We start from the raw sequence: 72,089 nt of genomic DNA, 5'->3' as shown, positions 1-72,089 counted from the left end.
GTATTCAGTATTCTTTAAATAGCCTTTCTTGAAAAACTTTAAAAAAAAAATAGCTGAAGAGTACCGTCATAAGTGCCATAATGAGTTGTCCATGTATGCTTCGATCCATTCTCGCAGATATGTGATATATTACAAATAAAGTCCAGCTGCGTTTCAGTTTCCAAATAATAGGAAAAAATATGGACAAGAATTTCCTTTAGGATATTATAAATAGTGGCCATTATTAATCCTGTTTCATGCCGACTTAAGTTATGTAAATCTAATATAGATTCACAATACCAGAGGCTTAAATTATCTTCAAAAAGAAGCAATGAATAATACAAACAACAATGTCTTCACTTCTCATCGCAGTTTTCATAAACTTTATTCAAGGCTATAGCAGAGTTCACACGAGGATAACTATTGCACACAATGGAAGGTCACACTTACTTCAAAATAATTAGGGGACTCCAACATGACAATGCTAAATGATTGTCCCATCAGAGCAAATATTTGTCACTATCCCATTGCTGTAACGTGATCTTCTTGAAAGAGGCGTGTCCTTCCATTGCGCCCAATAGTTGGCTTCGTGTGAATCTTATTTATGTGTGAGAGAGCAGCTGGCTAACTCGCTGGAAGTAATTTGACACTGAGAAGATATCCTCTAAAAAAATAAGGGTAAGAAAAAGACAACTAGGGAGGTCTACTTAAAAAGGTAAAAAGAGGAAGGCTGAAATAACAATTTAACCGAAGGTCGATCATTAATATTTATTTCCTGGAATGGTTATGTTCTTAATGGTGCTTACTGAAGTTAAACATTATACAATTAAATCCATTTATCCTTTATTTTCTCCCACATTTTCTGCCAGTAACGTTTCCCTTTTGTTTTGCCTTTGACTCGTTCAATGAAATCCCATACGTGCTCAATTGTAAACAGATGTGTTGATCTCGCAGACCAAGGTAACATGTCGACAGTCTGTAGAGCACATTGCGTTACAACAGCGGTATGAGGGCGAGCGTTATCCTGCTGGAAAACTCCCCCTTGAATACTGTTCATGAATGGTAGCACAGCAGGTTGAATTACTAGACTGACTTACAAATTTGCAGTCAGTGTGTTAGGGATGACCACGAGAGTGCTGCTGCTGTCATAGGAAATTGCTCTCCAGACCATGACTCTAAGTGTAAGTGCAGTGTGTCTAGGCCACAGACAGTTTGTCTGCAGGTGTTCCCCTGGCCTGCTTCTGACCATTACTTAGCCATCACTGTCAACAAGGCAAAACCAGCTTTTATTTAAAAAACAACAGATCTCCACTTCGTCCTCCAATGAGCTCTATCTCGACACCACTAGCGTCTGAAACGTTAATAGCTTGGAGTTAGTGGAAGGAACGTTACAGGGAGCCTGGCTTGGAGCTATCCTTGAAGAAACCGATTTCTAACAGTTCGTTGTATCACTATGGTACCAACTGCAGCTCAAATTTCTGCTACAAACGCAGTACGATGCGCCACAGCCATACACCGAATGTGGTAGTCTTCCCTCTTTGTAATGTCCCGTGACAGCCAGGAACCCGGTATTTTTGAGGTAGTACAATCCACTGCTCCAACAATCATGATTCCCCGCAATAGTTGTCCTTGTTTGAACTGCGATGTGAAGTAAAGACATTGATGTAAACTAAACCTTTAGACTAAAGTGATAATATGTATTGTGAAGATGATTATTGAGAATTGTCCATAATTGAATTTTCTCGATCTGGAATCATGTCAATCTATGGTCGGAGGCCATAAACGTAAACATCGTGGGAAAGTAGAAATAACAGAACGTTTAAACCACCTTGATGCTGTAGAAGATATGGAAGTGCTTTGATATAGTTCTTACATACTTATTTATTAGTTGTTTATTTAGATTTCATTCTTGAAGTTTCTGATTATAGTTCATTAAAAATGAAATGGATAAACCTTTCGGATTCTGTTCATTTTGTGATTAAAGATTGCATTTCTATTTCGTAGATATAGTGCTAAAAGTTTAAAAAAATAAACAGTTCTTAAAAAGAATAAATAGTTTTTTTTTTCAGTTTTAAAAGGCCACTTTTGAACTTAAAAATTATATGTATCAGTAATAAATTTAAAAGAAAAATGAACTGCTGTGTTTGTTTTAAAATGCCAACTTTGATAGAAATATCGTATGCGTCAATATAATATCAGTAAAAGAGTATATATTGCACATTCATATTGATACAATTAATTTTTTTTTCCTTGCCCAATTTTAAGTGTACATCGGCAATTGATTTATAAATCTGAAATTGAACTATGGATATTACGAAGTTTTTAATTAAATATTTCAAAAAGTGAAATTCAATTTTCGGTTTCTTTATTTCGTATCAACATAATTTAAATGTACAATTTTCGTCTTCGACTCAAATGTGCTTTTGTTAATTCGAAATAAGCGTTAAAAAACATTAAATTATCATGTGAAACGATATTAATGATTTACATTTTAGTTTATTAACTTGTTATGAATTGTCTATGCAAGTCATTTTTTTATTTCCTGTAATCGTAAATTAATATCATTTCAAAAACTTTTATAATTCAGCTAGGTATTTGTTAATTAATAAAAAAAATTGCCAATTTGACTCATTTTTAAAGGATCTGTTAGCTGGTTAGCTATCAACTATAAGTTTTATTTTGAAATTGCATATTTGCTCAGTTCAAAGAACTGTTTATTAAAATTACTTATTAATTCATTAATTAAAATTATTATAACTTAATTTTAAGTTTTATAATTTATTTGATAGCATTTAAAAACTAATGAATTTAGGAAAATTTATTCTTTATTATGTTTTTTTTATTTATACTGTTGGATATTAAAAATAAATTTCATTGCCAGTTTTTCTGCATTCATTTTTATATCCTCTTTCTTCTCATTTGAATTTATGAGTACGTTGAATTTTTATTGCCCCTAATGTGCTTAATCACATTATAGTTGATGACGCATATGTTTTTGGATATTTTATATGAAAAAAATTGTTATCGTAGTGATTTCGGGCTATTTAGATTACACTGTAGCGGTTACATTAACTCTATTACTTTCTCTTTTGATACAACAGATGGCGTTACTTTACTAACATCGTGGTATATTTCCTATGAACATCCTGGAGGTCATTATTAGAGGATATTCTAATGAGAGCTGTGTTTTTTCGTGTTAGTGTTTGTTTTGTCTTGTGATGCAGGCATTCAATATTGTAGGAAACTGCACTTTGTTATATATCTAAATCTAATGCCCGTTTTCCGTATTCTAATATAATTCCTGTATTTTTACATCTAATATGTTCATTGTTTTCCAGACCGTGGTGGACTGGGATTAGGAATTTTCAGGTTCGAGACACGATTCCACCGAAGAACCATCGTGTAAGCGAGTTTGATGCGCGCTACATCCTTCGGGGCCAAATGTCCTCATGTTGGTTGTGGTGTGTAAGTTTGGAGATGGAGTGCCATTTCAGGTGTTGTCCTCGTCATCTCACCGCGGTTCAAAATTACGAGGTCCGTCTTAAAATAGACCTAGTGTTGCTTTAAAACGGGAGGTTATTATAACTAAAACTAACAATGATTAGGTTATTATAACTAACTAGACATAACTGCATTCTGATTACTTGCAACATGAATAATCAGAAGATAAAAATGCTCTTCATTACTGACATTTTTTCATTAATGCGTCATTTTTTAGGAATGCTTAAAATCACGTATGTAATTACCAGTAAAGAATTTTCTTTACCTGCTCGGAATTGCATTACTTCTGTGAAATATCTCAATTGTTTAATTTCTCAAGTTTCTCTTCTTTTATTAAATCGGTGTTGCAATTATTGTCGGTCAGTCAAAGGGACCAAATTTAATTGAATAACAGATTATTTTCACTTTATAAAGACTGAATAATGTACTATTAAACAATATTTGTTTTTGGTCATTTATTTGAATTGAATATATTTGTATTTGTTAAATAAATGTTTCATTTAACTCTGTGAAAAAATCCTCTAAATTGAAAAAATATATTTTTACACATTTTATTGATACAAGAGTGAAACTTTGAATATAAATAGTTGAATGCTCAAGAAGGAATTTTACTAATTGACAATTTTACATTATTGAAATTTTTTTAAATGATTCATTTCGTAAGTTTTTCTCTTATACGAAGTTGAGAACGTATTTTTATTCTAGATCTTCTTTAGAAAATCCTATCATGGAGACTACATAAGCGGAGGCATACACAATCGACAGAATTCTTCCTTCACAACTTGGTTTCTGAACGAATTCTCTAGCTACAATCTGAATATTATTGTGATTTATTTAAATTAATGATTTGCTTTTTGCTTGTTTTTAGATAGTTATTAGAAGTGTTGTTTTGTCCATGCTTCGGCTATGTGTTGCGTTTTTTTTTTGTGAATAAAGCCACATTATCAATTACCGAATTTCTTAGACTTTTTACCATACATTTACTAAATTTTCATTAAAAATATTCTTTATTACCTAGTAATTCTTAAATAGACAAATGTGAATTTCTCCACTCATTTGCAGATAAGCAAATATAGAATTGCAAAAATTGATGAATTTTATTTTAATATTTGCTTTTCTGAAATAAAACTAATCTATACCACGGCGACATTTTTACATTTTACAGGGTTGAATTGAATTAATTAGTATAATTGGTGATTAAATGTTCTAATTTTAACAGGTCCTTCATGTACAATACTTACCATATTCATTACAAATTCGTCGATGAACAATTACCACTCATACACTCCGTCCTGCGTACCGCCTAAGCATCCAACTTAAAAAATTCTTGTCAGAGCTTAGTTAGACTCGAATTCCAATTGGAAATTGCAGTAGTGGTATTATTGCATGATAGGCATCTTCTGTTGAGTTTTTCTAGACGAAAGCGATTCAAAGCCAAGACGACATTTTCATTCTTTATCTGTATGATTACGGTTTAGTGTAATCCATGATTAAATGTCCCATTTTAACTTGAACCAGGCATACCATTTTCCTTACAAACCCCTGGTTAAATCCCTACCACTCGCCTACTCCGTACTTTATACCACTCAAGCATCTATCTTGGGAATTCTTGTCGGAGTTTAGACATCCAAATTTTAAGCTACACTAGTAGTATTATTACATGATAGACACCTTCTCTTGAGTTTTTTTAGACGAAAGCGATACTAAACCAAGACAACATTATCATAGGATTCTTGTTGAAGTTTATCTTATTTGAGTTCACCTTAGGAATTCTTTTTGAAGTTTACCTTATGTGCGTTCACCTTAGGAATTCTTGGAGTTTAGACTCGCATCCGGATTGGAAGCTTCACTAATTTTATAAATGACGAGGCTCTTCAGTTAACCTTTTACAGATGAAAGCGGTTTTAAATTAAGGTTACATTTCATACTTTATGAACATGATTAAGGCAACTTAGTGTAACTCAAATATCCCTTCTAAAATGACCATTGAAGAGCACTCCATACCAGATTCTCTATAAAGTCTTGCCAAGTGTCCCTCACACTTTTTATGCACTCCAAGACCCTTCCACCCTTTTACATTGACTAAGTACACATTCCATACGGTATGATAGGGACAGACTTCTTATGAACAGCCTTCCAACAAGCTGCATTCTCTCGAGCCAATGATTCGTTTCTGGCCTACCATACCAATGCGTGGGCTCGATGTTAAATTAACTCGGCTTCGCATTGGCCATACCCTCTTTAGCCATAAACACCTTTTATTTGGTGAACTATGTCCAAAATGCACGACCTGGCATATAGTTTTAAGTGTACGTCATGTTTTAATTGATTGTATTGTTTTTAATCAACGGCTGCGGTTTTTTTTAATTCAGTTTCCAAAGACATCCGTTAGCTAGTGGTTGGCAGATCTCACCCTAATCTTTACACTTTTACAAACCTTTGGTTTGTTGAATTTTATTTAGGTTCATATACAGTTTAAAAAAATCATATGCCGGATATTAATACAATTTTATTTTAAATTTTTAAAGTGGTCGTTTCAATATATGTGGATTAATTTTATAATCATACTTTTACATAATTTATATAGCCTTTTAATATCACTGAATTTAGTTTTTACCATTTGCGTGGCGCAGCAGGGCTAGATTTGGCTTTTGTGCCAGAAAACTTAACCAACCAACTTATGAGCAGTCGACCACCCCTCCATCAGGGAACGAAGCAGCATCGGCAGGATTTGTTGTGGCCCACTGCTGTCTTAAGCATAATCCGTCCATAACGTCAGCTGATTCACAGAATTGTCATCTTCGAGGCGGTTGATCTCCAGCCACAAAGTGGTTCAATCTCTGAACTTCTTCCTCATATTCTCGCACTCGTATCAACCTTTTAAACAAGGATCAGGCCCCCGCTTAAAGAAAATCGCCTCAAAATTCTCACTATTCATCCAAATTCTCGTTCCAACAACTAAAAAAAATCCAAACACTTAGAAAATTTCAAATGGCTCGTAAATTATATGGGATTTCAGTGTTTTAAAATTATATGGGACCATCAGTACTGTACTTAAGTCATCATTTTCAACTTTCGGTTCTTTCGTAATTCCCAGATTAGTATGCATCCCATTAAGTAATAATAAAGAGTTCCAATTCCTCCACAGATGCATTTATTTTCCAGTATTCTTCCAAATGTTTCGAAATATGCAGGAAATCTACCATGCTCTGATATAATTTGGACTATCAGTGGATGCTATCTTTTATTTTTGGGTTAATAATAAAGTTGTGAGTTACGCTTCTTTTTTGGACACATCTGTCAAACTTCTCTGAATACCTATATCAAGATATCATTTTATTTGGGGTTATATCAACACTTGATATCTATGCCGTCAACTTTGCAAATTGATCAAATTTTTCATTACCATATATTGGTCTTAATCCACTTCAACTGTACCCGCTTGTTATTTTTGATAGGAACAGACTATTGGAAATTAAACAGGTGTTTCGGTTTCATTTCATGTTTCACCACGGCATATCAATAGAATCGCCAATGTGAAGATCTAACAGAATCTGCCTGCCATCGAGTGGAAGATTGGTTGTTTGGTTTTGCATTGTCCAGTGGCCCAAGAAGCATGCTTAGCTGTTATGCGCCAAGCAAAAAGGTAAGTTTGAAAAAAAAAATACCTATTAAAATGAAATAGCAAATGAACAAACAAAAAAAAATCATAAATTAGGATGTTGCAACAAGGAAAGGATAAAATTTTGAAACTCCTAGTATCTTAAAGCAAAACAATGATGTTAAAACTGAAGCAAACTACGTTGACCACGAAAAAAAAAAGTTAAAAAGTGCTAATGAAAGTATAGGAGCATACAGCTTTCAAAAGTTAAAATTGGGTGGTAATTAGTAAAGTGAAAGGCGATAAATGAAGGGAAAAAAGAAATATGGTGGTAATTAAAAAAGGCCTTTGAGTAAAACGCGATATATAAAAATAAACAATGCAGGTGGGACACATTTATGCCTTCATTTTAAAAACAAATGCCTACCAATGTAGTTAGTCTTATACCGAGACGCATCAATTTTATTTGGTTTTATGGTGCAAAAGCCATTTTGGCCAGTTGCACCAAACAAGAATTGAAGAAATTAAATCCATTTATTGCAAAGAGACAAGTTTTAAAAATATCAATAATATGCAATATTTTTCAATAGTTTTACAACGTAAAAATATGCGAGTCGGTTTGATATCAACTTCATGGGAGGACTAGGCCCCAAACCAATGGCAATTTTACCAAAATGTATTTTATTGTGGATTTGCATATCCATGATTTTTACCAGATAAAGTAGGTTAGATATCCAATCCGTTCCAAGTCGTATCTAATCATTCCATCTGGATTCGACTCTTAAAGATTTGTGAATATGATTGGGAGGGGGGGGGGGGGGAGAGGAGATTTGGAGAGTGCGTAGAATGGGAACTTAGTCGTACACACATGAAAGGGGTTGGAGTAAAGTTGCTATGGAACGTTTCCAAATAATCGGTCTAAGAACAAATTTGAATGTTTTCATTGGCGTCTGATAAAGTACCAGCTTAGAAGAAACACGAAGGCTTCTTTTAGACAAGACCTCACAATTCTGAATAAATGTCAGATGACGAAAATAATCTATTCTTAACTGGAGGGGGAAGTTGAAGAAGGTAATTTCGATTATTCAAAAAATAAAATCCATGGCATGGATTATGAAATTACCACTAGAACGATAAAATCATTAATTTTTTGTTTTTTGTTTTTATACCATTAAGATCTTTATTATCATGCGAGAACATGTTTTTGGTTTGCGGGATTTGAAGCCACAAATTGCACGGGCAGAAAATTGCTGATTTATCTTTTTTGGCCCATCCATTTTTGCTTTATGGTTATTAGAGTGATAAAGAAGCTTGTCACATTTGGAGATTTACCGGCAACAAAAAATTACAACTTGGCGCGAATAATCGCAATATACCCAATTCTTCTGATTGACCAATAAAGAAGAGGGTAGTAAGAAATTATCGACCGAAGAATAAAGAAAGCAGGAATCAACACGGAACAGCAAGAGGAAGTATAGAAAGTTTTTAGATATAAATTTTTTAATCTTCGATTTTTAGCCGTCAGCAAAGAATTAAAAATTTTCGAACTCGAATGATTTTGCGATGAAAAACCATCGTTTTTTAAATATCGGCGAATTCGTAATCCGAGTCGCGTGATTGTTTCAAACTAGTTTTTCACGAAAAAAATTCTGGCTCCGAGAAAATTTTTTATAACTCAACTGATTGAGATGGTCAAAAACCATCGCTTTTATAAATGTTGGCGATTGCGAAATATAAGTCATGTGAGAACATGTTTTTTTGTAGGATTGATGCCACGCGACTTAAAAAATAATGAATATATGACAACTTTAAATTTGCGATGGAAGATTAAAATTTTTTATCATTTTAGTTCTTGCTAAGACGCTTTAAGTAATAAATTTTATGCTGAGATCATTTGATGCAAGCCGAATTCTAACCCTTTTCCCTTTTAAATTACCTCAATGGACTTGTGGCAATGGGACCTTGTGGTTCGCAGTCCAGTAACATGACCATGATACAAAAACAATTGCTCGTGCAGCTTAGTTAACTGGCTTATAAGCTATTCACTACAGATTTAAGGAAAACAATTACTGGCAATATCAGGTCTGCAAATATTAGTGCTTTCATGTACCGAGTCTCGGAAGAGAGATTGGTTATAAGAAAGAAGCTACTGTTAGTCGACCCAGGGCATGTGTATATTTGGAATTAAGGAATTTCACTCCAATTTTCCTTGTCAAGGTAAGGCTCTTTGAAATAATCCGCAGTATAAAAAAATCCAATAAAGCGCTGTCACTGTCACTGAAATAAAACTGAAACATCGTTCAGACGAGGCCACAATTGCACCAATAGAAGGTCACGCCTACCTCATGAACATCAATGGGATAGGAGCAAATGGTTGTCGCATCGGAAGAACGATTTGCCATTGTCCCATTGCGGTCACGTGGTCTTTCTGATGTAGGCGTGACTTTCCATTCCGCCAATAGTTGGCCTCGTATGAATCCTACTTATGTGACAGAGAGCAGCTGCCTTCCCTTCAATAGTTGCCCTTGTGTGAACCTTGCTTTAGACATTAAGTACCAACAGAATTTAATAAAAAACAAATCAATATTTTATTCGTTCTATAAAAAGGATTAAGTTAATTTAAAATCTTATTTAACAAAATCGTAAAAATTCGTAGTCATCTAGATTCCGATCGAAACACCTCAGATGAATGTTTCGTTCAGTGTTCGTCACTTGAATGATCACACATGAACCGGAGGCGGTAGTGGTGGATCACCAGCTTTGCAACATGATATTTTTCTGAAGCCGTCACGAAGCACAGGGATAGGATTCTTGATCCAAAATATTAAAAGTAACAAAATCTACACAAAAACAAGAGACAGTATATCAGTTTTCGAAAGCAATTTTTAAACATTTTCATGCATAATACAATATCGGGGAAAAAAAAAAAAAAAAAAAGGCATTTCTTCATTTTTTTTATGGCTCCCAAGATAACCTCCCCCCCCCCAAAAAAAAAGGAACATCGGCAATGGAAATAACCGACGTAGTCAGCTGAACCTAAATTGTCATAAAAAGTGTTGCAGTGAAGGTTACTGCGATATAGATGCTTCATTACATTAATTACCAGCCACCTTTGGTGACCAGATGGTCCGCCAGGATTAAAAGTTGCTATAATTTCAATTAAATATTTTTTGTAGTTTGCTGTAATAGACTTCATCATATATATTGATTTAAAAGCCTATTTCATCGAAATAGAGATGGAAAATAGGAGAAATATTTAAGCATCTATCAAGAAACACCGTAGATTCCAATTATCAGTAGTTTCAGGAGGTAATAAATCGAAGATGATCAGCAAAATTGAAACATTTGTATCTAAAGCGCACACAATGAATGTGTGCGCTTTACATGCCAAATTATTTGACCTAAAGTTAAACTTGAAAGAGCTTATAAGTTTGACACACACAATATACATATCGGATAATTAAAAAGTGCATTCGAAGCGATTTTTGAAATGTTAATAAAAAATTTAGCTTGAGTTCTATCAAAATTCCATAAAAAACTTTTTTTGCATCTTAAAATTCGAAAAATTCTTTTTAATTATACTTTTTGTTGATTTGATTTCTCCAACATTTTTAATAAAATATTTCCAATGGATTAAAATCGTTTTCATTATTACTAGGAACTTTTAATCCTAATCCCCCACCCACCCGATTCATGATAATCAAAATATAATAGATGATTTTTACCGTATTAAAAACACGTTTCAATATAAAGCATGCTTTTAATAAGGTTTAAAATGTTATACTTTCGTTTAAGGTTTAACTTTAAAATATAGTACCGCTGTAAACATTTTTTCTAGAGTGTGCCATTTTAAACACTGCTGCCGTTTCCAGTGATATAATTAAAGGTATAAAGATATACAGAAATTTAGAGAAAATCATAGCGCATTGAATAATTTAATTACATTAGCGTCTCGTTTTAAATCAACACCCAAGGCTAGACCACGTAAATTTGAACCGCAGTTAGACGACAAGGATGACACTCGAGCTGCCCCCTCCTCTCCAAACTTCCACACCACACCACACCAGAAGGAGGACGCCTGACCCCGACGGATTTAACGTACACCAGACCCTATTGCACAACGTTTTTTCGGTGGAACCGTGTCTAGAAACTCGAACCTCCAGTTCCGAAGAGGAGATCTTACCACTGTGGACCAAGTGCTTAGAAAAGAACAGCGTAATGCTTCCAAAATATTACAAGTTATATAACTATCAAAAGTAAAAATTGAAAGTGGTTTACCAAGGAAGAAATTAAGACGAAGTTCCAGAAAACCTTTCTTTGAAATTTTTAGCAATCTTTAATTTTGGCAAAGCAATTGTTCACCAAATGTGGTTTTTAGTCAAGATACATGGGTGTTTGTTGGCTCAATAGGCAGCAATCGTTAGACTTCAAGCTATAAATTTTAGCACATAAAAAACCGTCTTCCAAAGTATTTTTTTAAATTAAAAATTTAGCAAAATTGACATTTTCCCACAATAACTTTTGAACATACTGCGCGCATGATTTTAAAATTTTAAATTCAGAGTCGTTTTAATGATACTACTTTAATTGCTCTGGCAGTTGCTAAAGTAATTAATAAAAATTCAATTTTTTAAAAACTATTCAAGTTATTTTTAAGCAAAAAGCATTTTCATTGTTCCATCTAGTTTATTAATCTTGAGCTTTTCTTCCATTATTGAAAACAAAGGCAACAAAGTTTCTCTTTAATATTTATGTAGTTTATGTAAAAGATAAGGAGGTGAAGTTACAGTATCGGGAAAGTTAGAAGATACATTAACAGAACAATTAAATTGTTTTAAAAATTCCTCTGAAATGTCATGGAACTTTATTTTCAGGAAGGTTCATGTACAGTATGATTAACAAGTAAAAGGCTTGTTAATAAAAAAACTCGTCTTTGGCATCTATAACAATTTGATATTTAAAACGTTTTCTTGGAGAAATCTAATGCATGCAAGATTTAATTGAGAGCAAGGATAATGAATGTTCCTAGATAATTGGTCGCCAAAAGCGTCTAAGGGTTTATAAAAGCATCAAAATTAACTTCTATTTCTAGCGATACATACTGCAGAACAAGTGTAAGGATAAGGCATGGAACTGGATAAGGCATGTTACTTTTTACTTACACGCCTGCTTTTAAAATAGAAGAATAGTCAAGATAAATAATGGAATTCTTTAAAGGAAAAGTTGAAAATATACTTACAACGAATAATATTAACAGAATCAATCCTATTTTCGGTTCCGGAAATATGGATATTAATATCAGAGTGAGAAACAGGATTGTTATATAATAAGGCATGTACTTTCTTTTGCAGCATTGAGCATCACGATTATACCCCTGGAAGAGATAAATATTTCTTAACATGAGAAATACATTTCCAAGCGTAAGAAATCAATCGTAATGCAGGGTCAGATCAGATTTTAAATATTTCTAATGAACGATAAAAGAGACACATACGATATTACCTGGATACATAAAAGCACAAAATCTTTATATTTTCGAATGCTCTCCCTAAAAACGCCTTTGGAGTTGCAGTCAGGTAGAAATGGCGACGTTCCAGGGAAAACTGTTGCATATATTAATGACAAATTGCATTGCAGCGTGCGTTTATCTATAAATTCAATAAAGAACCATCGTGTCAAAACCATCGTCGAGCCAGAACCATCGTGTCAAAACCATCGTCGAGTCAGAACCATCGTGCTCAGGAAATCGTAGTAAATGGTTACATATATAAAGAACGCTCTCCCAATCAAATGCAAGTAGTCAGGTATTCGAATACTTTGGACAGCATTTACAAACAAAGCAACCGAAGAGTATCCGGATCCACAAACAAGAGTAGAGATATTGGAATTTCAAAATCAACGGTACGACAATTTTTCAACTTTATTGTACATTGGCTTTAAACACGCAATTCTCACTAGGTTGCAGTCGATTTCGGTAAATATACGAAATATTTTCTACATTATAAAAATAACATACTTGTTTGTAATTTTTTTGAAAGAGTACAGATTTGAAGTAGAAAAGTGTCAAGATACTGGAGAACAGAAGATCAGTTTCATGCCAATTTTGATACATGCTGCTTTTTCAGATCAGCGTCTCGACGCTTTTCCATGGCAGGAACCTTTATTGATGGCACTTAACATGCTATGCATGTTTTACTTGATTCCCTGGCGACATACACCGAGGACGGATGGATGATTCCGTCCTGTCCTTTGTTTCCCAAATTGAAAACATCTATACCTAAAACGTTTTAGGGCAGCAAAGAGTTTATTCCTCTTGGTGCATTTTCCATTGTCAGTCTTAAGGCTAGATAATTTCGAAATCTGACATTTTTGACAAGCACATTATTTTTTATTCGTATTCAAGAGAGTAAAACTAGGATATTTAGAATTTGGAGATTCGTCAAAATCGAAACTAAGGGAATTTTTTTGGAAGATCACGATAGTTGTGGTACATTTCAAGTGTGAGAAATTAAACAGGCATCTTCAAATAATTCATATACATTAAGGGACCATCGAATTACGCAATACTATACGAACCTAAAAACGGCAGTATCAAATTCCTATCAATTATCCTAATGCATCTAAATAAACCGAGTAACAAATTCCTATCAATTATCCTAATGCATCTAAATAAACCGAGTAACAAATTCCTATCAATTATCCTAATGCATCTAAATAAACCGAGTAACAAATTCCTATCAATTATCCTAATGCATCTAAATAAACCGAGTAACAAATTCCTATCAATTATCCTAATGCATCTAAATAAACCGAGTAACAAATTCCTATCAATTATCCTAATGCATCTAAATAAACCGAGTAACAAATTCCTATCAATTATCCTAATGCATCTAAATAAGCAAGGAGAAAATTTATACATATTTACTAAAGCATAATAACGCATCTCTTAGGTTATCTTTCTGTCAGTATAAAATGTCATAGATTATAGTAGACTATATACGCAGGAATTAAAATCAATATTAAAAAAAAAGTCAATTGAATTTCCAGAATATTTCAATTTTTGCTCAAAAATATTATCGATAAGAGTTAAGTTTCACGTTACGCTAAAAACGAAATAGAATTAATTCGTGTTGGGAATCAGAAGTAATTTCATTAATGAACGATATACTGATTCAGTATAAGAAACGGAAGGCATGATAAAAATGCTTCACATAAGATCGATACAATATGGTTAAGTACTTAAAATCCTTTTAATCAAACTCATTAGATTTTTTTTTTGTAATTTTATATCACAAAGTTAGTAAAAAAATCATTCAATCAATCTCTTTCTATTAAAGAAGTAATATATATCCGGGCACTATGTCTACTCACATTTTCTTGGTGTCTTTCATCCCTCCAATTTATTCTATTTAAAGACGACGGAGGAACTGTTAAATTAGAAGCCATGGCACAGTCAGCTTTTCGTGCAGAATTTTTGAGGAATACCAGGAACACTTTAAGAATGCAATAACATCAGAATTGGATATTACATTTATAGGAAATTAAATTTATTTATAGAAAGTCGGTAATGTGTTGCCATACAACGGGCACAACTTTAAAAAATTAAAATTTAACATCTGATTAAATGAAGTTACCTGATGACAAAATGTGGAACTTCATTCTTCAGTATATCCAATAACATTGGGAGCTATGTAATTACCTTTAGGCGTAGGCTGAAATTATCCTGTTTATGTAGCATAGCAGTGATTACTTTTGTCTAAGATCTTAAATTATGGCTCTGGATAGTTTTCCTCATGATGATGTAAGGTGAAATAACAGCATAGCAGTGATTGATATTTTCTACGATCCTGAAATATGGTCCTGATTAGTCCTCATCATGCAACATAGAACAATAGAATAGTAGTAATTATCATTGTCTAAGATCTTAAATTATGGCCCTAATAATTCTCGCCATGCTGATGTAAGTTGAAATAATAGCATAGCAGTGATTGATATTTTCTAAGATCCTGAAATATGGTCCTGATTAGTCCTCGGCATACTAATGTTGGTTGGAACAATAGCATAGCTGTGATTATCGTTGTCTAAGGTCTTAAATTGTGGCCCTAATAATTCTCGCCATGCTGATGTAAGCGGAAATAACAGCATAGCAGTGATTGATATTTTCTAGGATCCTGAAATATGGTCCTGATTAGTCCTCGGCATGCTAATGTTGGTTGGAACAATAGCATAGCTGTGATTATCGTTGCCTAAGGTCTTAAATTGTGGCCCTAATAATTCTCGCCATGCTGATGTAAGTTGAAATAATAGCATAGCAGTGATTGATATTTTCTAAGATTCTGAAATATGGTCCTGATTAGTCCTCGGCATGCTAATGTTGGTTGGAACAATAGCATAGCTGTGATTATCGTTGTCTAAGGTCTTAAATTGTGGCCCTAATAATTCTCGCCATGCTGATGTAAGTTGAAATAATAGCATAGCAGTGATTGATATTTTCTAAGATCCTGAAATATGGTCCTGATTAGTCCTCGGCATGCTAATGTTGGTTGGAACAATAGCATAGCAGTAATTATGGTTGTCTAAGACCTTAAATTATGACCCTAATAATTGTCGCCATGCTGATGTAAGTTGAAATAATAGCATAGCAGTGATTGATATTTTCTAAGATCCTGAAATATGGTCCTGATTAGTCTTCGTCATACTGATGTTGGTTGGAACAATAGCATAGCTGTGATTATCGTTGTCTAAGTTCTTAAATTGTGGCCCTAATAATTCTCACCATGCTGATGTAAGTTGAAATAATAGTATAGCAGTGATTGATATTTTCTAAGATCCTGAAATATGGTCCTGATTAGTCTTCGTCATACTGATGTTGGTTGGAACAATAGCATAGCTGTGATTATCGTTGTCTAAGTTCTTAAATTGTGGCCCTAATAATTCTCGCCATGCTGATGTAAGTTGAAATAATAGCATAGCAGTGATTGATATTTTCTAAGATCCTGAAATATGGTCCTGATTAGTCCTCGGCATGCTAATGTTGGTTGGAACAATAGCATAGCAGTAATTATCGTTGTCTAAGACCTTAAATTATGACCCTAATAATTGTCGCCATGCTGATGTAAGTTGAAATAATAGCATAGCAGTGATTGATATTTTCTAAGATCCTGAAATATGGTCCTGATTAGTCTTCATCATACTGATGTTGGTTGGAACAATAGCATAGCTGTGATTATCGTTGTCTAAGTTCTTAAATTGTGGCCCTAATAATTGTCGCTATGCTGATGTAAGTTGAAATAATAGCATAGCAGTGATTGATATTTTCTAAGATCCTGAAATATGGTCCTGATTAGCCCTCGGCATGCTAATGTTGGTTGGAACAATAGCATAGCTGTAATTATCTTTGTCTAATGTCTTAAATTGTGGCCCTAATAATTCTAGCCATGCTGATGTAAGTTGAAATAATAGCATAGCAGTGATTGATATTTTCTAAGATCCTGAAATATGGTCCTGATTAGCCCTCGGCATGCTAATGTTGGTTGGAACAATAGCATAGCTGTAATTATCTTTGTCTAATGTCTTAAATTGTGGCCCTAATAATTCTCGCCATGCTGATGTAAGTTGAAATAATAGCATAGCAGTGATTGATATTTTCTAAGATCCTGAAATATGGTCCTGATTAGTCTTCGTCATACTGATGTTGGTTGGAACAATAGCATAGCTGTGATTATCGTTGTCTAAGTTCTTAAATTGTGGCCCTAATAATTATCGCCATGCTGATGTAAGTTGAAATAATAGCATAGCAGTGATTGATATTTTCTAAGATCCTGAAATATGGTCCTGATTAGTCCTCGGCATGCTAATGTTGGTTGGAACAATAGCATAGCAGTAATTATCGTTGTCTAAGACCTTAAATTATGACCCTAATAATTGTCGCCATGCTGATGTAAGTTGAAATAATAGCATAGCAGTGATTGATATTTTCTAAGATCCTGAAATATGGTCCTGATTAGTCTTCGTCATACTGATGTTGGTTGGAACAATAGCATAGCTGTGATTATCGTTGTCTAAGTTCTTAAATTATGGCCCTAATAATTGTCGCCATGCTGATGTAAGTTGAAATAATAGCATAGCAGTGATTGATATTTTCTAAGATCCTGAAATATGGTCCTGATTAGTCTTCGTCATACTGATGTTGGTTGGAACAATAGCATAGCTGTGATTATCGTTGTCTAAGTTCTTAAATTGTGGCCCTAATAATTCTCGCCATGCTGATGTAAGTTGAAATAATAGCATAGCAGTGATTGATATTTTCTAAGATCCTGAAATATGGTCCTGATTAGCCCTCGGCATGCTAATGTTGGTTGGAACAATAGCATAGCTGTAATTATCTTTGTCTAATGTCTTAAATTGTGGCCCTAATAATTCTAGCCATGCTGATGTAAGTTGAAATAACAACATAGCAGTGATTGATATTTTCTAAGATTCTGAAATATGGTCCTAATTAGTTCTCGTTATGCTGATGTTGGTTGGAACAATAGCATAGCAGTGATTATTGTTGTATCCTAAATTATGATCCAATTTTTCTTCTATATGCTGATGTGAGTTAATAACAGAGCAGAGATTATTGTTTTATCCTATATTATGGTCTTAATTATTCTCGTCATGCTGATGTAAATTGAAATAATTTCGAAAGCATGGTGCAAGCGCAGAAATCATCTTTTTATGACGCCATGGCTGATAATTATTGTCTCAAATAGTTTTTGTACAGTTTAAAATCAGATGATGAATCAAACATAAAAATTTGAATCAATTCTCAAATTAAATATGATCGCGATAATATGACCATAATATCTTGGTATTGAGATTCACAACTCTAAATATCTTAGGTTATAAAAGTGCCGATAAGATGTTATACTGCTCATGGAGTTAGAATTCGAAAATGAGCGTTATGTAATGTTAAAAGTCTGCAAATGTTTTGGCACAGTCTTATAATTTTTTTATGACAATGATTCAAAACTATGACCTCATAGCTTTCTTTCTCTTTATTTAGAATTTTTATGCTAGAATCATGATCTGTGGCCAAATTTTATTCTTTTCATGTCACCATGGATTTTAACCAATATAAGCAATATGAAACAAGTGTGAAGTTAATAAATGATCCTAATACAGAAACATCTACACATTTTATTATGGAAGCATCATTACCTTGAAGATCAGAGCCATTTATGTTGTAATCAGGCAATCAAACAGATATTTGTGTTCGAGTAATTTTTTTTAACACTATGATTACTAAAATCAGTATTTTGACGGGTTTTAATTTTCAGGCTTAAAAATTTTGAATTTTCTCTAGAACTTTATATCGATTTTTAATGATGTATAAGAACAAATAATATTCCTTTTCAATTTCCATTCAGCCATTTTAACTTCCATAATCAGTATGATCTATATCTGTTTACACTAAGATCCGTCAAAATGACGGCTTTAGCAATTTCAAAGTTTATAATACTTTATGGATCATATATGTAATGATAGACATGATATATCATTAGGTATGTAATATAGATTGACATCAATATTTATTACTAATGATGGATATTAGTATTAATTAATTATTATAAATATTATTCAGTACTTATTTACATTGAAGTATACATCGCTTTTAGATATTTCCTGGAAAAATTTGAATTGCTTTTTTCATATATTGACCGAAGAACTCTTTACTGAATATAGTTTCTGCAGAAAAGAAATCTCCCCCTCAAAACAAGAACTAAAAAATTGGACTCAAATCTTGCCAAATTTGACTGTGCAACAAAAATAGAGCTATTTATACCTGTAATGCATGCAATAAATATATTTGTGACGCGTGTTCATCTAAGATAACATGTAAAATAAGTGCCTCATAATTAGATCATTCATAATCAAATATGATATCCTATAAATGCAAATACAAACCATTTATCTTGCTTTTTTATTAATAATCAATGAATTATTATAATATAAGCTATTTTTTAAAAAATTTATTCTTTTATTTGCATAAACTTTTGGATAAAAAAGTAAAAACATATTAATTTAAAGTATTTGTAAATTTTTAATTGAATAAGAATTATTAAAAAAAAAAAAAAAGGAGAAAAATTTCCCAGCCAGGTTTGAACCCTGACCTTCCTCATAGGAGACGGTTACCTATACAACCACGCCATTGGGATCATCCGGAGGGGAGTCAAGTTATCAGTATATAAGCTTTACCAAAAATTTGAGGATCATTTTCTCGAAATTGACTAGCCATTGCGTTTTAATATTTTCATGAATGAACATTCTAAATGTATACCATCATTATACTAAATCTCATCCCGAACTCAGATTTTAACCTCGTGCCCACCCCTTGTAAGCATTAATAGGAAGTTCAATTTAACCAAAATTGCTTTTGCGACATGATTCAAAAGCAATTGAAATGATAATTTAAGACATACCAAGGTTAAACTTTTTTGATTAAGTTAATCAAGAATTGTATTCATTTCTTATAAGATTAATAAGGCACTTCCAACACTTTCTGGAAAATGTAATATCTTGTTGGAAACTATCATCCGTCAAAACGCAAATGGTGTCAGAAAATATTAGCATATATTTAATAGAAAATCACAGAGGTTTGCAGATATACCAGGATTTCCAAAAATTCAATTAAGCAAGAACATATTGTTACGAAATTTCCTGGGTTCGTTTGGATAGTGGGAGTTATATGGTGTGGAGAACTCTCAATTACCAGGCGGCAGTAGAAAATAAAACAACGACGTTTATTTACACGAAGACACACAGGACAGCACAAAGACGACAACTATACACAGCACAGAAGACGATTATCTTCAGCCGAGACGTGCAGCAACAACAGCATACACAGCTGCATATAACATCATAAACAAGTCCCTACTGCAGACAGTAGCGCACAGCTTAGTTCAGCACTAGCTTCACTCCGTCGCTGCTCCGCTTATTTTTGGAAGGCCAGTTCTTTACCGTCTATCCCGACTACTCTTCGACTCCACTGGTCCACGACTGCCCGGAAGCTGCGGCTGCTTCCTTTTATAGGTCTCAGGAGGCGGGGCTAGTAGCCTCTCAACCAATCAGGAACGTTCGAGGCGTATCTCCGTTAATATTGGACGGTGCGGGAAAATTCGCGATGTTTCGGGTATAATCTATTTTGGCGCCAAAGTTGTCAAATGGTCGCCAAGTTTGTCGCCAAGCTCTGGGACCTCCTATGGAACCAACTACGCTGGGAAGTCGCATCACAGATTCGTAACAATATCAATAAGGCAAGAATATATCAATAAGCATTGACAGCTCCATAAACAGATGAATCAATTCTATTGATATTATTATAAATGAAATAATAAATGCTAAAGAGATCGATATCTTGGGAGTAAATTCCTTCCCTGAACTTCCTTGACAAATTTGTCAGAAGATGTATAATCTCGATGAATTTGTTGTGTCTGTATGCGTTATGGAATTATAAAAATGAATAACGAATGCAAGATCCTCCGATTGGAAGATTAGAGGCTTCGGAACGAACGCCGCATATGTACGTTTGTGCTGGATTTTCCACAGCGTCGCGTCCATGCTTTTGGAATGAAATGAATATTCTATTAGGTAGCGTTACTAATTTAATTAATTACATGAAAAGATTGGCCCATATATTAATATTTCTCTCTTCAAGGTCAAGTGTCTATGAATCTAGATTTTCACATTTATTTTTTTTCAAAAAGTACTTAACAGTTCAGTTACATTAACGTCCCATTTTAAAGTAACACAACGGCTATTTTGGGACGGACATCGTAATTTTGAACCGCGTTCAGTTCACGAGGACGACATCTGAGTCAGCATTTCCTCTCCTAACTTCTGGACCAGGACCGAAGACGTTTATTCCCGACGGATTTAACATGCACTAGGCCCGCTTACACGATGGTTCTGGTCTCGAGCATGAAACCCTCCAGTTCAGAAGACGAGACCTTTACACCAAGCCATCACAGCTTCTCAGCACATAACAGAGGGTATGAGCCTCGAGCACAAGCGAATACAAATAACAAAGCACACTTAAAAAAGTAACAGTAGAGAATATAGCATTGCGAATCACGTATCAATAAAATGCAAATATCAAGCAAAGGTCAAAAAGTAAAATATACTCAAAGATTAGTATCAAGACAGAAGCAAGAGCTTATACAAACATTTCAATATGTATAGTTAATCAGTGGATGGTTTTCCCAAAAGTTTCTCTCATACTCCCAATAAGCTTGTCATATCAGAGAATGGGCCAGTATAGCCTGGTTGGTAGGGCGTTGGATTCGCGTCCCTTAGGTGGCGAGTTTGAACCCCGCCGGCGAAGACTCCTCGTGTGTGTGGTGGCTGGCGAACGTACAAATCTGTCGTGGTCACAAAATCCTCCATGTCGAGAGTAATACCACTGGGAGTACTGGATCAGGGGTGATCGTTCTCTGATTCAGGTCTATATTACGATCTGTAGACGAGTGAACCAAATGTATGAATGAAATCCACCCCGTAAAAAGGGTTGTGACGTGTGTGTAGCTAAGCTGTACTCTTGGCCCTAGATGGCATTATTGAAAAAAAAAAAAAGAGACGCACCCTTGGCTTAAAATCACTGACTTCTAAAGTCAATGGGCTTGTCTATGACAAGTGCCATTAGAAACAACAACAGCATATCAGAGAACGCCTTGAATGGCACTGGCGTACAATAGTTACGAAATATTAACATATCATTTTTACTGAATCCATCGTGTTATCTTTAGAGATTAATCCCTGGATGCGTTAGCAGTGCCCAAAAGTCGAATTTGTGTTTTATACACGTTTTTCCTCAATCGACTGAAACAAAGATTAGACACAAAATTGTATTTATAATCGCGAAAATCTCATAACCAAATTTGAAATATTTAAGTTATTGCGTTATTCAATTATCGGTTATAAATGTTTGAGAAATCACAGACCGACAGACAGTCAAACCTTTACTTACTTTGACTCAATTTAACAGGTGTTTATAGATGTGAAATCTGTACCCCTAATCTTATCCATCTAGCTCTCTTCGTTTAGTTGTTACCGTACTAACTTATATATACTTTATCGCAATGTCAGATAGGTGGACATTCTCTGAGCAGATTTTACTTCAAATTTGATATAAATCTACAAATTTGATGCAAAGACCATATACAAAACTTCAAACGTCTAGCCAAAGAAGCGTTTTTGAGTCATCTTTGCGAGAGAGATATTTTCCAAAAATGCTTTTCTAACTTTTTAAATTAAATGTACTTTCTTTGATTTAAGCATAAGTGAAAGTAAAAATAATGATTAGTCAAGCATTAAAAAAACAATTAAGTCAATTAAAAAACTAAGGTCATGTAGATAAAAGTTGAGAACTATATAAACAGAAGCACACTTTTTGCTAACGAATGGGGAAACATGTGTACATTTTGAAGTGGTTGTGGATCACGGATGATCGTTCTGAAGCAGGTCTAAATAACGATATGTGGATAAGTGAATGAAATTAAGTCCTCCCCGTAAAAAGGGTTGTGACGTGTGCATAGCTAAGTCGTACTCTTAGCTCTAGATGGCGCTACTAAAAAACAAGAGACGCTCACTTGATTTAAAATCACCGACTTCTAAAGTCAGTGGGCTTGCCTACAATAAGCGCCATTAGAAACAATAACATCTAGTTTAAACGAAGCACTTTGACTATTTTGGTAAGGATCAAGCGATTTTGAAACGTGAGCAGATGACACTTGAACTGGCAACCTCTTTCTAAACTTCCGATGGTAAGGACCTCTATCCACCCGAGGGCAGAAGCTACTGCACCCCTCATTCCCCGATCTCTTGAACTTTATTTGAATTTAATTAAAGGGGGATAAGCAACAAAACCAGCGGGAGGACATTTGGCCCCGATGAACTTGATGCGAGCGAGACTAGCTTCCACTATGGTTTTTTTTGGTAGAATCCGGTTTCAAACCTGAAGCTCTAGTTTCGAAGCCCATACCTAAACACCAGGCCACATTGACTCCCAAAGTCTTGAGAAATAAACACTTCTACCACGAAATGAGATTCAAATACTTCAAAAAGGAAATCGTAAAAATAATTTATTCATTTGACAAAATGTATCGGGTCAATATAAAAATCCTTTAACAGTAAAAAAGTTAATAATTAAAAGTGGGAATTTCGCCCGATGCACGGCATTCGAACAGCGGTTGTCATCAAGAAGTCCAGACTTCAAACATGCATCGGAAGCTCCTGGGATATATATTTTTTACAGCAACAGAAGGTGTCTTTCTGGTCGGAAACGCCTCCAAATCTTCTTAAATATCCAGAGTAGAATAATCCCTATAGGAAACTGCAACAATACATCCATAATTAGAAAAACAATGTTTAAAGTAATCCTAAAAATATCGAAATAAAGAATACATAAAGCTGACAAATTATTTATGATTGGTCTTCTATGCGGAACAAGTTTCAGATTTTAGGCTGCTAATTAATATAGGGTGCAATAAAAACATTTCACCATGTAATTTGAAACACCTTAAGCACACGACTTCCATTAAAGTAGTTTATTGCAATTTACAAAGCGTATACATAGTATAAAATGATGTCTCCTGAAAGCGTCTGTATGTTTGAAAGGAGAAAAACTTATAAATACTTAACTGATATTGGAGATATTTGTACCATTTTGTAAGACATTTACTGGGGAAGGTTTTTTAGTATATTGAAGTCAAAATAAAAAGAGTTTTGAAATTTTAATTATTTTCTACCATTCGCGCATGCGTAAAATAGCAATATCTGTCCCTTGCATTTATCCGTGCATGTGCGAAAACTTCAAACTGCAGATGCGCAAATAGCAAGAGCTGGGGCATGCATATGCGACACTTTGTTTATGTCCGATTTTAAACAATGATTCAAAACTCATTATGCTAAAAAAAAAAAAAAAAAAAAAAAAAAAAATCAAGCATGGCTGGAACACATTATCGTTTGGAGGCTAGACTTAAGTTTAAAACTAATTTTTCCCTCTTGGATGTTATGCTACTGGCAATGCTGTGTGGGCACTGTTAGTTACGAAATAAAAGCGAAAGTCAAACTCCTACTGTTTGAATCACTGGGCAAAGGCACATGTTTGAATATTTTGATTGAGTGTTTGAATTCCATCATAGCATTTAAAAACATTGTTTCAGTTACTGCATCAAACTGAGTTGAACGCATTTTAAAAGTTAAATGAAAAATTACACATAATGAAATTTATACAATTAAAAAGGTAATTTTTTAAATTCTTACACGATTATACAAGAAAGCATTTTTATAAAATAATTGTTTTAGAAGATATGAATATCAATTTCCGAAGGCAAGTCATAGCGGTTACAACTAAAGATTAATATATGGACGCCAAAATGGAAAAAATTGAGCGATTTTTCGCCAAATATAACTGACAATTTTTGATTGCAACTTTAAAAACCATTTGTTAGCATTTCTCGTATACATCCAGGATTGCAAACTCTTCGAGAGTTTTTGACGACTAGCACGATTTTGAAGTGATTGGCAAGAAACCGTACACTAATCATTAGTCTGACCTCGATAACTTATCTGATAATGGTTAAGCCTATTTTTACATCTGATTGCACTTCGTTTCAAGCCTGTTTCTTGATTTGTATTTTCCACTGACTGACTTCCTCCTTGATGACATGGGGAATTATCATGATAACACAGATAGTATTTTGCATATCCATTAATTATCCAAGCGAAACGTTCAATTCAGAACAAAAATGTCCGGTAAATGAAACAGTTTGGAATTCGTATGATGTTTTTCTTGTATTTGACAGCTGCCATTTGACAATTAATAATAAGTTCAATTTCTGCATGACGTACATTAGCATTTTATCAATAATTATAGATTAATATATTAACGTATGCAATATAAGTCATCAGCAAATCTTACCGGGAAGGGGGGGGATGGAATCTAAAAACGCACAATAAACATTTTCCCTGTTAAATATTCAAAAACAATAAAAGTCTTGCAGCCACAGTTTTAAAATTTGAAAACTGGCACCCTCGATTAAGCGATTTAACACCTCTGAATTTCTTTTTATGGTGTTATTTGAAGTAAAAAGGTCTATGCCAACAAGTCCACAACCTTGCGTGCATTGAAGGAGGAAATTCAATTCTGCATGAACGGAATACAGCCACATTCATGCAAAACGTGTAATGGGAAATTTTGACTATAGAGTGCGTATGTACCAGCACAGCCATTGAGGTCATTTGCCTTATGTGTTATTCTATGCATAACCATATCCTGTGCCCTTTGCGATTCAATAAAAATACCGGGTGTCCCATAAATTTGTAAATACTTTAAAAATTCATAGAAATTGAAGGACTGGGTATATTTGAATGCAGTTTTCGAAACTATTATTCTCATGAAGGGGGGATTTTTTTTTGATACAGAAAAAAAAATTCAAAAATTTGTCAATAGAGGGCGCTGCACACAAGAAAATCAGTGGAAATATGCAAATTAAAGTCTTATGAAAGGCAGAGTAAGCGATCGACACATCATTTCTAAAGGTTTGCATAAGGTTTGTATTAGGATGTTGACACTGGTGGATAAAGCATTATTGGTAAAGTTGTTTTATGTCAGCAACGAATCGGCGGCTGAAGCCTTACGAAAGTTTAGGACCCAGAAAAGATTGAAGAAAGGTTCATGTCCGATCACTCCTGCTGGACTCGTTTCCCTAGTACACCGTTTCGAAGAAACTGGAAGTTTGTGTCATCGGCCACGCAGTGGTGCACCTCGTTTAACAACAGTCCGTACCCCCAATGTCTCTTCGCAAATGGACACGCTAAGGGAACAGTCTACAAGTGCAGTCAGTAGCGCACGAGAAGTGGCATAAATAACTGGTATACCAAAGACTTCGGTGTACCGTATCCTTCATGGTGTATTGCAATTGTACCCATACAAATTGCAATCGCTACATCAGCTCTTACCAAATGATACAGCTAAGAGATTGGAATTCTTAAATTGGGCTTTGGCGAAAATTGAAGATGATCCGCGATGGCTGCTGAAAATATTGTGGACAGATGAGGCTCGTTTTGCTTTGCATGGAGCAGTTAATATCCATAACTGTAGAATATGGGCACATGATAATCCACATGCTTACACTGAGAAGCCCCTGCATTCACCACGGGTTACTGTTTGGTGTGGTTTCACTGCATCCATTATTGTAGGCCCTTTTTTCCTTTAAAAGCCCTGTAAAAAGCAGGACGGAAGATATGTTCAGTTAATGGAACAAGTTACTTGGAAATGTTACAGAAAGAAGTGATACCGTCCTTATTGGAACACGATGTCCTTGACACAGTGACATTCATGCAAGACGGGGCACCTCCTCACATCGACACCGAAGTGAAGGCATTTTTGAGAAGAACTTTTACTGAAGAACGGATAATCAGCCGTCACTTTACACATGCATGGCCCCCACGCTCACCAGATTTAGCACCCCTTGATATTTGGCAATGGGGTTACCTTAAGTCTCGGGTGTACCACCATAGGCCAACCTTGTTAGTGCAGCCAAAGGGAGCCATTCACCACGAAATCTCAAGCATTCATCCGGATATGCTGTATGATGAAGTTACCAGTGTTGTCTCCCGCTTCCAAACTGTTATTTGTGCTGATGGCGGACATATAGAACAAGTATTGTAGTACTGGTGCGATACGCATGTAAACAATTGCTTGCGTACAAGTAAAAGTATTTTTCCCGTAGAATTCTATGTTTTGCTTGTGTTTAGCCCCCTCTATCGACAAATTTTTGAACTATTTCTTTTTTTTTGTATGAAAAAAAAATCCCCTTCATGAGAATAACAGTTTCTCAAACCGCATTAAAATACTCATTCCTTCAATTTTTATGAATTTTTAAAGTATTTACAAATTTATGGGACACCCGGTATAGCTATTTAAAAGAAAAAAACTGCTTTTTATTTAATTCAAGTCTTTCGTTAACACGTTGTTTTATCGTGTAAGGCTCCATTTTGAATAACCCTAAATTATCAGCCGTCAAAGGTTTCTTTAATAAGGTTGCCTTTATTGCACGAATGGTGGCAAATTGAAATTTGTGTTAATCTTGGGACACCCTTTATAAGCCATCAATCTACGCAAGATCTTTTTAGACATGTATTAATTGCCAAAAAGGTCAAGTAAAGGCTTGATTCCGTTTATCTTAATCTTAAGCCTTGTCACATAAGCTATGACAAGAGAATTTAGTGAACTATAGAAATTGAACTCCAGATAGTGTAAAATTCTACACAACTTGACGATTTTTATTATGGCCAGTCCTAATTCAGTTATATTAACGTCCTGTTTTAAAACAGAGCTATTTTAGGAGGGATCTCGTAATTTTGAACCACGGTCAGATGACGAGGACCAAATCTGAGCTGGTACCCCCTATCCAAATTTCCATACCACAAAAGTGGGAGGACTTTTGGTCGCGAGGGATTTAACTGGGGAGGGAGGGAGCTGCTTACATTATTGCTCTTCCGTGGAATCGGGTCTCGAACCTGAAGCTCTCCGATTCCGACACTTTAGAACCAGGCTACCATGGCCTTAATTTGGCCTGTCCTACATATTTCCCACTACTACCCTTCCGTACTTGCATTTCCTTTCCAGTGATATCCCTGAAGTCGCCTGCTTTTCATAACTCAAATATCCTTAGTAACTATTACCTATCCAACCAAATCCTAAGTAACCAGCAAGTTAAAATAAAAAGGTTAATTTACTGGCAACTTATTGGGAATGAAGGGCATTTTGAATACGATTTCTAAATTTTATGTTTTGTTTTTTTTACAATTGGAGTGAAGACTCATCCGACAATCTTGAAACTAAGAAAATTAGATCAAATTTATTACAGAAGCCAAGTGAAATGAAGAAAGTTATCGCATTATTGATAATTTTAAAAGTTATGATTTATGATGGAGTGTAAGACGATGTTCCGGAGTTGATATTTCAAGGTAAGAGTTCAAAAGCCAATTTTTCATAAATTCACCCTTTCATTGAAAAACCTTAAAAATTAATGGAATGAATTTAGGTATAATCTGGTATACATTTTTGACTAATGGAGATGATGGAAAAACTCTTCCCATGACCGAAAGTTACCAGAAAATCAGATGCATTTAAGCAATGCTATACAGATTTATACTTACCGCTGAAAGGAACGAGAAAGAAAAGACCATGTATTCATAAACGAAGGTTGTAATAATAACTACTGTGACGGCTATAAAGTATAACAAGATAAATTTTCCTTCGGTGCACCAGGGTAGTTTCTGGAAAGTAGAAATATTTTCGTAATAAATTATAAAAATTAAAAAAAAAATTATGGAAGATCAGGAAAAATGAAGCAAAATCGTGATAAAAAATAACGATATCAGAAAATCATGCAATAATTCATAATCTGTATTTATAAAGCTTTAATCTTTATACTACAATGCCAATTTCAATCAATATAGTCAGCCAATCTTAAAAATTCATTTTGAAATCTTTTCTTAAGTAGGACTGGTCGCATATTTCATATTTCAGCAGTAATATTGCTACGAAATTTTCCGAGGGTTCGTTTGGATAGTGGGAGTTATATGGTGTGGAGAACACTCAATCACCAGACGGCAGTAGAATATAAAACAACGACGTTTATTTACACGAAGACACACAGGACAGCACAGAAGACGATTATCTTCAGCCGACACGTGCAGCATACAAAACAGCATACAACAGACTAATGCAGACTGTAGCGCACAACTTAATTCAGCACTCACTTGACTCCATCGCTGCTCCACTAATCTCTGGAAGGCCAGCTTTTTCTGTCGATTCCGACTACTCTATGACTCCACTGGTCCACGACTACTCAATTCACCGTCGGTCCACAACTACGACGACTCCACTGGTCCACGACCATACTTCTCTGTCGTTTCCGACTACTCAATTCACCACTGCTGTGTCACGACTACAATTCACGACGACGACTCTGGTTCACTACTACTCTGCTCTACTCTGTCGATTCCGACTTCTCAATTCACCACTGCTCGGAAGCTGCGGGTGCTTCCTTTTATAGGTCTCAGGAGGCGGGGCTAGAAGCCTCTCAACCAATCAGGAACGTTCGAGGCGTATCTCCGTTCCTGCTGGACGGATCGGGAAAATTCGATGTTTCGGGTATAATCTATTTTAACGCGAAAGTCAAATTCGTCGCCAAGTCGCCAAATGGTCGCCAAGTTTGTCACCAAGCTCCGGGACCCTCCGACGCGACACCGGACTCCGTCCAATACCGATGACTAAAACATTCTTTCCGATGGTGGAACCAACTATGCTGGAAAACCGCAATACAGATTCGTAACAATATACTCAAAGAATGGCTACAAGAATGCAGTTGGTTGAGGAAGTAGTTACATGGTTATTGATACGAATCAATACAAATTGATACAAATACTGGAGCATGGTTATTATGGAGCATGTTATACTAGTTATTATGATACAAGTTCGCTTTGCATTTGAAATGCACATATTGGTGCATCGAATCACTACGTGTGTGTGTGCGTGCAGGGAGGGAGAAGTTATTGATTTTGTCGATTGCTTTCAGAGTTGGCGGTTTTTTTTATCCTTTAGCTGATAAATGTAAAAAGTTGGTTGAAAGATGATTTTTTAAAATATACATACGGAGCAAGTAGAATATGTATAAAATAAAAGAAACGCAAACTTAATTAAAATTTTTTTAATTTAAATAATTATTTATTTTAAAAATTTTAATTATTGTGCAGACATTTGCATCCAAAGGCTTGCTTCCAACAACTATGTAAAGCATCGAGATGTAGATCGTCTATTGGACCCAATGAAAAGGCCTTTTCTTCCGAGTAACAATGCCAAATAAAGAATTGAAATACTGTCCAAGGGAATTTCAGTTGTTGCAGATTCTTGTAAGGAGAAGAGAATGGTTCTACGTGTAAGCCTACGTGTAAGCTGGGGGAGGTGATCAGTAACGTGGACATGTATTTTGTTATTGTTGATTAGTACACTATACGATATTCCTTCCTTGAATTCAAGAATGGGAAAGCACCTCGTCTCCATTTAGTCACATTTGAAGTTAAAAGGGAACAAATGTTATAATTAGTCCCATTATGACGTCATACTTTAAATAGTGTAAAGAAACGTGTTCTAACTTGGCGCGGAATGAATGGCTCAATGGTAGAATGCTATGAACTGAAAGGGAGTTAGCAAGTGCTTATCTGATTACAAGCAAGTTCCCAAAAAAAATTGTTTTATTATTGATTTACTTTCTGTTATTTTTCATTTGTTCCAGAATATTCTTGGAATTTCTGTATCTTTAAATCTGAAGAATTGGAGTCATTTAGTCTTTTGAATAAAAACAGATGCAAGGTTTAGTTCCTTCAATAAAGTCTCGAGTTGAGATTAGAGAATCTTTGTCCTTGGTTAACACAGGGCTTATCTATGCTAACTTCATTCTACGCGACAGTATAGATCACCGTATATAGATATCCATGTTTTGGATAAATTACCATGATACCAAGCAACTTCTATTCAAAATAGGAAGTACATTTGTCTGTAGATAATATTTTAACCCTTTAAAGGGCCATTTTTTCTAGTCATTATGTTCAAATATTTTTAGGCTTGAAATTAGAAGATTAGGGATTCATTTAGCTTATTACATAAATTTAATTTCATTAATTAATTTGGTTAATTAATAATTAAGTGACAAACCAAGACACATTGTGCGAAAAAGAACTGAAGCATCTAAGTTTGCCTTTCTAAAAAAAAAAAAAATTGTCAGAACTTATGCCAACCTACATAATTTCATACAAAGATTGATAAATTTGGTGGGACGGCCTTAGAAAGGGTTAAACTAAATTCCGATCAATTGTATTTATCACATTTAGATAAGATATTTACTACAGTTTATTTGCAAGCCATGCGTCTTTAAATTTTTTCTTTACTTTCAGCACATATTTAATCTTATTTAATCTACAGCTTGCGGATATACAATTGGAGACAATAAAAAGCAGAATTAGTTTTTTTTTGAAGAGAATAAAAATCTAATGACTTTAGCTTTATTTTTTTACAAGATGATACATATCTATGGGAAAGTATATTAACTTTATAGTACATTGTCAAATATTAATTTTTAGATAAATATGAACTATAATTAGTTTTATATCAAGCATTTGAAATAAATTCTTTTACCCGTAGTGGTGGAAGATTAAGCATGCGAAAGTGACAAGTTTCGCGGCAAAGAGAGATACTACGTTACGATAAAAAAAAATTATGCCGCTAAGATAAAATTTACATTTAACCAGTTAATAGCTTCGGAAAATGCGTATCTAAACTGTGCCGCAAAAATTTAGCGATGTCGAGTACACTCGTCAAACACAGTTTGTACAATATTAAATTATATTGTAAAGAAATCACTTTATTTCAATAATCATTTATTTACTTAAACTATCATGCATTTTTTTGGCATATGAACCATAAAAACGTCTCTCCTTGAAAACTTGTAAAAAAGGATGCAAAAGAATCCTCGTATTGGGTTTTTCCCCCAGGTATGCCACTTATTTAATAGTCTAAAACAATTTATATTTGCTTCTATAAAGACTAAAGCAACACAGTGTTACATTTAAGAAAAACAATTCATAATATATGCGGGTTTTTTTTTGACAGCTATTAATCTTTTATTTGCTCCTTTGATTTTGTCTTGGCTCCAAAATATGTTAAACATCTTCGAATTTACGAACATGCTTGAGTTTTTACTAAAATTTTAATTCAAAGTAGAAATTGTCATTAATTATTACTCCTGACGAATAAACACGTCATAATGCAAAATTTTGTACTTTTTCCCATGACGAGTATACTCAAAAACAATTATCAGGTTAAATTCTTATTGTTTTTTGCATTTATATCCATCAAAATATTAATTTGGTAATCACAAGTTTTATATAACTAAGGTATAGGTATTTCACATTTTATTCCATAATTTTACATGAAATATCTTTAAAAACATAAATGCAAATTTTTTACTTACATCATATTCGTCACTTCCCTCAGATTCCTCTTCATCCTCCTCCTCTTCTTCTTCGTCTCCTCCTTCTTCTGGTATAGGACCATCTTGCATTTGATAACCCACTTCTTCAGACTCTGGACCATCTTGCATTTGATAACCTACTTCTTCCGATTCTGGGCCATCCTGCATTTGATAGCCCACTTCTGCCGATTCAAAACCATTATGCTTTTGATACTTTACACTTAAATCATCGGCCATATCGTCAACTTTTCGTCCAGGATTATTGCAGAAAATCGGAAGCGTTCACTGAATGCAAAGTAAGCGGAAATGGATTCCTCATTTCTATGGCATTCAATTTATTTCAAGAATGTTTGTAACATGTTGCCACACAAAAAGGGAATACTTTGAAATTCACCAGTATATTATTGATTCAAATGAATTTGTGGTTGCCTGGTGGTAAATTATAGAGCCCGATCTTCCTTAGTGTCCTTCCTTAGTATCCTAGTAATCCTTCCTTTCTGATTCTTCCAACAATAGTGAGGACTATGTAATGATCTATAACTTTTACGTCAATGTTTTGGGAACCCCGGTGGTCTGGTAATAAGGTCTCGGACTCAGAACCGCAGATTCCACCGAAGAACCGTCGTGTAAGTGGGCCTGGTGCACATTAAATCCGTTGGGACCAAACGCCTTCCCGCTGGTGTGATGTGGAAATTTCGAGAGGGTGGTGCCATCTCAGCTGTCGTCATCGTCATCTGACTATGGTTCAAAATTATGAAGTCAGTCCCAAAATAGCTCTAACTTTACTTTAAAATAAGACGTTATTCTAATCTAATCTAATCCGTTAATATTTTATGAAAAAGCTCATTGTGGCTCAAGATCTTAAATTATGATCCTCAATAACCTCCAACATGCTTTTATAGGCTAAATGAATTTCGGAACTACGGGCAACGGCAACTTTGTGATGTTTCGGAGTTCCACGGTGTGACAAAGTGGTCACGAGCACCTCCACAGAATAATTTGGAATAGCAATTATAATTTGTAAGTTTAAGGAAAGATTGCAATTAATTGAAACTAGTTTAAACGAGCACATAAAACTCTAACGTCATGAAATTTGGTATAATTATTTAATATTTTTACGATCTAATTTTAAACAGTAAAATAATACTTTGATTATTTATGAGGGAATGGAGAACTTAATAAAATTACGTTGCACGTGCCTTTTACTTTGGAGATTGATTTAATTGACTATTTTGATTAGTTATTTTTGAAAAAATTCAGACATTTTCACGCTTGTAACTCATCGTAGCTATCTAAAGCCGAAACAGAAATACTTTAGAAAAATCTTTAATCCACCAGATTGGCAATGGATTTAGAAGTTCTCAGTCTTTTTGCAGACAAAAATTAATAATGATGTTGTCAATTGCAGCTCCAGGTCTTTTCCTAGAGCTGGGTCCAGCAGGATCTTATGCTAGCAGTTGTAGTAACTTGTTGGGAATCTGGGGTAATTTTTCGAAAAACGGAATTGATGTTCTTTTAATACATTCTGAAACAGGTTCAACTAGGATGCCATCATGAAATATTTTCCTTCTGATGTACCAGGGTGCATTAACAACTTTCACTAGATGTTGATTTTGAAATACTTCTTAATATTTTGGGTGGAGATGACCTCCCAAATGTGAGAGCCATACATCCATTCTGGTCTTAAAATTGCCTTGTAGAGCAGAAGCTTGAGCTAATTGGATTGTATGGTACTATTACCCAGCATCTATCTATTTAACATCCACCAGATTGGCAATGGAGTTAGAAGTTCTCAGTCTTTTTGCAGACCAAAATTAATATAAATGTTTTCAATTGCAGCTCCAGGTTTTTTCCTAGAGCTGGGTTCAGCAGGATCTTATGCTAGCAGTTGTAGTAACTTGTTGGGAATCTGGGGTAATTTTTCGAAAAACTGAATTGATGTTCTTTTAATACATTCCGAAACAGGTTCAACTAGGATGCCATCATGAAGTATTTTCCTTCTGATGTACCAGGGTGCATTAACAACTTTCACTAGATGTTGATTTTGAAACCCTTCTTAATATTTTGGGCGGGGATGGCCTCCCAAATGTGAGAACCATACATCAATTCTGGTCTTAAAATTGCTTTGTAGAGCAGAAGCTAGAGATAATTGGATTGTATGGTACTATCCAGACATCATCTATCTGGATAGTAATTATTGTTTCCAATAACCTTCTTTAGCTTAAAATCATATTATTAATCAAACAAATAGATTTGAATCAATTATTTTGTTAAATAGAATCGCAGTAACATGACTTCAAAATCGCGTTTTCATGATTCAATCGTCCTCGTGTCATTTCTGAGTATTGAAGTTTGTAGAAGTTTCCATAAAGTGTCTTTTGTGGGTTAGCAGTAAAAGAATATGGTTTTTCACACAGATACAGTATCAAAAGTCTGAAAATGTCCTGGTTCTGTATCTGCCTTTTCATATTTGATTTGAAATAGTTTCGCCATTTTGATGCAGTTTTCATACCCTGGAATAGTAATCTAAGTTCAGATTTTGTTTTTTAAATCTCACCGTGTACTCAAACTGCGATATCCAATATTTTTCACACCCATTAACTGATATTATGGCCCTTGTGTTAGAATCATCTATACATTTCCTTACGTTCTAACAAGCTACACATAGATTGCAAACAGGCTATCCGTCCAGCAAGTCGATTTGAATTAAATGCTTAATTTAATGGTTTGAAGCTTCAAGGTGATAACATCTATCACGATTACAAACTGATTAGGCAGACTTATTGAGTGATGCAACGAATAATTTTTTTTCAATTCCATTACTGATATTAATAATTTTATTTGATTAAATCACCTTTTTGTTCTTTTTGTTGTTGTTTTGTTGTTTCTTAACCATTTAATAATTAATAGAAGACAAAGACATTGAAAATACCTTCAGTTTGGCGCTAAATAACCAAGACTGCCCTTTGCGCCATAAAAACCCAGCCAACCAACCATTGCATGTTCAAACAATATTGTGTTTTAAGATGGCAAAAATGCTGATGAGACATTGTTACAATCTCTTGGTATACAAGTTCAAAAGCAAGACAAGTTCAAAAGCAAGACAAGATATAGTGCGAAAGGGCTAAAAAATGTCGTGGATGAAAATGATACTATTCATCTAACCTACGATCCAAAACTGCAATCTCAGATCTGCCAAATGTGAGATATAGTGAGAAAGAACTGAAAAATGGTATTGATCAAAATGATCCTGCTCATCTAACCTACGATCCAAAACTGCAATCTGAGATCTGAGAAATGTGAGATATAGTGAGAAAGGACTGAAAAATGGCATTGATCAAAATGATCCTGTTCATCTAACCTACGATCCAAAACTGAAATCTGAGATCTGAGAAATGTGAGATATAGTGAGAAAGGACTGAAAAATGGCATTGATCAAAATGATCCTGTTCATCTAACCTACGATCCAAAACTGCAATCTGAGATCTGAGAAATGTGATATAGTGAGAAAGGACTGAAAAATGACATTGATCAAAATGTTCCTTTTCATCTAACCTACGATCCAAAACTGCAATCTGAGATCTGAGAAATGTGAGATATAGTGAGAAAGGACTGAAAAATGGCATTGATCAAAATGATCCTGTTCATCTAACCTACGATCCAAAACTGCAATCTGAGATCTGAGAAATGTGAGATATAGTGAGAAAGGGCTGAAAAATGGCATGGATCAAAATGATCCTGTTCATCTAACCTACGATCCAAAACTGCAATCTGAGATCTGAGAAATGTGAGATATAGTGAGAAAGGGCTGAAAAATGACATTGATCAAAATGTTCCTTTTCATCTAACCTACGATCCAAAACTGCAATCTGAGATCTGAGAAATGTGAGATATAGTGAGAAAGGACTGAAAAATGGCATTGATCAAAATGATCCTGTTCATCTAACCTACGATCCAAAACTGCATTCTGAGATCTGAGAAATGTGAGATATAGTGAGAAAGGGCTGAAAAATGGCATTGATCAAAATGATCCTGTTCATCTAACCTACGATCCAAAACTGCAATCTGAGATCTGAGAAATGTGAGATATAGTGAGAAAGGACTGAAAAATGACATTGATCAAAATGGTCCTGTTCATCTAACCTACGATCCAAAACTGCAATCTGAGATCTGAGAAATGTGAGATATAGTGAGAAAGGGCTGAAAAATGGCATTGATCAAAATGATCCTGTTCATCTAACCTACGATCCAAAACTGCAATCTGAGATCTGAGAAATGTGAGATATAGTGAGAAAGGGCTGAAAAATGACATTGATCAAAATGTTCCTTTTCATCTAACCTACGATCCAAAACTGCAATCTGAGATCTGAGAAATGTGAGATATAGTGAGAAAGGACTGAAAAATGGCATTGATCAAAATGATCCTGTTCATCTAACCTACGATCCAAAACTGCAATCTGAGATCTGAGAAATGTGAGATATAGTGAGAAAGGGCTGAAAAATGGCATGGATCAAAATGTTCCTTTTCATCTAACCTACGATTCAAAACTGCAATCTGAGATCTGAGAAATGTGAGATATAGTGAGAAAGGGCTGAAAAATGGCATGGATCAAAATGGTCCTGTTCATCTAACCTATGATTCAAAACTACAATAGTTTTCGTCATATTGATATGATGTTTATAATCGAAAATATTCTCTCAATTCTAATTTTTCTTCTTCTAATTAAAACGTAAACTAGTTCTGCAATACTGATATATTTCAAAGATTTATGAAATTGTTGTTTTTTCTCAAAAGTTATTTATCCATGTTTTCTTAGACCGAATTATTATTGACAAGTCAATTGCATACAAGTACTAACAAATGAATTAGAAATTTTATTTTAATGCCCCAATGGATTCTCTTTAGCTCGATTTACTGCCTGTTAAATGTTAGTCGTGGATTTTTGTAATGCATTTATGTCAAGAGAACACCAGGTATTGATCAAACAAAACTTATTGCTTCTAAACTTGATGGCTCAAATGGCAATGTGACATAAAGTGGGTAAAAAAAGTTTTCGTACGCAGCTGAGATTTTTAATGATCGTTTAATTTTTGACACAAAATACTTTTTTGAAAATTTGTTTAACACAATTTCGTGCATTATTCATGAATATTATAAAGAAAAAAATATGGGAAAAATTAAATACGTAAATTAAAAGAAACAAAAAATGTCACTAATAAGGAGCAAAAAAGTTTAGGTACGGTATTTACATAGTGAAAACCTTTACCATAAAATGTACCATAGTACATTTTACCTTTTTCATGCAGACCAATTTACATTTAATGATCGATAGGCCCTTCTTTGGCCTTTACCTATTTTTCTCAAGCGTTGCGGCATAACCTCCACAAGTGTTTTTTGAGAAATATTGCTCTAAATGTTCTGATTGGCTCTTTTAAGTTCAAGCTAGTTATTTGTGTCGTAATTTTTTTTTGTAGTTTTCTAGTTTTCACGACTCATTTCTTCCTATAAATATTCTAGTGTTTAAATCGGGAGACTGGGGAGGTCAATGAATCTGTTGTTTAACATAATAGAGGTTTTACTCTAGGCAGATCTTGGAGATGTGCTTAGGCAGGTTGTCCTGTTTCAAAGTAATATCAGTTCCAAGAGACAGTTTTTATGCTCTGGGTAAACGTTTTGTTTTAAAATTTTAAGAAACACGTACCTATCCATATTTCATTCCATAAAATATAAAATTCCAACACCAGCAGCACTCATACATTCCCACACCATGATCTCATCACCACCGGGCTTCATAGTTCTATATAAATTCTTAATTAACATCTGCTGCTTTGATTTCCTCCAGACCATAACTTGACCATCTGACCCATGGATATTAAATTTTGATTCCTCACTAAAAAGGATAGATTTCCAAAACGCTGGAGGCATGCTTACAAGCTTCTTTACAATCTCGAGGCGCTTTTTTCTGTTCCAGACACTTATAATGGGCTTCTTACAGTCTTACAGTTTTTTTTTAATGACATTTTGAGATGTGACTTTAATGTTGTAATCAACCATGAAATCAGTTGGCAGTTGAGGTGCACTAATCCACGGATTAGCTTGCACCTTACACATTATATTTCTTTTCATGAGGTCTTTCGGATTTATCTCTATCCTGAAACATTTGCAGCTCGCGGTATCTTTCAATAATATACTGAACTGCAGACTTTGATTTGATAGCGATTTCACTGATTCTTTCCATATATAATTCATATTTTTGAAACCGTATCACTAACTCTCGAATCTAACTTTCAGAACTTCCATTTTAAGACTATCAGTTATAAAATGGAACTGTAGAACAGTTGTCAAACAACTGTTGCTATGTTGTGTTCTTGACTCTGAGAAACAAGCAAACTTCGCATATTTACTGTGGGAAAGTTGTAAAACACGCCAGGAAGAATTTGCGAACTTCGTATGGAAACTTTTTTTTGCATGACATTTCGTCATTTAATCTTAAAAATTACAAAGACTTGCTGCGTTTTGTAAAAAGATCAATTTATTATGAAATTCTCTTTTAAAGACTCTTATTAACCATATATAAGTAGTTGCAAAAAAGATAAAAACCAAAGATAAGAAATTATGCTAGTTTTATTTTTATTTTGTCTTCAGTACGGAAACTTTTTTACTCACTGTACTTCGTCTCAGTGAGTCTCAGGAAGTTTGTTTATAATTAAAATCATTATTTGGTTGTAGGCAGAGCAGATATTAGAACTCAGAATCATATAGAAGCCCAGTTTAATAGACTTTAAGAATTGGCTATGGAAATTTTATCAACGAATGGCCCTTACACATTAGTTATGAACGAAAGCATAGAATCAACACCTGACCAACCATTTTTAATCCAATCTTAGTCTATTAAAACACCACATTCCATAATTCTATAATCCGTAGAGACACTGCCAATCTAGAATACCCTCCCAGACCACGATACATTCTCATTAAACTTGGTGGTGGAATTGAGGTAGCCCATGTGAGTATGCAAAATTTTATGTTTATTATTTTTGCATTAATGTGCATTAGTTACTAATGCACCTAGAATAATATGTTTTGAACCTTTCTTGCTGGTATTTGGCTACGTTGAAACAAAATGTTTTCAGATTTTTAAATCATAAAAGGTACAATCGAAAGTGTATTTTAGGACAATTTAATACATTGTAAATTTCAAACTTGGTCAGATAATGAGAACGGAAAAGGAGCCAGAATTGTTTCCATATAATTGATAAATAATCCAACCAATTTGAGAGAAAATGCATTATTTTGTTAGAACAATTATAATCTGCCTTTATAAATGCAACATTTGAACGAATATACCACTCAGAAAATACGAGTATGTATAATTGTTCCGAAAAGTATTGATTATACACCTCTCTTTTTTTTAAATGGTATAAGAATTTATTAAATTCAAGTTTAAAAATACGAAATGAAAATAAGAAACACAAAATATTATTGAAAACAACAACAACAAAAAGACTTAAATATCTTATTGGCATGAACTTTATCTTGAAGTTATAAATTTCTTAATCTGAAAATCGCTTGAAGTTTGTCTACCTTGATGAAAGATAAAATTAATTAAATTCTCTTGGTTTTTTTAAAAATTTGCCTTTAAAAAATTATTCTTTATAGAACGACCCTCGTACATTCTTTAACCTCTTCGTCGTCCGTAGCACGTTTAAGTGAAATTTCCATAGAGCGGCTGTAACGCACTTCAAGTGTTCTTCTACATTAAAACTTTTAAACATTTAAGATGTACGTACACACTTGAAATTTTTTTTTAAATTTTAACTTTAAAAATCCAGTTTTTTTCACAGTAGATTATTACTATATGTTTAAACTCATTTCAGTGAGAAACAACCATATTACACTAATTATTCATTAATTAATAATATTAAATGAGCTAATTAGCCTATTTTTTGAAACATGATATCTTAAATTCTAATTTGTACAGACACAATTCTAGTTGGAAATGATGCCTAATATGAGTCTTCATGTTGTCTGCCTCAATCAAGATATAAAAATATATAGTTTTTGTTGTACAATTTTTTCATCAACGTTGAATAGAAAGAGATTTTTTCTGCAATTTTAACTTTTAAACAGCTATTAAAAAATTTCTATAAATATAAATTTGATTGAGGCACAAAACATCCGCTATTTCATACAGATTATTTTGATATATAAATAACTGTACTTGGTTCATTTCTTATTGAGTTATGATTGTTTGAATGAAGCAACATAGTGGAAAAATATCATTCTTCATAAAATGAGTTTTAAAAAAAAGCGTAACTAGAGTTTTCAATGAAAACACCTCAAGAAAAATTATAACTCGAGAAATATTTGGAATATTGGCAACATCTTGGTATCGTTTGAAAGCTAAAGAATCAGAAAACATTAAGCAATAAAAAAATATTCGATATTTTGAATGATTTTCGAAGTTTCAAGTGTGTACATACACCTTAATTGCTTTGTAAATGTTTATTTGTTTGAGTTTGTTTTTTCTAATGCGGTGGAAAACAGGAAAAATAAAGTTTCGCTGACAGAAGAGGATGGCAAAAGGGTTCGAGTATTTTATGGAGCTATTTTTGACACGAGTGGCACATCCTTTGTTTTGGGAGCAATTGTATGAGAAGGATTATCAGATATTTCTAGTTAGGAATGGAATTTGATGATTTCCATGTATGCAAGTCTATTAGTACAGTTTTCCCACTTAGCTGCTATACTTTCATGTTAACAGACTGCATCGCGAGTTCCTTTTTCCATAAATATCTTATATCTGAAATCATAATATGTACGGTTAAAACTTTAGGCTGAAGTCGGTTAACTTGGGTCGACTTCTTAAATGTCAAAACACTTTCTGAATTTGTTTGAAAAACCTAGTAATCTGAATTTTTTGTGTCTTCATACATTATGGAGTTTGTTTTATGGCATAAAAAACACTTGGATAAGCCGCGTCACTCATATTAAGATATTTTTTATGAATTTGTAATGAAATTGAAGCATTGGATGACTGAAATTTATCTAAAAGTATGAAAAATGGACCAGTCATGGAAAAAATGCAACAATGATGCAAGATACAGTACAAAAAAGCGCGACTAATGTTTTCTATATATGATTATAAAAACCAGTTTTTTTAAAAGTGAAAAAGGTTAACATGGAGTTTTGTAAAGCAATGCACCCAAATTAGGGTGGTTTCTGAGAAAATGCGAGGCGCTATAAAGAAAACGGTTCACATTTCTCAAGAATCTGCAAGACAGACAAGACTTACAAATTCAGCAAAATGGTGTTGGCTTCCCATCTACAAACGCAGGTGGGTGAATCTAGTATGTCCAATCCTGAATCTAAAATAGTGTCCAGTTTTCTGCTGTGTAAAGTGGGCCAGAGATAGCATACGTTTCAACATTTCAGTACAAATGAATTATAAATCCGTGGCCATTTATTTCCAAGCAAGACTCGTATCAGAGCATGGCTTTTTGATTAAAGATTTTTTTTAAGTTCCTGTTCTTATATGCATTCTAAGAATCGATGTTTCACTATCAAACACAAAAATGAGTAAAAAAAGATTTTACATATAAAAATAAGACCTAAAAAGCTACAAAAGGAACATTTAAAAATATTTTATTCATTTATTAAAAATGTTCAAGTCAATACAAAATCGTATTTAACAATAAAACAGTCAATAAATTCAGTTAAAAGCTGAAATTTTCGCCAATGAGTGGCATTCAAAAAAATGATTGTCGAGTTGAATTCTAGTTCTCTTGATGACGTAGCAGCTCTGGCGATTCATGGTTAGTGCAACAGAATATTCTCCTCAAGAAATTAAGACACCCGGGCTCGTCCGATCTGCATTTCTTTGACAGCCAATACAAGCCGAAGCTGAAAGGAACCTGCACAAAAGCGATAAGAATTTCAATGATAGAATGATTTGGCCAAAAATTTTCAAAGTACCACTAAAAGAATGAAAAAGACATCTGTGAAATTCATTGAATTGTTTAGTTAAATTAACGTCCCGTTTTAAAGCAACACTCGGGCTAATTTGTGTTGGTTGGTTTGGTATTTTTAGCGCAATAGCCATATTTGGCTATGCTGCGCCGATAAGTGAAGGCTACTTTGGGACGGAACCTGTAATTTTAAACCGCGGTCAGATGAAGACGATGCCCCCGACCTCTATAAACTTCTATTCCGCATCAGCGGGAGGATGTTTGGTCCAGACAGCACCAGACCCGTTTACACGATGGTTCTTTGTAATTTGATCTCGAACCTGAAACCCTCCAGTTCCAAAGCTCAGACCTTATCACCATGCCACTGCGGTCCACAAGTTCATGGAATCGAGAATGAACCTCGTTTAAATTGATTTGCAAATTTGATATACAAAATAAAACTATGAAGGCGACTTATGGACGGTAAAATTAAAAATGTGTAAGGGTACTCGGTTAATGGTCTGACAAATAGAAGGTTCATATATAAGCAAGAGGAACAATATTTAATGGAAATTATGCAACAAATCATAATTATACGATGAAAATAGCTTGGTTACATTAACTTCCCATTTTCAATCAACACTAGTTATTTTGGGACCTACTTCGTAATTTTGATGATCAGAACGACATTTGAACTGGCACCTCCTGCCCAAACTTCCACACCATACTAGTGACAAGGCTTTTGGAATCGATGGATTTAACTTGCGCCAGACACGTTTATACGATGGTCCTTCGGTGAATCGGGTCTTGAATCTGAAACCTTACAGTTACAAAGCTGAAATCTTACAACCAGGCCACCGTAGTTTTTGAAAATTGGGAAAAACGCATGTCTAGCCTGAATTCGGAAGGTATTTTGTTTTTAATACATAGATGGGAGATTGATAATTCTCCTGGCAGTGTACCGTAGGAATTCCAAGAGGTTTAGTGACAAAATGACAGGAATCTTTGGCAATTATCTCAGAGCCACAGTTGGTACTCTAAAGCCTAGACAGAGCAATGTGCTTTGGTATCAGCAAAATGTCCTCCCGGAATGGCTTCAGTGCATTACCAATTACAACCTTGCGACATACCTACATTTCATGCCGAAGCATTTGTTCCAACGTAATATCAGTTTAAATCTTGGCCTACCAGAACACTGTTGGCGGAAGACTTGTTTTACGTAACATGGGAAAATGGCAAGGATTGGGAAGTTTTGGAGCACGACCAGACTTAGCACCCTCAGATTTTCATTTGTTTGGACTCGTGAAGGGGTCTGTCGGTGGCCAGAAATTTGAGTATGACGACTACTTTATATTGGGGGATACAGTTTTACGAGACGGGAATTTTCAGATCGATTCAGCTCTTATTCTCAACATGAATGACAATCATGTTAAGAAGTAATAAATTAACAATACTTTCATTTCCGTTTTATTATATTTTTTCCGATTTCGTTCACAATTATGGTCGTTGTTGATATCCCTTGTGCATTCTGTGACACTACAGAGATTTCTGGGAATAACCCTTATCTCGTCTTGTCTTCTGACGGAGATATTACCAAAAATTATGCATTTTCGAGAGCCTTTAGGCGGGGGAGGGAAGTCTTTCATTGTTTGGAATCCAGCATTCTTTTAGTATACGAAAATCAAAAATTTCATTATAATGAGATTAATTGCATAGAGAAAAAAATTTATCACAATACCAACCATTGAAAGGAATATTGTACCCATGATAATGTATCCCTGACCAAATGTTATTAGAGAGACTGCCATGACTCCTCCACCTATTATAAGGGCTGTGACCCATTTTCCTTTTCTACAGTCGGCGTTCTCCTGCAAAATAAATTATTTTTCATTATACAGTACAACCTTCCATTATTCAGCCAAGATAGGCTTCGAGGTTAAAGTGCCAACTTTAATCTCTAAGACTATCTTGGCGAAATTTTAGTCCAATCCGTCAATGTGATATGCTGACAAGCAAAAATGTTACGTAAAGTTCCGATGAAACTGCATGCATTAATTTTATAATCACCAATTTATCAAGAGAATATTTTTAAATCTATCGATAAACAACGACTGAAGGAGCTTGCCAAAAATCAAACTGCTAGTCAAGAATAACCGATTTGGATTGAGCGAAGACTACAAAATCAGTCACCAGTGATTGACGAAATACGAAATGGAAGTAAACTGTCGGACACGGATGATAGACGTGGCGTTAAATGTGCTAAAGATATCAAGCATATGTTTTCAAAGATTACAGAATTCTATATTACTGCGATCAAATAATTAATTTTATGAAAACAAAATATCAGTTTGACTAATATTATACGCGTCAACAAAGTATCAGTTTGACCAATATTATTATGCGAGTCAACAAAGTATCAGTTTGACCAATATTATACGAGTTAACAAAGTATCAGATGACCAATATATTTTATTCAAAATATCATCTTGCAACTATAATAAATCTAGCAATATTTTTCCAATTTGCAAATCTTTCACGATTCGTAGCAATTTTATTGCAGAAATATGCACCCGTCTTGAAATTTATAGACTAGTAAAATAAATGCTTTAGCAAAATATTAAGGAATACACCAATTGCAAATATATTGAAGACATTTGCGAATTGCACTCAATGAGACATTTGTAAAAACTATTTGTACTTCAATTATATAACTAAAATTGAAATATCAAGTATCCTAAAGCTTAATAGAATGACATTTCAATAAATGGTGTTCAAAACAATGTTAACTGTTCAAGTCTGAATTTTCCAGTGCGATATCGTATACATGCTTTTCCATTGATATAATTAAGGGTTGATATATCTTTGGTTTCAAGTTGTACTATGCTCTTTTAATAGCTATCTACAAGGCGCTCTGAGTAAATATCCCCTTCAATAGCTCTCATGTATTGGGTTTATGCTCTCATAATCTCGTATATGCTCCACACATTTTTAATTGAGTTTAGATCAAATCTCATCGATTACCATTCAAGAACAATAACATTTTTCATAATTAAATATTTTGTCGTAGCATTGGAAATATATGCGGGAGTATTATGCTAATATCCAATTTCGTACTCTATTTTTTTATATATATATAGATGACAAAAGGTTATTCTCTAGCATTTTTAAATGTTTAGGAAAATTCTGTTGGCAAATTTAGGCAATTTTGTTCTGTAGGCCAAGCAAACTCGACAGTTGCAACCGAAAGCTGCCTACGCCATCGCAGACCTACCAACACTTTGCCTAATGAAAGAGTTCAATTCTTTTGGATTTGATTTTTGGCGCAAGATCTCGATACAAAATATGCTGCGCCGAAACAGCTTAAAATATTCCGAATAAGATTAAAGGTAGTTTAACATTGTAGAAAGTAACCGATCATTTTCAAACTAGTCAAAAGTTGAAGGAAAGCATTAAAACTAGAAAATTAAATTTCATGGATGATACCAACATCTTTAATATACAAGAAAATGTTTAGATGACGCGTTTCAGGTAGAATTATTGGAATTAAGATGCTTACAACGGAGACTAGTAAAACTTGCGCATTCTATTTAAATGTTACAAACTGTCCCAATTCTTTTGGTAAATCATAAGAATTCTTTATGCAAGATTCATCCAGGTTCCATTTTTTCCTAGCTGAAAATGAGGACCATCCATTTATTGACATATGCCCATTGCAATTTCTTGCCAAATTTCTTGATTTGACAACATATTCCGAGAAACATTTTTGGGTGAATCATCGCAATCTTATTAACAGTCTTTTTGGACATTTGAAATCTGGAAGCCTAGCAATTTCAGGAACAGACATTTACTAACTTGAAACCTTTTTTGTACCCGTCTGTCACTTTGAATACATCATATGAGGTCTTCCCAATGGAGATTTGCTCATATGGCGTCTTACGAGCCAATACAAAATAAATCATACTTTTAGAACGATTTAAAAGTTAATATTTCTTTAAAAGTCTTAATGAGAAATTTCAAATTCAGAATATTACTTCATCAGAAAGCCAAGAAGATTCAGGCATTTTAACCCCTTTGCACACAGTGACGTGTCCGACACGCGCATCGAATTACCGAATTTTCAATCTGCAGTTAAGTGAAAGTATTAAGTAATTTAACCCTTTGCACTCTGATGGCACCTCTCACTCACCATTCAAGTGGTGAATCATTTTGGCTTTTAATTAATTTAAAATTTTGATTGTTAAAACGCTTACAGAATGGTAGAAAAAAATGATTAATTTTGAGATTAATTTTTCAAAGAAATTCGACTTAGAACAATTATGTATATTTCTCAGAACAATAAACAGACATTTGTATTGAGTTAATCATACATGGAATTATTTTTTCCGAGTGCAAAAGGGTTAATATAAATACTCATGAACACTTCAATCTGAGAGCTTATATTATTGCAGAAATTTAAAAATAAGTTTCCAGATAGGATGGATGTATTCTCTAATGGGAAGTTAAATTCTTATGCCAAAGAGATAAAATGCAAAACAAATGACCGATTTCCTTTGCTCACAACGCATTTATTAGTTCTAAATCGACGTCACGATTACCGATATCGTAATTCCGTAAAACTGCCTTTGTTTATAAAATTTGGAAACATAATTACAACTATTCTGGGATTTAAAAAGTGGCATTAGATATACGCGTTCGAACTCCTTTTTCTTAATATACTTAAGAAATACATATATACTTAAGAAATACATATATACTTAAGAAATACATATATACTTAAGAAATACATATATACTTAAGAAATACATATATACTTAAGAAATACATATATACTTAAGAAATACATATATACTTAAGAAATACATATATACTTAAGAAATACATATATACTTAAGAAATACATATATACTTAAGAAATACATATATACTTAAGAAATACATATATACTTAAGAAATACATATATACTTAAGAAATACATATATACTTAAGAAATACATATATACTTAAGAAATACATATATACTTAAGAAATACATATATACTTAAGAAATACATATATACTTAAGAAATACATATATACTTAAGAAATACATATATACTTAAGAAATACATATATACTTAAGAAATACATATATACTTAAGAAATACATATATACTTAAGAAATACATATATACTTAAGAAATACATATATACTTAAGAAATACATATATACTTAAGAAATACATATATACTTAAGAAATACATATATACTTAAGAAATACATATATACTTAAGAAATACATATATACTTAAGAAATACATATATACTTAAGAAATACATATATACTTAAGAAATACATATATACTTAAGAAATACATATATACTTAAGAAATACATATATACTTAAGAAATACATATATACTTAAGAAATACATATATACTTAAGAAATACATATATACTTAAGAAATACATATATACTTAAGAAATACATATATACTTAAGAAATACATATATACTTAAGAAATACATATATACTTAAGAAATACATATATACTTAAGAAATACATATATACTTAAGAAATACATATATACTTAAGAAATACATATATACTTAAGAAATACATATATACTTAAGAAATACATATATACTTAAGAAATACATATATACTTAAGAAATACATATATACTTAAGAAATACATATATACTTAAGAAATACATATATACTTAAGAAATACATATATACTTAAGAAATACATATATACTTAAGAAATACATATATACTTAAGAAATACATATATACTTAAGAAATACATATATACTTAAGAAATACATATATACTTAAGAAATACATATATACTTAAGAAATACATATATACTTAAGAAATACATATATACTTAAGAAATACATATATACTTAAGAAATACATATATACTTAAGAAATACATATATACTTAAGAAATACATATATACTTAAGAAATACATATATACTTAAGAAATACATATATACTTAAGAAATACATATATACTTAAGAAATACATATATACTTAAGAAATACATATATACTTAAGAAATACATATATACTTAAGAAATACATATATACTTAAGAAATACATATATACTTAAGAAATACATATATACTTAAGAAATACATATATACTTAAGAAATACATATATACTTAAGAAATACATATATACTTAAGAAATACATATATACTTAAGAAATACATATATACTTAAGAAATACATATATACTTAAGAAATACATATATACTTAAGAAATACATATATACTTAAGAAATACATATATACTTAAGAAATACATATATACTTAAGAAATACATATATACTTAAGAAATACATATATACTTAAGAAATACATATATACTTAAGAAATACATATATACTTAAGAAATACATATATACTTAAGAAATACATATATACTTAAGAAATACATATATACTTAAGAAATACATATATACTTAAGAAATACATATATACTTAAGAAATACATATATACTTAAGAAATACATATATACTTAAGAAATACATATATACTTAAGAAATACATATATACTTAAGAAATACATATATACTTAAGAAATACATATATACTTAAGAAATACATATATACTTAAGAAATACATATATACTTAAGAAATACATATATACTTAAGAAATACATATATACTTAAGAAATACATATATACTTAAGAAATACATATATACTTAATATACAAAGTTATAGGCAAAATACAAGCTTCTTTAAACTTTTCGTACGAAGTGTACAGATAAGAATGTATACGAAGCGAGTTCTCCAGCAAAAGTAAGAGACATGGTGCCATATCTGATTATTATGATATATGAGGATCTATTTGTAAATTTCAATGAAAATCTACATATAACAATTTTAAAAGGAGGCAACATTCAGCACTAAAGGATCCCCTGTCATCTAGTGAAGCACTAATGATTCACTTACACCTAATCTCAACTCAAGATGACAAACATATAATGCTACAACTACCATACACATATGAATGGCACTGAGGGTGTTTATAAGTTATTAGATAAAGCGTTTTGCATTTGCAAGAGTTTGTGAGTTACAGATCGAATTACAGCTGTAGTATGAAGCTTTAAACCATGTAAAAAGTATTTGAAAACCACAATTTTTTTTATAATCCAAGTGAAAATAAAATTAAATCGCTTGGTTTTTAAAAATCGCAAGATATGTTTAAGTGAAATTTTCTCATTAAATCAACAATGACCATGCATGGCGCCATCTATTGATTGGGAATTAAAATAATTCGAATCATGCTAGTAATCTATAGCATCCAATAGACGGCATTATTCCCAATTGTTTTTATATAATGTTGTGGTACGTCCAATAATATTCGGGCACCTTGTATTACTGACACCCAAGGGAAGAAGAAAAGTTTAGAACTATTTATTCGAGCATAATGCAGCTTTTACCGTAAGTTCTGCAGCGTTCTACAATCGATGACGACAAAAAAATTAAAATATTTAAGAAGTTTATCAAGTTTTCCCGATATTCTTTCAATAAAAATTGAAGTTGTGATATGATGCCATATATATATAAACCAAGTAAAATTATTTGACAAACAATCTTTTAGAGCTCCAAGTGAAAAGAAAAAGGCATTACATTTTGAAAGTCGCATGATATTACTTTAAGTGGAAATCTCATTAAAGCCACACTGGCCGTATATAACGCCATCTATTAGCAGTATATAGCATCGAAGAAATGCCAGTATTTTGAATTATTTTTTTTACATTATTGCATTCGGAATCATTTTTTTATTTTGTTCTGTGTCTATAAATTTATAGGCATCTAGTATTACAAATAACCAAGGGAATAAACAGAACTTTTAGAGAATAATGGAGCTTTTATCTTCCCTATTGCTTTCACAGCACGTTCTACAAAGTACTATAGTCGATGACAGCATAAAAGGAAACGAACTTTAATAAGAACTTTATAAAGTTTCCTTGCATTTTTTCAATTAAAATTGAGAAAATATAATCGATATTGGATACAATACAGGGCTATTCATAAAGTATACTTCCGGATGCTGTAAGACAGTAACAGTCAGAGACAAGAACCGCCTTAGCGAATCGTAAGGTAGATGTACTCTTAAAGTTTGTGCCTAGCCTCCGACAGAAGTTACATAGGCAATAGCATATGTGTCATGTGACTAGTCAGTCAAAATGGTGGCTTGTGTAGTGAAAAAACTTTTAATCTTCAATGTAGCGAAGCGGAATCCGCAACTGCTATGCAATGATTTTTTAGATCACATTTTGGCAAAGTGCCAATTAGAAAATCTATCAATGGAATGAAAAATTCAAAACTACGGGCTGTTTGTGCAAAGGTTCATCGTGGGCCATTAATCGTATCGCAAGAAGTCATCATTTAACGAGATCCAGAAAAATCAAAGCACAGGGTGAATCGTCATGTGCAGATTTCTCAGCAGTGCAGATTTCTAGAGAATTGATAAAAAAATCTGAAAATGATTGCATAAAAAGTGCCGTGTTACAAAATCTGAATAACTTTGACAAACAAAAGCGCCTTGAAAATAGTGATTTTGCTGATCACTTAGTTTTAACTGACGAAGAAACATTTCACGTCTCTGGGAAGGTACACAAACATAATGTACCCTTTTGGGGAAGAAAGAATCGCAAATTCATAGGTCAACACGAGGGATATTCCTCTAAAGGTAAATTTGTTCTGTACAGTATCCAGAAAGGAAGTGTACGGCCCTTTCTAAGGAGTCACCCATAGAACATCTGCGACTGTCTCCAACAAAAATTAAAATAACTCCATACAATTATATTGCAGGCGACATAATATCCCTCCTTTTTCATTATTTAAAGTGCATTGAAACTGTATACTTTATGAATCAACTTACGTTAAGATTTTTGATTGATATGAAATGGAGCTTAATTTGAATCCGATATTAGAAATAAATCATACATTGCATAAAATTAAACACGCATAACATATGCCATGAGAAAAGATACATCACACAGGCTAACAATTTCAGTACTGTTAAATGTTTGGTATTCGCCCAATTATGGCCCTAATTCTAGGTTCCAAGTTATAAAAAAAAGTAAAAATATTAGCAAGAACTCACCTGTGGTTCGTATTCTTGATAACTTAACTCTCTGTGAAATGACAACATATCAGACGCTAAATCAGACAAATATAATAAAAGCAATATTGTCGAATTTTTGGCGCTGGTTTATATTATAAAAGTATGATTGAAATTCAATGAATCGAATGGAATGAAATATGACTAACACGCTTATATGAAATCGGATTTATTTCCAGAATATTGTCATTGCCATACATGGCAACCTAATTTGATTATTTAATTATCTGAGATTCAAATGGCCTAGTGGGTTGTTACATAGATTACTCCTTGTTAGGCAATATGGTTGTATTAACGTCTCGTTTGAAGGTAACAGTAAGGTTCATTTGGGATAGATCTTGTAATTTTGAACCCCTATTAGATAACGAGGATGACACCAGAGCTGGGACTTCAAATTTCCTTATTAAACAAACTAGAGGATGTTGTGCACGATGTCAAAATCGAGTATTGAACGTATCTTTCTGCTTCGAAGCCAATATCTGGCCACTAGGGGCCACGGTGGCCTGGTGGTAAGGTCTCAACTTCGGAACCGGAGGGTTTCAAGTTCGTGACCCGATTCCACCGAAGAACCGTCGTGTAAGGGGGTCTGTTGCACGTTAAATCCGTCATGACCAAACGTTCTCCCCCTGGTGTGGTGTTGTGTGGAGAGGGGGATGCCAACTCAGGTGTCGTCCTCGTCATCTGACCGCGGTTCAAAATTGCGAGGTCTGTCCCAAAATAGCCCTTGTGTTGCTTCAAACGGGACGTTAATATAATCAAACCAAACCAAACCAATCTGGCCATTAGGCCATGAAGGCGTCCCTTCGTTAGTCGTAGGGAGTCTCTGAGGAAGCTTTGGTATATTTTGCATATTTCCTTGGGGTTGCTTAGCAGTGGCTTCGCACTCTTTTTAACTCTGATTAAAGCATAGTCTGAGCGAACATAAACATAAACGCTGATATTTTAGCGATTGAATTTGCTTGTATGATATCACGGCATGTTTCAAATGAATTTTTATTCACTTATTTTGAATATAATTTTTTTTTCTGCTTTATCAACTGTGACCATGCACCCTTTCTGAGGGCCTGTTTTAGCTATATTCAATTAGCAGGAATGGTTTCCTCACAAATTTCTCGCACACTCTCTAATAAACGTGTCATCCCAGAGAGCACCATGCATAGCACTGGTATACAATAATTACGAAATATTAATATTTGGTGTGAATTTATCATTTTTACTGAATCTATCATGCCATCCTTGGCGAGTTATTTGGCGAATAATCACTGGAATGGCTTTAATAGCATTCAAAAATAGAATTTGTGTTTTAGACACGTTTCTGCCAACTGATTGAAATAAAATTTTAATACATTTGTAATAACAAAATTCCGTAAAAAATTTGATATATTTAAGTCATAGCGTTTTTGGATGATCGCATTTACGTGTTTTTGAAAGCACAGACCGATCCGATCAATCCCTTATTGCATTTCGCTCAAAATGTAATAGGGTCAAGACTATAGATGTTAATTCTGTGTAACGAATTCCATCTATCTAGCTCTCTTAGTTTTGTAGTTATCGTGTTAAATTATATTCGAACAGCCGGACAAATAGATTTCCTCTGATAGGATTGTGCTTAAAATTTAATTGAAATCTATAAATTTGGTATGAAGACCTTATACCGAACTTCATTCGTCCAGATGAAAGCGCTTTTAAGTCCACTTAGTCACAGACAGGCAGACGACATTTCCCAAAACTGATTTTTTCGAACTCAGAGAGGTTTGAAACGTGGAGATTCGTAAAAATCTCGAGTTTGAATTTTTTGACGTTTACTAAACGTTCTCAATATTACGAATACGAGAAAGTAAAAACCAGAGAGAAAGATGTCTTCGAAACTTTCGTACCATGTAACTAATGAATGAGATTATTATTCGCGTGCCATTGGTGAACAGTATTTACGAAAGAGCCTGTTAGATGCGATTTCAGGTGATTTTTTTTTTATCGTGTGACTATTTTAAGCCAAATGTTTGAGCAGTAACTTCTGAGTATAAAGACCCCTCAGCACCCGAGGGCAGAAGTCTAACTTCTGGCTCAAATGAAGATAGCACACACACACTCGCTTGCACAACCCCTTTTTACAGGGGGGCTCATTCACGCACCTCACAGAGAGAACACAAGGAAGAGAACAACCCCATGCCCGAACCAGGATTCGAACCCGGAACGCCTAGATCACGTGGAAGACGCTATACCTCTAAGCCAGGACGCCAGAATTTCAGGGGATTAATCGCTGAGATGCGGTTAACATAAAAGTGCAAAAAAACATAATGCATATTTTGGACGCCTTTTTTCGAACCGATCGAAAACAAAATTTGGCACAGAAATACAATTTAATCATAAAATCAGTACAAAATATCCCATAATTTAGTCTCTTCATTTTTGAACTATCGCTTTTATATGAGGTATAAGTATACACACACACACAAAAAAAAGGTCAACCTCTCATTCGATTTGGTTCCTAATTTAATAAGAGTAAACCCTTTAAATTCGGTTCACTCATGTTAACGTTCCCTTTTTTAAAGCAGCACTAGGCAGCACTACCAGCATGTAATTTTGAACCACTATCAGATGGCTAGAACGACATCTGAGCTGGCACCCCATCTCATAACTTCCGTATTGTAGTAGTAGAAGGATGCTTGGTAAATGGATTTAATGTGCACCGTACCCTCTTACAAGACGAGATGGAATCGGGTCTCGAACCTGAAACCCTCAGGTTCAGAAGCCGAGACCTTATTTTATCCAGGCCGTATTTTATCCTTTTGTAGTTATCGTAATAACTATGTAATATTGGAATAGTTAGATTGATCGATGCATTTCCCTAAGTTAATTTTCTATTCATAATTCACCCAAATTAATTTAATAACTGCTTTTTGTGATAGTTATGTTTTAATTCTTTAACTTATATAATTTCATGAGAATTTTAACATAGAGATTGCAACTGAACATTTACTAAGAATACTTTAAAATTTAATAAGGAAAACATATTCTGTTGGTTATCTGTGTATCCTTTTCTTGACTTGTGAATGTCAGAGCCCTTATAGGCAGTTTTAGAGTTATTTTCTTTTATATTCTTTTCTATCTTTAAAAATTTCCATGATCCATAGATGTAAAATTGCAAATCGATTCCCCGTAATTTTTCTGTTTCAGTTTTTCTGTTCTGCTTAATTTTAAGTTTTTACGGACTTTTTGCCCATTCCGTATATAAAAATTTTTAAATGAAGGGAGTGTGTCTTTTTTGGTACAGAGACCATGATCGGAGAGGAAGATATGCAGGAATTTTCTGAAAGTCGTGGAATTAAAATCATTTCAGATAATACAGGTAGTAATAAGTACAGGTAGTTGAAAAACAGTTTGTGTTTGAATCTCTGAAATAACTATATCCAGTAACTACGGTAAGGTGTCGGCCTCGAAAGGGGAGGGTTTCAGGTTCGGGATCCGATTCCACCGAAGAACCGTCGTGAAAGTTGGTCTGGTGCACGTTAAATCTTTAGGGGTTAAACGTCCTCCCACTGGTGTGGTATGGAGAGGAGTGCCAGCTCAATTGTCGTTTTCGTCATCTGACTGCGATTCGAAATGACGAGGTCCGTTCAAAATAGCCCTAGAATTGCTTTAAAATGGGACGTTAATATAACTGAACTTGGAATAACTGTAAAAGTCATAAAACCATGTTCTCTCCTCCAGTAAAAATATATTACCAATATAAAACAATCCATACTGAATGAGATTTGTTGATATAAGGAAACCCCAGCTCAAAAAGGCTAGATCTTGCAGTATCGGGTGTGTTCTCTAGCTCACTCGTTGATATTTTCAGATAGATTATGGCGTTTTACAAACTTAGTTTTGACATTTAACGAACAAAGAGTATGCATCGAATGTATTGGCGAGTAAATATCTCATTTTGCAAACTGAAAAAAAATCTTGAATTTAGCAGAAATATCAAATTTTGGGATAGATAACATACAAACTTTATTTCATTGCTCCTGTAGTATTGTTGAATTATTGTATTCATTTTCATATCGATAGATTTATAAATTAGAAACAGCAGGAGTGATCATTCTGAAACTTTCTCGAGCACTCTAATAAATGTATTTGGGTATTCTATAGGTGATTAATTGTTACGATTAATACGAAAGTAACAGATTTTGTATTTCGGACACTTTTATTTCGACTGAATGAATGAAAACATGAACCACAGCAACATCAACACTAGCGGGAACTGTGGTTGTATCTTTAGGAATACGTCCTGTTCTGGGAAGTGCCAGACCCCCATCCCCACCTTTTCGTGTACCCTCAGGAGGGGCTTGAACCATGCACCATGTTGGAACCTCCTCATCCTCATTTATGAGGTACCCCCCCCCCAAGTGGGAGTTCCGATTGTTTAAATCAAAATTAATTACAGAACTGTAACTGTAATTAGAAAATCACATACCGAATGTCATTTACGCCATGGCATTTTTGAACTATTGTAATTACATGCTTGTGAAAGAACAAAACAAAAAGTCGTCACCCCGCCCCCCGAAGATTTAATTCATAAAATGATAAGAGTCCACACTTAACCATAACACTGCTGTTAAATATGTATGTTAACCCCACTGTTAAATGTTTACATCAAATTCTCTCTGTTTTATCTTAGTTATGTAATAATTATGCTAAATTCTATTTGGGAAGTTGTACAGACATAATTTCTTAATGGATTTCGCTCAATATTTAAAAGAAATCTAAATTGGGAGGAGAGAGGATAGACAAAATTTCCAATTCTTTGAGTTATTGTGTGTACATAGAAACAATTCTAAAAATCTGTTTTTGAAATAGATGAAGTCTGAAACTTGAAGATGCCAAAATCTGGAATTCGAAGTTTTTTGACGATAAAATTCTTTGTATATTTCGTATATGATAAAGTAAAAGTTCCTTCGCGTTCCGAGAGTTCTGCATCATGAGAAATTAAAATGTCAAATTCGGATTTTATTTGTGCATACAATATTTTCTCTTTGTATATACAGGGTGTTGCCGAATTTGACCAACAAATTCAGAGGGGTGAAAGTAGGTATCAAGAGGATAAAGAATCCCCATACAACATGGAGTCCCAAACGTCGTTTAGGGGGTAAAAATCGCAAAAATATAGGGAGTCGGCAAACATTTGGAAACAGTAAAAAATTAACAAATGGTGTTTCAGATACGATTTTTTTTTAAGTGAAAGCATATTCTAAAAGGCAATGTTTCATGTAAGTAACATGCCGATTTGATGGACCAGGGGGTCGTAAATTATTGAAAGCGAAAAAGTAGTTTAGAACCCTTATCTGCAAAAATATTAAAACTTTAAGAAAAATAAAAGCTTGAAAATATAAGGAATTTAATTTGATGTGAAAACTGAGGAGGTTTTAAGATATTCAAGAAAAACTGAAATGTTTGCCGGGAAACATCGCTGAAAAACATCGGCACCCATTTTTTCAGAAGGTATTGCAAAAATATGAGGAGTAATAGTAGGCATCAAGGACATAAGAATTTTCCAAGAAATATAAAGTGGCAAACGACGGTGAAATTTATTTGCTGGAATAAAAATACAGCATACATTTACAGCACAGACATTTTAACATAAGAAAGAAGACGATGAGAAACTTTTATTAAAATTGCTGAGTGTTGCGGCTGCGAAGCTCATTACACAACCGACACCGACGTTTAAAGGACTACCGGACACGCTCAAACATACTAGATGTGCTTGCGAATTCTCCAGCAGCTACGATGATCCGTGCTACGAGATCTTTCAATGTATACAAAGGTGTCTGATAAACAAGAGATTTCATACGGCCCCAGAAGAAGAATATCCGCATATTCGTCATTCGTGAAATCTGTTGTTTGCGAATGAAACTTACCGACAATCAATTCTGCACTGCTATTTAATGAATACAAGCTGTTTTTATATTCCTAGAACCATCAATTCTGCAATGTTCGCTGGTTTTATATTCCTCGAAAGCATGGGAAATTTAGATACTAGAAAGCTTCTTCTTCTTGACTACCCTGTTCCAAATCCTTGCATTCTTAGGGCCATTCTCTTCGCCAGGCAAATTCTCTCTTCGATGTCTGTTTTTGCAATTTTCACAGAATAAACATCTCCTGCGACCCTATGTTATATGAAAATTTTCCATCTCCTTAATGCCTACTATCACTTCCCTAAATTTACCTTTCGAATTTGGCAACACCCTCTGTAAACATCGGTACCGATGTTGCAGCGATGTTTCCAGGCAAACATTTTAGTTTTTCTTGAATATCTTGAAACCTCTTCCGTTTTCACACTACAGACTTATATAAAATTCCTTTTATTTCCAAGCTTTTATTTTTGTTAAAGTTTTAATATGTTTGCAGATAAACGTTCTAAACTGCTTTTTCATTTTCAATAATTTACGACACCCTGGTTCATCAAATCGGCATGTTATTTACATGAAAAATAGCCTTTTAGAATGTGCTTTCACTTTAAAAAAAATCATAGTTGAAACACCTTTTATTAATCTTTTATAGTTTCCAAAAGTTCGCCGACTCCTTATATTTTTGCGACTATTACCCCCTAAACATCGTTTGGTACCCCATGTTGTATGGTGATTCTTTATCCTCTTGATGCCTCCTATCACCCTTCTGAATTTGTCGATCGAATTCGGCAACATCCTGTTTATATAAACTCATAACTTTGTACTCATAACTAGTAAAGAGATGAAATTAATAAACTGAAGTTTTAAGGCTTATTTTTTACACCAATCCAGTTTCTCCAAAGGCTATAAGGCCGGAGAAAAGTCAAAGGCTTGTTTCTAGATAGTTTCTGAATGTACTTTGAAATAAACTAATTAATTACAAATGAAGCTAATTGCATTTTGTAGCAACAGTTTACTTGGAATGACAAAATTTTCAAAATTTAGGCACCATGGTGTTTGTTGTTTTGCACTAAACCATTTATGAGCCTAAAATGAATATTTTTAATGATTTATAGCGAACAGGCCCAAAACTAATTATTTTCAATATCATAATTAGTATATTTTTCTTTGACATTGTATAAACTCAATATTTTAATGATGTAAATCGAAACTATCGATTCGGGATTTATTCACCATCGAATCTTTCAATAGTTGGCCTTTTTAAAAACTATCAGCTTCAAAACTTTAGATGGAAAGAACTTGTATCAAATATTTTTTCAAAATACTCAAGCTATTATTTGTCTATGAAAATTTTAATACTGTAAGTAGAATTGGCTTAAAAAGCAGGGAGTTTCTCTTGCCATTACAATATAAAATGAACTCAAGTTAATGAGAGAAGATATTAAATAGGTAGCAAAATAACTTCATTAAAATATTATAGTAATTTTTATTCAGTAAATGATTAAAACAGTTTAAAATAGTACTATGCAATAAAACAGTAAAAATTTAATGTATAAAAGTGTCGCCCAACGATAGAACATGAAACATTTGTTGTCGTCTGAAAGAAGAATCTTAAACATCGATCGCAAGTAGCAGAATCGATGACTATGGAGGTAATGGCACCGAACTGAATTCTACAATAGGTGACTATGGAACCGATGATGGGGCCGCATGCTGCGGGGTTGGTAGCTTGGAGACGATGGAATCGAAATGGATTCTATAGTTGGTGGTTCTGCAGCCGGAGTCATTCTAAATGGTGGAATCGTAATGGATTCGATAGTTGGTGGTTCTACAGCCGGAGTCATTCGAAATAATGGCATTGACCTGGATTCTACAGCTTGGGGTTCTGAAATCGGAGGTTGACGAGTTGGTGGCACCTTTGATAGCATCGAATTAGATTCTAATGTTGATGGCTCTGAAAGCAGTTGCTGCAAGATTGATAACTCTGGAGGTGATGGCATCGGTTTGGATTCTAAAGTTGATGGCCCTGAAATTGGATGCTGTTGAGTCGGTGGCTCTGGAGGCGATGGCATCGGTTTGGATTCTAAAGTTGATGACCCTGGAATCGGATGCTGTTGAGTCGGTGGCTCTGGAGTTGATGGCATCGGACTTGATTCTAAGGTTGATGGCTTTAAAGTATGGGGTTCAGAAACTCTGCAGCAACAGCAGTAGCAGCAGATTTTTCCCAAGCAGTCAAAATATCTGTTATAACCAAAGCACTTAAAAATCCAATAAAAATAGCCGACCGTAGGAATCTGAAAGAGAACGTTTGAATATTAAAATAATTCTAGGTCTTTCCGCTGAATAGATCAGAATAGCATTTTATAATCCAATAAGTATCATCCGGTGTTAATAAAATTTGAATTTGAAATAAAAAATTTAACCCCCCCCCACCCCGACTCAAAAATATATAGAATTCTAGTTTTTCTTTATATGATCATTGTGTATTTATAAGGATATAAATTTGGATTCCCAAATGTGATTGTAATCGTTGATTATATTTAATACGATTGAAATCTTGAGAGTATTCGATCCAGGATTTTGATAATAAAAATTACAATTACTATTCTAACTATTATTACTATTCTAAAATTACAATTACTAACGAGTCTACTTATAAATTACTATTCTTAAAAAACATGATTACTACTACATCCAGTACTGTCACTTCATTTATTAAATGTATGACTGACACGAAATGGAGGGAAAAAATTCTGTAATATTTCAAGAGAAAAGAATATAATTAAATTATAATTTTCGCTCTCGGGTAAATCATTCAATTACTTCCAACTGAAATCCAATTTTGATGTATTGATCAATTTTTCTTTTAAAGTTATGTTTATGGGTTTTTTTTTTTTTTTTTTTTTTTTTTACAGAAATGAATATTTAAAAAGCAAGATTTATCGGTACATTTTTGTAAGTGTTTATTTGAGAGGAGGGTAAATTTTCCGCTTTCTAACAGGTTGCTTAATGCTTTAATCCATAATTCCAAATTTGAATCCATTATGTTTTCTTTTTAAAGAATGGCATCGAAAACCAATCAATCAGTAGACTCGCAATTCTATTATTTGACTAGTTTGTGCAATCCAAGATAAACAAATCAAAGAACTTTTTGTTTAAAAAACAGTGCCATTCACAAAACATTAATGAATTTTATCCATGGTCTAAAATTTATATTTATTCATCAACTTTAAAATTTTTTATTGCGCATTAGATGAACAATGATTAGATGATAATATAAATGGTTGATATTTGAAAGATAAGGAACATTGAAGATGAATGCACGATTTTAGATCGAACTAAATCTTTTTGAACTAAAATGGAAAACTAGTTATTTGGCAAAACCTACCATCTTTTTTCCATTCTGGTTCATGTAACATTCCTTGTATTATCCCAACCAGTCTCATGCAAAAAGTATGCTCCACATCTCGTGTATGCACCACATCTCGTTTCATAGAGGAATTTTTGCAATCAAATTTCACAGATAAGAGTGATTAGTTCTCTTCAATGATCTTGGAACCGCGTTTAACTACTTGACACCTTGCATCTTATGGTTACTAGATCACGAGTGATGTACCGTAGAAATTTTACTACTCCGATTTAATTCACGGAGTTTATATGTTAATTGGACAATAGTCCTTGCTAGTTGTTCTCCTAGTTCTTATGGCGAATAGGAGAACAACTGAATGACAGCATTATTCAATATATTTAGAAATAAGTTATGGAGAACACTGGAACTTATAGAACGATTTATCGTATTGCAGCATCTTCTGTTAGAGACTTCTAATGTTTTGCAAGAAATCTCACATTCTCTAAAAGTGACTGCTTAGTGCTAGTTCATAACCTTGAACTTTTTTATAAATATACCTGTGACATCTACAGTGGAGATCCATCGGTGCAAATTTCATTTTGTGCATGCATAACAGACTGCAGACGTTGTATTGCGTACTTGCTGCAGTTTCTGATTGCAACATGTCTTGCGTTCTTGCTGCAGTTTCTGATTGCAACATGTCTTGCGTTCTTGCTGCAGTTTCTGATTGCAACATGTCTTGCGTTCTTGCTGCAGTTTCTGATTGCAACATGTCTTGCGTTCTTGCTGCAGTTTCTGATTGCAACATGTCCTGCGTTCTTGCTGCAGTTTCTGATTGCAACATGTCTTGCATTAGAACTAGTTTCATGCAGAAAATGTGCTCCCAGCTGGTTTCATGCAACGAAATAAGCTTCAAATCTCGTGTGGTTCCTAGACTAACTTTTGAAATTTTTTCACAGATCAGAATCTTAATAGTCTCTTCAGGACGCTTTCGTCTACACTACACCTTGCATCTTTTGATTACTAGATCACGAATGAATTAGGTGTATCGTAGAAATGTTTCTATCTTGTCCTAATTCACGGAGTTCGTTACGTTAATTTACTTAGAAAATATTGCGAGGTGCTCTCGACAGTTCGATGGCGACTCGGAAAACTGTCACATCTGAACGATACCATTATTCAACATAATCATAAAATCAATAAGCTATGGAGAACCTTTGGAATTATGCAAAACGATTTATCGTGTTGCATCGCCAAATATTGGAAATTTGCGTTTTGCAATAAATCTAGAACACATTATCTTGATGGTCTATTGTCCAAATTTCATATCATTACGATTCAAACACCCCTTGCCCTACATAGCTCTCAAAGTTGGGAAGATTTAATTTCGACAATCCTGTTACATACTGAAACAAGAAATATAATATACATAATTATATGCATACCGAAAATAGCAATGAAGTACCTGCGGTATTACATCCGCAACGAAAAAGTGTCAAACCAACTAAAATGATAAACAAGCAAACAAGAATCGATACTGTAGACAAGATGGACAATTCCTGAAAAAAAATCATGACGAATTATGCTTTCGGAAAAGATTAGATTCTTGAATATTACTTAAATTTTGAAATATTTCATAACTAATTTTTTACGCTTTTAGTTAAACTTCCTTTCTTTCATGATTCAAAAACCAAATTGAATACTATATTTTATTTCCTTCCATATGCTAGAATTTACAAAATTGTATACAGTTGCGCAGTTCTGATGGGAATACATTATCTTAATATTTTTAGAACTTAATTACTTACTGATAGTTTAATACAAATTAAATTGATTTATGCGAAATGTAACATAATGGATAATCCAGGAACTTACTACTTACTGCTATTTCTAATAACAAGCAGCGTTAAAAACAAAGAAAATAATAAAGCTTTCTAAACACTATTTCTGACTTTTCTTTTTGCTACAGTATACTCCAGTAAGGTATAGGAGGAAAATTAAATAGTTAAATAGGTATAGTCAGTTCAATAGGCATAGAAGGAAAGGATTTTTGAAAAAAATTACAAAATCAAACTTTTGTGATTTCTCTTTCTAGGATTTAGTAAAACGGCTAGCATCCAGCACTGAATTAGTTAGATCAGAATGGATATCGACATTTCGCGTTCTTCTGTGCTAGTAAACTCAACACCTAAGTTGAAAGACTCTCCTTAAATTTTCAAACTACGTCAGCTAGAGAAACTTTCAAAGATGGCAAAGTTTTGTTTACCTGACACAAAGACCACCAAATCGGTTTTGATTCGACTCAAATAGCTTGAACACAAAATTACCACCCGACACAAAGAACACCGAATCGGTTTTGATTCGACTCAAATAGCTTGAACACAAAATTACCACCCTACACAAAGAACACCGAATCGGTTTTGATTCGACTCAAATAGCTTGAACACAAAATTACCACCCTACACAAAGAACACCGAATCGGTTTTGATTCGACTCAAATAGCTTGAACACAAAATTACCACCCTACACAAAGACCACCGAATCGGTTTTGATTCGACTCAAATAGCTTGAACACAAAATTACCACCCGACACAAAGAACACCGAATCGGTTTTGATTCGACTCAAATAGCTTGAACACAAAATTACCACCCGACACAAAGAACACCGAATCGGTTTTGATTCGACTCAAATAGCTTGAACACAAAATTACCACCCGACACAAAGAACACCGAATCGGTTTTGATTCGACTCAAATAGCTTGAACACAAAATTACCACCCTACACAAAGAACACCGAATCGGTTTTGATTCGACTCAAATAGCTTGAACACAAAATTACCACCCGACACAAAGAACACCGAATCGGTTTTGATTCGACTCAAATAGCTTGAACACAAAATTACCACCCGACACAAAGAACACCGAATCGGTTTTGATTCGACTCAAATAGCTTGAACACAAAATTACCACCCTACACAAAGAACACCGAATCGGTTTTGATTCGACTCAAATAGCTTGAACACAAAATTACCACCCGACACAAAAATAATTGATTCCACTCAAAATGGTTTGAATACAAAATTATTACCTAACACAAATAAAGGTTCAAACTTTTGACTTTGTCATTGGGTTACTTTTGGCCTGAATGTGCATTCGTATGTGAAACTGATACTTTTCAGTTGACTTGACAACCCTGAAATTTAGTCGGAACCTTTTCAAAACCCTTCGTAGAATGCTTTCATTTCAGCTGTTAAAGATATTTTTGCTATTTCAATATCGGAAATGTAGAAGCATGCACAATGAATTCAGTACAGGAAGTTGAAATACAGTCTAGGTTTACTGTTTGAATCTGTTCTTTGGAACAGCTGCGTAAGTCACAAGACCATACTCTGGTCCTTGGTAAAATAACTATTAATATAAAATAATTACTCATACTGAATGACATATATTTGTCGATATAATGAAATCCCTTTTCAAAAAGTCTGTTTAAATTATAGAATGCATTTATTTCAGATATTTAGGGTAATTTGTCGTTTGAATAACATGAATGTAGAAGTACGCGCAATGAATTTAGTGCAGGTAATTGAATCTTTGAAATAAGGTCTGATGTAAGACTTTGGCTTCGAAAGTGGAGGGTTTCGGGTTCGAAATCCGATTCCACCGAAAAATTATCATGCTAGCTGGTCTGGTGCACTTAAAATACTTCGGGACCAAACGTCTCCTACTGTTATATTGCGGAAGTTAGGAGAAGGGGCCAGTTCAGATGTCATCCTCGTTACCTGACCATGGTTGAAAATTACTTTCCTTTCCCAAATAGCCCTAGAATGGCTTTGAAACAGGAAGTTAATATAACTGAACTTGGTTTTGTGACTTACGCAGTTATTCCATGTTCTATCATCCGGTAAAATAACTACTATTATAAGATAATTATCTATATTGAATGAAATTTGTTGATATAATGAAACCCCTGTTCGAAAAAGTTAGAGCTTGCAGAATCGAGCATTTTTTCTAGTTCCTCGTTACCTGACCATGGTTGAAAATTACTTTCCTTTCCCAAATAGCCCTAGAATGGCTTTGAAACAGGAAGTTAATATAACTGAACTTGGTTTTGTGACTTACGCAGTTATTCCATGTTCTATCATCCGGTAAAATAACTACTATTATAAGATAATTATCTATATTGAATGAAATTTGTTGATATAATGAAACCCCTGTTCGAAAAAGTTAGACCTTGCAGAATCGAGCATTTTTTCTAGTTCCTCGTTACCTGACCATGGTTGAAAATTACTTTCCTTTCCCAAATAGCCCTAGAATGGCTTTGAAACAGGAAGTTAATATAACTGAACTTGGTTTTGTGACTTACGCAGTTATTCCATGTTCTATCATCCGGTAAAATAACTACTATTATAAGATAATTATCTATATTGAATGAAATTTGTTGATATAATGAAACCCCTGTTCGAAAAAGTTAGAGCTTGCAGAATCGAGCATTTTTTCTAGTTCCTCGTTACCTGACCATGGTTGAAAATTACTTTCCTTTCCCAAATAGCCCTAGAATGGCTTTGAAACAGGAAGTTAATATAACTGAACTTGGTTTTGTGACTTACGCAGTTATTCCATGTTCTATCATCCGGTAAAATAACTACTATTATAAGATAATTATCTATATTGAATGAAATTTGTTGATATAATGAAACCCCTGTTCGAAAAAGTTAGAGCTTGCAGAATCGAGCATTTTTTCTAGTTCAATCGCTGATATTTCCAGATAGATTACGCCGTTTTACGAATTTAGTTTTGAAATTTAATGAACAAAGAGTATGCATCGAATGCATTGAAGAATAAATCATATCTTGCAAAATGAAAGTTTTAGTAAATTTATGATTTTATTTTTAAAAACAATAGACTGTAAATTAAAAAAAAATATTTACTCAATCTAAATTCTTTTAGTTCTTCCCTAGAAAATAGTATAAAGTCACCCAATTTCATACTAATATGGTTATATTTTGAGTTACTTGATTTGAAGTGATCAAAAAATAAATATATATCAATTTTGAGAAAAATGCATTTAAAATATATAGCAACATGTTTTAATAATAAATTATGCATGTACATAAAATTCACCACATTTATAGTTATACCTTCTTCCTTCTCAGCGTTTAATAATTTTCTTTTTTTATCAATTTTTTTTGGTAATTTTTGCATTTGGCTGTGAATGCCGCCTAGATTCATTTATTCTGTCTTTGTAGAGCTCAGCAAATGCTCCAACTGCATTTGCACTAGGATACACTCCAATATCCTTAAGGATATTGAGTAATCCTATAAAACCTTCGTTAAATGTATTTCAGACAAATATCCTTAATATGAGTGTTTGGACCTTAAAGACATCTTTAGGTACAAATTTCCACAAAAAACCGTTGAAACTCGTCGGTATTTTGCTTTTTTTTCCGTGCAAAAATTTTACGTATTTAAAACCAAATTTGTGTTGTACAAATTTTTAACATGTTTCTGGCCCTTTAAATCAGTGCTTCCGGTTATTTAAATGTCCACTTCCCTTTACCGATCATTATGAAAATATTAGTATCTCGACTTCTCAGACAAAAATAAACCTATTTTGGATAGCTCAAACACTGATCTATCCAAAATTTTTTTTTTTCAAAATGTCATTTTTAGCCTTTCGACGTGTTGGGATGGATACCTAAAAAGAAATCTGAATTGGAAGGAGAGAGAATAAACCAAGATTCAAGTTCTTTAAGTTAGAAACAGTTTCAAAAATCCGTTTTCGAAACGGGAAAATTTTGAAACGAAGATGTCAAAATCTGGTACTCGAAGTTTTATGATAATATATTCTTCGTACACTTTGTATATGATGAAAGTTCCTTTGCTTACCAAGAACTCTGTATTATGGGGAATTAAAATGTCAAATTTGGAGTTTGCTTTGTATATAAAATTTCCTCTTTGTATGCGTATATATATCAACATACATACACGCTATATCTATCTATATATATATATATATATATATATATATATACACACACTGCTTACACAAGATTATTGCAAATGCTATGAATAAAGCAAAATTGCAAATTGACTTTGTACTCATAACTAGTAAAGAGATGAGATTAATAAACGTCAGTTGTGGTTTATTTCGCAAACCAACCCAGTTTTGCCGAAGGCTATAAGGCCCGAGAAAAGTCAAAGGCTTGTTTCTATATAATTTCTGAACGTACTTTGAAATAAGATTAATTAAAAATGAAGCTAACTGCATTTTGTAGCAACAGTTTACTTGGAATGCCAAAATTTTCAAAATTTAGGCATCAGGTTGTTTGCTGTTTTGCACTAAACCATCTATTAGCCTAAAATGAATATTTAAGGATTTACAGTGAAGAGGCCCTAAAATAATTATTTTCAATATCATAATTCGTATATTTTTCTTTGACATTATACAAGCTACACATTTTTATTACGTAAATCGGAGCTTTCGATTCAGGATTTATTCACCATGAAATCTTTTAATAGTTGGCCTTTTCAAAAACTGTCAGCTTCAAAACCTTAGATGGAAATAGTTTGTGTCGTATTTTTTCAAAATACTCAAGCTATTATTTGACAATCAAAATTTTAATACTGTAAGTAGCATTGGCTTAAAAAACAAACAGGGAGTTTCTCTTGCCATTACGATGTAAAATGAACTCAAGTTAACGAGAGAAGGTATTAAACTGATAGCAAAAGAACTTGCTTAAAATATTTTAGCAATTTTTATTCCATAAATGATTAAGTCAGTTTAAAATAGTGCTATACAATAAAACAGTAAAAAGTCAACATAAAAGTATCGCCCAATGATAGAACTTGAAACATTGGTTGTCGTCTCAAAGAAGAATTTGTATGACCGCAAGTAGCAGAATCAGTGGCTCTAGAGGTAATGGCATCAATCTGAATTCTACAGTGGCTATGGAACCGATGCTGGAGCCACATGCTGCAGAGTAGGTAGCTTTGGAGATGATGGCATTGACATGGATTTTACAGTTAGTGGTCCTGTAGCCGGATGCATTCGAGATGGCATTGACTTGGAATAAACAGTTTGTGATTCTGCAACTAGATGCATTTGCAATGAAGGCATCGACCCTAATTTTACAGTTGGTAGTTCTGCAGCCAGATGCGTTCGAGACGAGGGCAGTGACCTTGATTCTACAGTTAGTGGTTTTGCAACTGTAGGCTTACGAGTTGGTGGCACCGTTGATGGCATCGAACTAGATTCTAACGTTGATGGTTCTGGAAGCGAATGCTGAAACGTAAATAAGTCTGGAGGTGAGGGCATAGGCTTGGATTCTAAAGTTGATGGCCCTGGAATCGGATGCTGTTGAGACGATGGTCCTGGAGTCGATGGCATCCAACTTGATTCCAACGTTGATGGCCCTGGAATCGGATGCTGTTGAGGCGATGGTCCTGGAGTCGATGGCATCCAACTTGATTCCAACGTTGATGACCCTGGAATCGGATGCTGTTGAGGCGATGGTCCTGGAGTCGATGGCATCCAACTTGATTCCAACGTTGATGGCCCTGGAATCGGATGCTGTTGAGACGATGGTCCTGGAGTCGATGGCATCCAACTTGATTCTAACGTTGATGGCCCTGGAATCGGATGCTGTTGAGGCGATGGTCCTGGAGTCGATGGCATCCAACTTGATTCCAACGTTGATGGTCCTGGAATCGGATGCTGTTGAGACGATGGTCCTGGAGTCGATGGCATCCAACTTGATTCCAACGTTGATGACCCTGGAATCGGATGCTGTTGAGGCGATGGTCCTGGAGTCGATGGCATCCAACTTGATTCCAACGTTGATGGCCCTGGAATCGGATGCTGTTGAGACGATGGTCCTGGAGTCGATGGCATCCAACTTGATTCTAACGTTGATGGCCCTGGAATCGGATGCTGTTGAGGCGATGGTCCTGGAGTCGATGGCATCCAACTTGATTCCAACGTTGATGGTCCTGGAATCGGATGCTGTTGAGACGATGGTCCTGGAGTCGATGGCATCCAACTTGATTCTAACGTTGATGGCTCTGAAGTCTGTGGTTCAGAAGCTCTGCAGCAACAGCAGCAGCAGATTCTTCCCAAGTAGGCAAAATATCTGCTACAGCCCAAGCAGTCAAAAATGCGATAAAAACAACAGCTCGCAAAAATCTGAAAGATAATTATTTTCGTATTTAAACGCTCTAGGTCTTTCTTCCCGAATAGATCAAAACATTTTAGAATCTAACCAGTGTCATCCGATGTTATTAATGAAATGATTTAGGCGAAGAATTTGAGTTTGAAAATTTAACCACCTTCCCCCATTATTAATGTAGAATGTAAACTTCATATGAACATTTCATTTACAGGAATATAAATCTGGATTCTCAGATACGATTGTAATCATCGCATATATTATACATATCCTCTGAAAATATTTTCCAACTAGTCTTACCTACCTAGTCGCAAGTATTTTCCTACTAGTTCAGAACCTTAAACTTTTCTCCTGTATGAAAATACCGATAGTTATGTGGCCTGTGCCAAGAAGACCTATCGGTACAATTGCAGACCCTGGCATTTTTGTAGACTGCCTGACCTGTAATTTTTCTGGTTGTAACATTCCACGCATTACTACAACCAGTTTCACGTGAGAAAATATTATCCACATCTTGTGTAATTCACTGAGGAATTTCACAGATAATAATTAGTCTTTTCATGGCTTCGGTACCGCGTTCACCTACTTGATACCTTGCTACCTTCGGTTATTGAAGTGCCCCAAGTTAAGAGCTGCAGACACTGATATTATGATAAACTTCAGGACCCGCAGTTTTGGTTGCAACATTCATTGCATTACCCCTAATTAGTTTGATGCAAAAAAAGTATGCTCCATATCTTTTATGATACATAGAGGAATTTTTGTAATAAAATTTCACATAAGAATCATTAGTCTACCAAAATACTTAGCAATTGTTTTGGATTCTGAACTTACAAGTAATAAGCATATTGATTACATTGTCTGAAAAGCAAGAAAACGGTTAAACATCCTTAAATATATTGCAGGTAGAGACTGAGGCGCTGACATGACTACCCCTTAGAACTACTTATCTAGCAATCAGACATTTACTTGAATATGGATTCCCAATTTATTGCTGTGTCTCCGATTCCAACTTTAACAGGTACAGCTGAATGCAGCTCGTATAATAACTGGTCTGAAACGAAGTTGCCCCTCAGATATTGTTCTTTATGAAGCGACTTGAAACCTTTCCATGTTAGAAGACATGCTAATCTAATAAAATCAAATATTACAACAAACTTTCCAGTTATGGCATTCAAAACACCTCAAAATACCCAAGTAATTGGACTTGCCTCCAAAGACTCAAGAAAAATAGTCCCTTTAGTCAAGTCTTGTCTCAGAATGCAATTCCGAAAAATGTAGAGCCACATTCTCTTCACTCCTGTATGAATTCTACTGAAGAACTTACCAGGATTCACTTTCATTTCAACCTCCCTGTTCCCATTAAGGAAAATGAGTCAGAACACCTTAGACATTTGACCTTGAAAGTCATTAATAAAATCCCTAAATGTGATATTAAATTGTATACCGATGACAGCAAAATCGACAATTTTGCAGTATTTGCATCTATATTGTAACTCTTCAGTCTAATTTCTCTCTATGCAAATGAAATCTGTTCCGTTTTTAGAAGCGAACTTCTAGCAATCGATGAGGGACTTGCGACCATTTTACACGAAAATTATAAGAACCTTTGGATTCTTACTGATAGCCGCATCTCAATGGAACACCCTAACAATAAGACCTATATTGGAGATAAAGAAATCTATTCTTCAGAAGTTGAAGTTGATTTCACTCCAACATGATATTCATTTCCAGTAGATCCCATATCACGTGGATCTACTTTGTAACGAAATAGCAGACAGGCTTGCAAAGAAAGGAAGCAGCCTAGCGACTTCATCTTCTGCTGAACTCATAGAACTCTTCTCTCAAGCGAAATTCCTAAATAAGAAGAATTGGATGGTACCCCTTACTCACGATTGGTATAGGGCTAATAAGTCGGGCTAATCCTCAATTCTCCCTTGTGATAGTAAAACCAACACTTGCCTGTAGCGCCTTGCCAGTGGCCACCTTAAATGTCTTTTCTCTGGGTGAAAAATTTTAACCTCTTTGCCCGAAATGCTGCCAACATCGGGCCTCTGCCGAACATATTCTAGACTTTAGAATTTCTTTGGGGAGAAATTTATTCTAATACCTCGTTTTTGACTTTCTTCTTGTCAATGGATTTTTGGATATGGTCTGACTAAGTCAGGCCATGGAGATTAGCAACAACAACAACATTAGTCTTTTCACGTAAACGGAACCGCTTTCTTCTACCCGACACCTTGCATCTTTTGGTTATTAGATCTTGAATGAAATTGGTGTATCGTAGAAATGCCGCTACTCTGGACTAATTCATAGAGTTTATATGTTATATGGATAATGTGGCTGGTTTCTCTCGGTAATTCGATGGTGAATCGGACAACAACTCCCAAAACTGCCCCATCAGAATGGCATCTCTATTCACCATATTCGTAAAATATATAAGTTATGGAGAATCATTGGAATTTATGTCGAATGAGTCAACGTTGGAGCGCCATCTGTTGGATACTTCTAATGTTTTTAATAAATTTCACGTGTTCTCTAAAGTGAATGCTTATTGATGGTTCATAAACTTGAACATCCTGTATAAAAATACCAGCGACGTCTTATTTTGTGCATTCATGACAGACTGCAGTACTTGCTGCATTATTCCGATTGCAGCATTTCTTGTTTCAGAATTGGTTTCATGGAAGAAAACACGCTCTTGCGGTTCATAGAGGAATTTTTGCAATTTCACAGATAATCTTAATCTCATCAGGACCCATAGAATCGCTTTCGTCTACCTGACCCCTCGCTTCTTTTGGTCACTAGATCATGAATGAATTTGATTTAGCGTTGAAATGTTGAAATCTTCTCCGTTACATTAACATAACATATAGACTAAGTTGCGAGTGGCTCTTGGCAGTCCGATGGCGACTCGAAAAACTATCACATCCGAAAGACAGCATTAGGCAACATTCGTAAAATCAATAAGTTATGGAGAACCAGTGGAGCTTAAAGTAGAACGATTTATCGCTTTGCTTCATTTATAGGATAATTATAATGTTTTGCAATACATCTAGACCACATCATCTGAATGATTTATTGTTCATATCATTACTATCAGATACTCTCCCGCCCACAGCTCTCTAAGGTGGGAAAGTTTAATTTAGACAATACTGTACATATTGAAACAAGAAATATATACATACCGAGCCTAGTACTGAAATACCTGCTGTAGTATATCCAGAACCAAGAAGTGTCAAAGCAGTTAGAATGATAAACACGATTATGAAAATCAAAACTGTAGTAAAGGCAGACATTTCCTGAAAAAAAAAATAATCAATTGTGTTTTTGGAAAAAATTTAAATTTTTAACATTCTAAATTTATGAAATCGGTTATAAAATGTAACTGAAAACTAATTTCTTTTAAGTTTCAAAAATCAATTAGCAT

The 72,089-nt window shown here is 34.0% G+C and overlaps 5 protein-coding genes across 6 annotated transcripts in view; all 5 read right to left on the bottom strand.

Annotated features, from left to right (window-relative positions):
* Positions 1-9,677: 9,677 nt before the first annotated feature.
* Positions 9,678-14,591, bottom strand: LOC129976651 (uncharacterized). The gene is made up of 3 exons (XM_056090332.1): positions 14,453-14,591; positions 12,321-12,455; positions 9,678-9,921 (listed from the first exon to the last, which is right to left on the bottom strand). The coding sequence occupies exons 1-3, from the start codon at positions 14,525-14,527 to the stop codon at positions 9,802-9,804; spliced, it is 330 nt and encodes a 109-aa protein (XP_055946307.1). The 5' UTR covers positions 14,528-14,591; the 3' UTR covers positions 9,678-9,801.
* Positions 14,592-23,176: 8,585 nt separating this feature from the next.
* On the bottom strand, positions 23,177-32,495 carry LOC129976405 (zinc finger and BTB domain-containing protein 47-like). Of its 2 annotated transcripts, XM_056089950.1 has the most exons (3): positions 32,164-32,487; positions 28,289-28,408; positions 23,177-23,453 (listed from the first exon to the last, which is right to left on the bottom strand). In XM_056089950.1, exons 1-3 carry the CDS (start codon positions 32,398-32,400, stop codon positions 23,370-23,372), a joined length of 441 nt encoding a protein of 146 aa, XP_055945925.1. In that variant the 5' UTR covers positions 32,401-32,487; the 3' UTR covers positions 23,177-23,369. The 2 variants fall into 2 exon arrangements, with proteins under 2 accessions (XP_055945925.1, XP_055945926.1); XM_056089951.1 differs by lacking the exon at positions 28,289-28,408 and having other exon boundaries at positions 32,164-32,495.
* Positions 32,496-41,812: 9,317 nt separating this feature from the next.
* LOC129974898 (uncharacterized) lies at positions 41,813-51,367 on the bottom strand. The gene is made up of 3 exons (XM_056087674.1): positions 51,237-51,367; positions 43,854-43,979; positions 41,813-42,078 (listed from the first exon to the last, which is right to left on the bottom strand). Exons 1-3 carry the CDS (start codon positions 51,282-51,284, stop codon positions 41,941-41,943), a joined length of 312 nt encoding a protein of 103 aa, XP_055943649.1. The 5' UTR covers positions 51,285-51,367; the 3' UTR covers positions 41,813-41,940.
* Positions 51,368-58,682: 7,315 nt separating this feature from the next.
* Positions 58,683-60,660, bottom strand: LOC129976439 (ESX-1 secretion-associated protein EspI-like). Its single transcript, XM_056090009.1, has 2 exons — positions 60,534-60,660; positions 58,683-59,439 (listed from the first exon to the last, which is right to left on the bottom strand). The coding sequence occupies exons 1-2, from the start codon at positions 60,555-60,557 to the stop codon at positions 58,819-58,821; spliced, it is 645 nt and encodes a 214-aa protein (XP_055945984.1). The 5' UTR covers positions 60,558-60,660; the 3' UTR covers positions 58,683-58,818.
* A 6,542-nt stretch (positions 60,661-67,202) lies between these two features.
* The window catches only part of LOC129976043 (uncharacterized), a 7,648-nt gene continuing 2,761 nt past the window's right edge, over positions 67,203-72,089 (bottom strand). The window contains exons 2-3 of the mRNA XM_056089393.1: positions 71,848-71,961; positions 67,203-68,676 (exon numbers count right to left, since the gene is read on the bottom strand). Of these exons, the coding sequence (XP_055945368.1) occupies positions 67,441-68,676; positions 71,848-71,961 (1,350 nt within the window). The 3' untranslated portion in view covers positions 67,203-67,440. The remainder of the gene's footprint in view (positions 68,677-71,847; positions 71,962-72,089) is intronic.

Source organism: Argiope bruennichi, chromosome 7 (genome assembly GCF_947563725.1).
Source record: "Argiope bruennichi chromosome 7, qqArgBrue1.1, whole genome shotgun sequence".
NCBI classification, from domain to species: domain Eukaryota; kingdom Metazoa; phylum Arthropoda; class Arachnida; order Araneae; family Araneidae; genus Argiope; species Argiope bruennichi.
This window is presented reverse-complemented; position numbering and strand designations above follow the sequence as displayed.

Excerpts from the sequence above, each read along its gene's own strand:
- LOC129976651 (XM_056090332.1), bottom strand. The coding sequence starts at position 14,527 with ATGGCTTCTAATTTAACAGTTCCTCCGTCGTCTTTAAATAGAATAAAT. Across the intron at positions 12,456-14,452 it reads ATGAAAGACACCAAGAAAAT|GGGTATAATCGTGATGCTCA; the intron begins GTGAGTAGACAT and ends TATCTCTTCCAG. Across the intron at positions 9,922-12,320 it reads TTCTGTTAATATTATTCGTT|ATTTTGTTACTTTTAATATT; the intron begins GTAAGTATATTT and ends GTTTTTGTGTAG.
- LOC129976405 (XM_056089950.1), bottom strand. The coding sequence starts at position 32,400 with ATGGCCGATGATTTAAGTGTAAAGTATCAAAAGCATAATGGTTTTGAA. Across the intron at positions 28,409-32,163 it reads AGGGAAGTGACGAATATGAT|AAACTACCCTGGTGCACCGA; the intron begins GTAAGTAAAAAA and ends TCTACTTTCCAG. Across the intron at positions 23,454-28,288 it reads CTTTCTCGTTCCTTTCAGCG|TTTCCTATAGGGATTATTCT; the intron begins GTAAGTATAAAT and ends GTATTGTTGCAG.
- LOC129974898 (XM_056087674.1), bottom strand. The coding sequence starts at position 51,284 with ATGTTGTCATTTCACAGAGAGTTAAGTTATCAAGAATACGAACCACAG. Across the intron at positions 43,980-51,236 it reads ATCAAGAATACGAACCACAG|GAGAACGCCGACTGTAGAAA; the intron begins GTGAGTTCTTGC and ends TTTATTTTGCAG. Across the intron at positions 42,079-43,853 it reads GTACAATATTCCTTTCAATG|GTTCCTTTCAGCTTCGGCTT; the intron begins GTTGGTATTGTG and ends GCTTTTGTGCAG.
- LOC129976439 (XM_056090009.1), bottom strand. The coding sequence starts at position 60,557 with ATGAACCAGAATGGAAAAAAGATG. Across the intron at positions 59,440-60,533 it reads ACCAGAATGGAAAAAAGATG|ATTCCTACGGTCGGCTATTT; the intron begins GTAGGTTTTGCC and ends GTTCTCTTTCAG.